Source organism: Biomphalaria glabrata, chromosome 2, assembly GCF_947242115.1.
Source record: "Biomphalaria glabrata chromosome 2, xgBioGlab47.1, whole genome shotgun sequence".
In the NCBI taxonomy this organism is placed as follows: Eukaryota; Metazoa; Mollusca; class Gastropoda; family Planorbidae; genus Biomphalaria; species Biomphalaria glabrata.
In genome coordinates this window covers 42,663,189-42,731,413 of record NC_074712.1, presented here as the reverse complement: position 1 = coordinate 42,731,413, position 68,225 = coordinate 42,663,189, and the positions used below count along the sequence as shown (strand labels likewise).

Sequence of the window (68,225 nt, the reverse complement as noted above, 5' to 3'; positions counted from 1 at the left end):
AGTGTGGCATAATATGTAGGTCACAGCTGGGGCTGAGTAGCCTCTGGAAACAGCATTCCTCATAAGTCTTAGGAATCAAAGACAAGCCTATCATTTTTGTAGCATAGTTTGTAGCTTCTGTAAATGCATGAAATGCCGACACAAGTCCTCTGTGAGTTTGATGGATTATAAACATCTTACTTCTTTGCCTTATATTAAATGGTCCTTCTCTCTGTTCCTCTAGGTACTTGCATTTATCTAAATATCATTGATATATTGTAACATGTTATCAAAATAAAAGCTAGAATCTCTGCAACTCGTTTACAAGTCAGAAGTCATCAATAACACTTGCCATTTAAAAAATAACAATTTAGATTAGTCAAATCAGTGACTGATTATTCGATTCATTTAGGCCTATAAATTTTTTATTTGAATATATAATGATCCTTTACACTTTGTGACTTTACTAGTATACTTTGGAGTAGACTTGTTGAGCTAAAGTCGGAAGTACACATTGAGTTTTACTGTGATCTATTCTACTAGATTACTAGATCTAGATGTAGATCTATATATATTTATATTATATTATATAGAAGTAGACGAGAGTATCTCATCAATAGTATCTGTCATATCGTGATCAGTAGGCGGCTGCAGGTTTATAGATCTATTCCATGACAAAAACCCTGGCTAGATTTAGATCTACTGGTCTAGACATCTAGATCTAACTAGAATTAAACTAGAAAACTGAATTAGAGAAGTAGCTTTCTGGATCTAGAACCAGAATCTATTAATATTAGATCTAGTTGCGTCGAACGCTTAATTTTTGGTTGTTGTTTTTAATAAATGCACATAAAATACATTGTATTTTGGCAATAAAAATACCCAGTTCGTAGTCCAGTAATTCTAATAATTAATTAATGAATGACTATCAGTATTTGTTTTAGATCTATCAGATTCATATGACTATGACTTATTATTTATACTTATTTTGTATCATTCCTCCAAGAAAATCTAGCTCTAGATCTATTTCATTTTAGATTAGGCTATAGTTTTTTTTTTTTTTTTGTCATTTTATTTAGGCTACAATATTACCGAGATGAACTTTTTCTTTGTTTCCCACAAGACGTGTATGCCTATAGCCTAGTCCTTTCGATAATAATAATAAAAAAAAACGATTAGAAATGCGTAGCTTGGAGTGTCAAAACTGTATTAGGCCTCCTATTTTTATTTTTATTTCGTGCAATTTAGTATATCATAACAAATACGCATTTAGAGGAACGGTAGACAGGTCTTCATCCAGATTTAGTGTAAATAAACCAAACACAGAAACACTGAAAGATTGTATTTTCGGAATTTAGATTCTATTTTTTTGAAAAAATGTGGCATTTTATAGGGTGGTCGAAAAAAATAACTTTTGTGACGATCTCTTATTCGGGAAAATTTTATCTTTTATATCAGATAGTCAGAAAATGGATGAAGTTTTTACACATCTAATCAAATAGAGCGTACGAAAGTTTTACACCCATTGCAAGGGACTGACGGAGTAAATCTCTTCTTTGGCATCATCATGGATTTCTCCACATTGCACCATGCGCAAAAATGATGCGCGACGGCACTTCGACTCTCTTTGGCTTTGTAAAAAACTCGAAGCTGGTGTTCCATTAGTATAGTTCCATGCCTAAACTAAACCTCTGATTTAGCACTCTAAAATATATAGGCTATATATATCCTAGATTTAAGTTCTAAATTTGGAATTATTTGGATGTAATTCAGATAAGATTTACGTAAAATAAAAAAGTCTAGATAATCTATAAATAGACTGAAAGCAACATTAACTTTAAAAATAGTAGATTAGTTTTAATATTATATAACATTGCAATATAGATCTAGACATATGGAAATATAAATCTACACTATTATTGATATTCTAGATCTTGATCTAGTTTATATAATTCTTAACTAGACCTAAAAATTCTAGATCTCGAATCTCGAATGATTTTAATTAAAATATTAATCTAGATTTATTGTAAAAAAATATACAGATCTAGTGTAAAAAATCTAAATTTAGTGTTAAAAATCTAGATTTAGTGTAAAAAAATTCTAGATCTAGAGGAAAAAATCTAGATTAGAAAAAAAACTTTAGCCTACGTCACACGGCCTAGTTAGACTAAAATGTTTTTAACAATACGAGAACGTTAGCGAGGTTTAATAAACATTAGTGCACCAAGTTCTTATTAACATTTCATTTAAAGAATTTATAACATATGACGTCAAAGGAAAAAAAAATCCTTTACGTCACACGGCTAGTTAGACCAAAAAATGTCTTTAACAATAGGAGAACGTTGGCGAGCTTTAATAAACATTAGTGCACCGAATTCTTATGAACATATATATATATATATATATATATATATATATATATATATATATAATTCTCTTCTTCGCTCAACAGTTTGGACGAGCAAGAAGTAAAGGAAAGATCACTCTCTTATTTCTGCGGATAGTAACACCACGAAAAAACAAGAAAGGGGGGAGGAGAACATTTGGGTATTCACACGTCGCTACGGATGGCTGCGCGCTGGACTGTCAAACCCTGCCCGCCTGATTATTTCAACGGTCCCAGGTTCATAGCTGCTCGCTGCCATTCCCGTCGTTCAGCGGGAGGTTTGATTTATATTTATGATTTATATTATCTTTAACTTAGAAGGAAAATCAGAAACATGTAAAATATTTTACAGAAAAAAACAAAATTTTTCCAAACGAGACTTTAAAACATAATATCTTTGACAATCAAAGCAAAATCACGTCTTGAATATTTCTTGCAAATAGGTGGATCCTATAGAAATCCGACGGGGCCGCCTCTGAGTTTGTGTGATAACACAAACTCTCTTTGTAATCTTGTTTTAAGTAAATTTTGGTCATCCATAGATTAATATGTATTTTGTAAAAGAAAAATATAATGATGCACTGCATCCTCGGCATAGTATACTATAGCCCATACAAGTGTTCAGTCATATTCATCTTAAAACACCTTTGGTCAAACAATGTATTCTACTCCATTATTTTTTTTTCTTTTAAAATTGCAAAATACTTCAGGAAGTTGGTGTTTTCTTTAAAGAAAAATAAAAACTATTTTTTTTTGTATTTATATATGTTTGGAACTTTAAATGCACTAATTGTAAGACAAATTTCCATACGGATAATAAAGATTATTATTATTATTATTATTATTATTATTATTATTATCATTATGTTAGAAATGAACGAATAGTCATTCTCTGGCGCTGCCAAGGTCGAGTTTCGCTAAAGAGAAACAAAATTCATCGTAGTCCCTTTAACAGTTTCCACTGAGGAATTTTCTGGTGATGTGGCAGGTCTGCAGCAGTACCGCCCTCTGACAGGCAACGAAGAAGTTCCTAGGAATGTTAAGGGCCTTGAAGGTGTCTGTGAGGTCAGTTGTTATTATCCCCTCAGTTGATATAACAATGGGGTATATTGTTATTTTGGACAATTTCCATAGACGCTTATTATTATTATTATTATTATTATTATTATTATAAACATTTCTTCCATTACATTTCAGAAACGTTTTAATCAGCCCACACGCTTCATGAATTTCATTTCCCTAAAATAAAATTACCACCATGACTAGAAGGTTGTTGATTTGGAATGTTGAAAGGATTGGCTACGAGTTGTCATCTACAAGAATTATTAAACGGGCATGTAACAGCAGTCTCTCATTGTGAGCCTCGCCTTTGGTATGTCAATCAAGAGTCTATATTCAATTTGATCTTCTTTAAAAAAAATATATGTCAACGCTTATTTATGCAGTTGCTGTTGAAAGCTTTATGCAATGAGGTTATTCAACAGTAGGCCATGTTGCAGACTTTCAATGCATGAAATAAAAAAAATCAATTTCTACTTTATTTAAAATTCTTGTTGAATTTGAAGTTTTTTACTCGGCTAATCCCAGTCTGATTCATTTAGAATAGCAGGCGACCAAGGAGGGGATGGTAATATGCAAAATCTATAAAGTATTTTAAAAACGTTTTGCCTATTTTATTTCAAGAGATTTACAATCAAGTTATAATATACACACAATCGCTACATCTAAAAACAGAGCAATGTTTTCTGTACTTACATCGGGAGTTTGGAATTTTTTTTTTTAAATTATAAAATTATAGGCTTCTTTGGAGCGTGAGATCTTTACGGATCATTGGTAACTTTTTCCAATCTAGAAACCCCTTCGAGGGCTACGAAGGTTCTGTTAGCATTGGAGGAAGACAAATTAATAACATGCGCTTTGCGGACGACATAGTTGGTCTGGCAGGGACAGAAGTAGAACTAGCTGACTTGGTAATGCGCGTAGGCAAGACTTCCGCAGCATATTGTATGCAAAGCAATGCCGAAAAAACACAAATTGTGACCAAAAGCCACAATTCTATATGCATGTGAATCTTGGACGCAGGTCTCGAGAAGAGGATCCTAGCGATGGAGCTAAGATGCTACAGAAAGATTCTAGGTATCACTTACAAAGACCGCATCAAGAATGAAGAGATTAGAAACAGAATTAATACAGCTATTGGACCCCACGTTGACCCGCTAACCACTGTCAAAAACCTAAACTCAAACTTTATGGCAACATCGCAAGGTCCTCAGGGCTCCCAAAGACCTTCCTTCAGGGAACAGTACCAGGAAGAAAACGAAAAGAAAGAGGAAGTCAGTGAAAACGATGGGAATACAACCTCAAAGAATAGACAGGCCTGTGAGTAAAATGAAATTTTATCCAAGGCAAAGGATAGTGAGGAATGGAGACAGACGGTTGTCAGATCTTGTGGGGTCCAACAAACTAAGGGAAAGGTGAAGGTAAAGAAACGCCTACATCGTAAATACCAAATGTGTTACAACTTATTGTTTGATGGCTTGTATAAGACATTTTGTTGGAAATCAATGTAGACCACTGCTAAACTATCGGAAGCAGAGTATTTTGTGAAGTTTTCAATTTCCAGTAAAATATTCAACATAATCATTTATCTATAATTGACAAGAATAGGTTAAGCTCTTATTGTTGAATTTTTTTTTTTACAAATCGATACCACTATAAGTTGGACACTCTGAGTATGTTAAAACTCAAAACAGCGAGGTAGTTAATGAATGGAGAGTAATTGACCATAAGCTCATATAGCCTACAATAAAAAACGCTAAAATGCTCGAGTCTCAAAAAAGTCTCTGACAATAAAGTCCAGCAACAGGCCTGCAGGAGTTACTTAAAGATTACATATAAGCTCACAGTTGAGAACTGGGTACATGCTGATAACTGTTCCCTCTAGAACTGGACTTTCAGTCAGTTTGAGCTCTACAGTCTAGTATTTGTCTAGGAAAGGATTAGTCTGATCTCACACCTCCCTGCTGTCGTGCGCATATAGATGTGTGATGTTTCACTTTTGTGCACCATAATGGTTTGCACACTCTAGTTCCTAAGGACGCGCTCTATTATGTCATTTCTTATTTGCCTCTGCTGTGGTTGTGCTGATGGCGTGTCTTTTGTTTTAGTTTTCTTTTGTCTTTTCTTCACCAGTAAGTTAGTTTATTTTGCTTTATTCTTTTTGAAATAGTTACTAATATAATATTGTAAATGGAGGTCTCAAGGAATGCGTATTTTTCTTGTTTAGGGACGCAGGCTTTGGACTTTGTTATAGTCAGCTTGATTTGGTTTGGTGTGGTCCATGCATCCATGGCATTGGGAATGTTTGGGGTGTGGGTTTCGCGAGCCCTGATCGAATTGTGACACTGAGATTAAGGTATGCTAGGATATTTTGAATAAGCTGCGTGTGTGTATTTGACCTTGTATAATACTAGATACCAAACCCGGATTCATCTGTCATGTCATGTTACATTATTTATTCATTAGATAGTTGCATTTACACTCTTGTTATTTACCTGATATACGTTCACGTATAGTCAGTATTTGGGTTGCATAATTATCTACATATTAACTAATAAACTGTCCTGGTTGTCAGGGCAGATGAGCCCGGCCAAAATGTGCATGTCTGATATCCATAATGTTCATTTCATTGTTAGAAACTGAACATAACAAAAACTTAATTTAATGTAAAATAAATTCGCACTTAAATTAAAAAAAAAATGTATTTTTTTTTTACTTTCATTTATTTACTTTTCTATTGCATGTTTATATAAATCATTTTTTTAAATTCATAACTGACAATTTAAAAAGTATTGCTAATCATAGGAAAACGTACTGTCTTTGATACAATAAACTACACATTGCTACAAAATTGTTGCGTTAGTATTTTCAAACACGCCAAAGTTATTGCAAAGGTTGAGCTTGTTTTTATTTCACATTTTCTGCATCAGGTTTGTTTCTGTATTTAGTATTAGAGAACTAACAGACAGAGAGATAAGATGTTGGAAATGGAAGAGAAAGTCGTAAACAAAATCTCAACTAGAACCGAATGACTGTAACCAACTGATCCAGAATAGTGTAACTGACATTGAAGAGTAATCCTATTTAACTGCATTGTTATTGATGTCATGATTGTGGCAGTGTTTGCGTTGCCTATATATGTCGATGAATAATACATTGAGTTACCATGAATTCTTATGGTGACTCATTCTGTACCAAACATTGAAATCCAGACCGACATCCTAGCGTGCCCCTAGAGCACCATCTTTGCAGACACCAAAAATATTTTTCCAAAAGGTCCTTTACTTTTACAAAACTCCACCAACTTTGTCAATTACATCGTGTGTTCTTTGAGTCGTTTCAAGAGTTTGCAAATAAGTAATCTTAAAACTCGCCATTATTTATACATCGTATACATCTCATGTACACCAGTAGTTGTGAACAATGTACAATGTCTGTGGATTCATCAAGCTGGATGCTAAATAGTGAAAAAGGAGCAAACATCATTTCCTGAATGACCTGATTGATAACATCAGAAGGCATGTCAACTATTCTCCTGTGAATAGTGTCATTAGATATGGAAAAATCGCACTAAATTTATAAACGAATTCGTCTCCAATCATAACTCGTGCAATGTACTTGACCGCTGACAATAACTCCTTGGTAAGGGCGTGAGGTTTCATAGCTCAGACAATTCTGAGAGCCACCAAATAAGAAGTTTCAAGGGCTGCTATGTTTAATTATGATATTTGCCATCTGAGTCTAGTCTAATTTCTTGACTCCATCAGCATTTAAAACTAAAATACTGGATGTCCCTATCGCCGCTACCTATGTGCATTGCGCGCAGGCGGCCGAATCTATGGGGGGGAGGCCTAATCATTATTCCAAGGTTACTATTTTTGACTTTTAGTTTAATAAATAAATTAATAAACAAAATTACTTGAATATTTTAACATTTTATATAAATTCTAATTATTCTAATAATATCCATTGAAAGCTTAAAAAAAAAAACGATATTCGTATATAAGACGGTTTTTTTTTGGAAACTATAACAAAACAATATAGTGTAGTGAGAGGAATTCCCAGGGGTTTTCATAGGCGCTTATTCATTTCTGCCCTAAAACTTTCGCGTGTTGTTTGTAATATTTGTTTTGTGTTGAATAGTCCGGAAAGCTGCCGCAACTTCAATTCTATCTCCAGGAAGAACTTTTCACAACGCTTAAAAAGTATGTATGCACACTAGGTTGGAACAAAAAAAAAACAACCACGGACTCATTTTAATAAATTTTCATGACGTAAATTTGGATTCTATACATAGTGTTCTATTAATATACATGAAAAACAAAATTTTTTTTTTTAAACTAAGATTCTTTTCTTTTCATTACAGTCTTTAAAAAAATGACAGACCTCACTATGGGGGCCTATGGCTCCTCTAGGTCCCCAGATTCTAAAGGGGGCTTCAATGACTAATTTGCCACCCGGTAATGTTTGAGAAACACTGCAATACTGTGTTGTTTTTTTAAAGTCATTGTGTAAATGACCCATAATTGGAATATTTATTTTGTATTAAACTCAAGAAAAATATTCAGCGCTAAGTTTCTTGATGTTTCTTCATTTTGTACCAGTGGTGTGTTGGATCAATGTGTAGGCACCTCTGAATCCGCGTATGTCAGATGATTGTGGAGACAATGCATATCTCTCCAAAATACAATCGCGAGAATCAAAGTTTACGTAACATTTTAAAATTTCGCACGCAGGCGGCCACAACCCTCGCGGCGGCTCTGGTCTCATACATTTGTATAGAGAACTCCTTTTACAAATGATAAATTATTTTGTTTTCTTTTCTTAACTTTCTTGTGTCCAGGTTCACGTGTTGTTCCATTATGAATTTATTTCCTTCAATAACATGGACGATGAGCTTTTATTGATTAAATGTCTCCACGACGTGATTAGATCTTCACCACAGAAATAGTTGATCCCGTAATGGTGTTGCGACAAACTGAATGGACATTAATTTCAACTGTTGAACAAAACATTTTCTTTAGCAACGAAGATGTGGTTTGCATATCTATTATCGAATGGCAATTATTAAAAAAAAAGGAAAAACAAAGACGTATCTATAAATAGAAAGCGCGTCTACTATCAAACAGTGATGTTACATTCACTAAAAATGCCCTCTATAGGCTCTATAAACTCTATATCCTCTGGCAATATGTCCGTGTTCTTATATTTGTCAGCCCTACTCTCTATTTTTATGTTATTGATGCTTGACAATCGTTTCACAACTATGGTACGAATATGCTTGTTACAACTCGCAAGAACCCCCACCCCTTTTCCAAATATAAATAAAATAACAACAAACAATTTTTCGATGGTCTTAGACGACCCCTGCCAAAAGGTCATTCGACTCCCAAAGGGGTCGCGACCCACAGGTTGAGAACCCTTGCTCTAAATTATAGTAATTTTTGGGAGGGAGGGGGTGTTGTGTTGGTAAAGAGTGAAAAGTATGTTTCTTATTTATGAACTTAATCTACAACTCTTTGATTTTGGCCGGTCACATTTAGGTACCAGGTGGCAACCAATCATTGAAACTTGACTGTTCAAACTCTGTTGAATTGAATTAGTCTAAACTCATTTTAACCTTCTTCTATTGTATGGTCTTGATCCTTGACAGCTGGCAATATAGACATTTACTTTATCGTTTAGACAATTTTGTTCCCAATAAAATTTACGGACTGTAACATGAATCAGTTATATAAAATCTCCTTGCAGATAGTCCATCTTTGTCTCAGCGATAGGCTTTTAAAATAACAAATTCAATACACATTTATTTTCTCTTTATTGCTATTTTCGTGAGCAGGAAATCTCTTGTATTATAGTCTGCGTGTAATAAATTACACAACTAATGCTACTAAACTAAAAAAAAATCTCTCTTTTTAAAATCAGGAATAACATAAATAGAATAGAAAGAATTGGAATTAGCAGTACAATTTTTTTTTAGTCAGAACGAATAAAATTTTAAAAAAAATCTACAAGGCGATTTCCATCTGTACATGCATTTTTTTTTTTTAGAAACCAGTCACCATTTACTAGAATTTAATTTTGTATTTCAAAGATTACATAAGGATTTGGATTGGCATAATAAGCATACTTATTTAAGATCTTATTGTCAATCAGTATGGTCTCCGAGTGGATTCTTTACCCTATTTCTAGAGGCATAGTTCGCTACACAAAGGCTAGCTAGGTTCAAGAGACTTTTACAATATTTAGTTTCTTCCTCACATTATATTTATTATGACATGAAATTCAACACTATAATCGTTCTATGTACATATTTTATTTCTTTGTAGATCAAAATGTTTTGTTTTTAATTAAACATTCCTTTAATTTTCTAGTTAAGGCCATCATCAATGACGACATCCTGCCAAGCTTTGCCCTTTACATTGATACAGTCACTGATCGCACTTAACAACTTTCCCAGACGTCGGTCGAGTGCGTCCAAATGAGGTTCCCAAAGTACAGGAAAGGACGGATCGGCTTTAAGGGACTCTCTGAGCACCTGACTAAGACTGTCTGGTCCGATGTAAAGTTTCAGCAGTTTAGCCAGAGTGGACAGACGAATCAAACAGCATTGACGCACTGGAGCCATACACGACCAACAGTCGTATTTAGATTTACCAAACCTGTTTTAGGAAGATAGATTTAAAAATATTTTTAAGGGAGACATTCGGTGTTATGAATGTACAATCAGTACCGTAATGGCAACAGGAGCCTAGTCGAGACTCATCGTTAAAGAAGGCCTGAACACTGACCTGCGACGTCGCAACCTGTGAGCAGTTTAAACGTCGTAGGTCAGTGTTCAGGCCTTGTTTAACGATTGGTATAGGCCTAGTTCGGTTAGAGTAAGTAAGCGTTAATCATGTACGTTTTCTATAATAAGGTATATTAAATATATTTCTGATATAAAGCAGCATAAGCAAAGAATAGCCTTAAGCCTGGACTCGTTTGTAGTTGTATTCAAATTTCCCAAATAGTCGTATTCACATTTCCCAAATAGTCGTAACAAAAAAGATAATAGAAATAAAATATCAGATTTTCTTTCTCTTAAGTAACACAAAAAAAGTAAAATACCCCTTTGAGACCTTGCGATCTTTTGGGCTAAATAATGTCAAGGTCATTTGTTTCTCTGGCCAGCTCAACGACCACCCGCCTCCCCAAATAATGTCAAGGTCATTTGTTTCTCTGGCCAGCTCAACGACCACCCGCCTCCCCAAATAATGTCAAGGTCATTTGTTTCTCTGGCCAGCTCAACGACCACCCGCCTCCCCAAATAATGTCAAGGTCATTTGTTTCTCTGGCCAGCTCAACGACCACCCGCCTCCCCAAATAATGTCAAGGTCATTTGTTTCTCTGGCCAGCTCAACGACCACCCGCCTTTGCTTCCCCAAATAATGTCAAGGTCATTTGTTTCTCTGGCCAGCTCAACGACCACCCGCCTTTGCTTCCCCAAATAATGTCAAGGTCATTTGTTTCTCTGGCCAGCTCAACGACCACCCGCCTTTGCTTCCCCAAATAATGTCAAGGTCATTTGTTTCTCTGGCCAGCTCAACGACCACCCGCCTCCCCAAATAATGTCAAGTACCCATCAGAGTTTTGTGGACTCATGGGCGCTAAAAAATACCGAAAGTTAAAGTCCCAGTCTTCACCGAGACCCGAACCCGAGACCCCTACTTCGAGATCAAAACGCCTTACCACTCATTGATCAAGCACTTTACAACTCAGTCATCAAACAATTTACAACTCATTCATCAAGCACTTTACCACTCAGTCATCAAACACTTTACAACTCCTTCATCAAGCACTTTACCACTCAGTCATCAAACACTTTACCACTCAGTCATCAAACACTTTACAACTCATTTATCAAGCACTTTACAACTCAGTCATCAAACACTTTACAACGCATTCATCAAGCACTTTACAACTCATTCATCAAGCACTTTATCACTCATTCATCAAGCACTTTACCACTCATTCATCAAGCACTTTACCACTCAATCATCAAGCACTTTACCACTCAATCATCAAGCACTTTACCACTCAATCATCAAGCACTTTACCACTCATTCATCAAGCACTTTACCACTCAATCATCAAGCACTTTACCACTCATTCATCAAGCACTTTACCACTCAATCATCACGCCTCAGTTTAGTGTAAAAGTTACTAGTTGTCAGTTTTTGTTTTTTTTTTTAAATTAAAAATGTCCTCGCATATAAATAGGAAAACTACTTTTCATTCTTGACCCACTGGCGGATCCAGGGGGGAGGGGGCGGTAGGGGTGATCGCCCATCCCCCACTCGGCCGACCCCCCCCCCTAAACTTTCTAGTGGGGGGGGGCGGTCCAATTTATTTGTAGAAATCACAGCTTACTAACAAAATCAATTAAATATCTATATTTGTAGAATTTGCTATTGATATTTTAATCAATTTTTATATTATGTCGTTCCCTGTTTACCGATTGGTTAGGGGGGGGGGGGAGGGCGAATACCTCTACTGCCCTTCCCATCTAAACCCTTTGAGTGGGGGGGGGGCAGTCCGTTTTTATGGATAAATCATAGTTTGTGAACAAAATTAGTTGAATAAATATATAAATTTTATATTATGTCGCTCCCTTTCTGGTATTTTGGCCGATTCGGTGGGGTGAGGGGGGGGGCGATTACATGTACTGCCCTCCCCACTCTAGCCCTCTGAGTGTTGGGGGGGCGGTCTTATTTTTGTGGAGAATCATAATTTGTGAACAAAATTAGTTTAATATCTATATAATATAAACTATGTATTGATATGTGACCCATTGTTTATTATGTCGTACCACACTCTAATCTCAAATTGTATCATTAGTAAATTTAAATGAAAAAAGGTTGCACCAGATGGGAAGAGCGATACATGCAATCGCATCAATACTTTTTCTTTTTTTATTATAGTTAAGAAATTACAAAATTTAAAAAAATCTGTCACTAATATAATTTATACATACTATAAATTAAATTCTTATATCGAGTCGCTGTGACAGGTTGGGGAAAGTGACGTGTGTTTGGCACGTTTAATGTCTAGGGGATGATTATTTTTGAAACTATCACACACCAACCCGTCAGCATATAAATCGGGAGCAACGAAACAAGCAATGAAAGAAAGATACAAAGTTAAAATGAAGAATATTTATTTACATAAATATTTACATATAAGAATAAAATGGGGAGGGTTTGCATCTATCTCTAGTGAATACTATGTTTAATGTCACTTTGTCTTCTGAACTTAGCTGGTTGTCCTGTTGATGTCGTAGCTGGCTGTGATCCTGGCTTAAGGTTCTGCAGCTGGAGGTGACGCTCTAGCGGGTAGAGGGACGCCGGTGATTCAGTTCTTGTGGAGTCTCAATCCAAAGTTCTGATATCTGTAGTGGGCACAGTAGGGCGGGTGGCTACCGTTGGCACAAGGTTACTGCGGGCAGAGCTGATCTGCCGTGGGCAGCGTAGTTGACAGGATAAGTCCAGTGAGTTGCAGAGGGTTTGGCGTAGCTATGACGTCTCGCACAGATCTGGGTCTATAGGATGTCGCACCTAATAAATTGACAGGTGGGCTGTCGAATAGGCGGGCAAGGCCAATAGCGCCAAGTAGTAGAGTTGAGTAGATCCACGTAGGCAGTAGACGATACTCAATAGCAAATAGCAAGTGATCCGATGAATAGGCTGATAATGCCAAATAAATAGGCAGGTAAATAGGCAAGTGCAGCGCTGAATAGCACTAAGCACAAAGGCAAAGGTGATTCTGGATAGCAAATAAGCAAACACCTGGGGGAGGCTGCGAATAAATAAAGACAAGTTAGGACATGTCTCTCATGCATCTTATCGATGCCCTCGACTGAGGTGCATTCGTCAGATTGGTAAAATTGCTTTTGAGCACAAAGGGGAGATTATGACAAATGGGATTTGGAAAACAGATGGCTGATAGTAGCAATATAAAATGTACATAAAAGAGAAAATAATAATATAAAATACATATGAGGGGAAATAATAATCTCAAATAATCAACACAAGTTGTAAGAGAAAAGGGGGGAGGGAATGGGCGGTGGTCAGCGACCATGATGGTTTGTTTACATACGGCCGTAGGCCGAGAACAATGAAGCGCGCTTGAATGGAGAGGGTGTCCGTTCAAGGGGCGCAACTCTCGTTAGAGTAAAATGAGTAAAAGGGAGATAATTCATATCTCTTTTCTAAGCGCAGTGTTAGTGCGCTAGTAAGATTATCAAGGCGGTCAGCCGAGATAAAGGAAATAAAATAAGATGTACAAATATATACATGGATGCATCAACGATCAATTGAGCGACGTAGCATTTATAGATTAATGCAATTCATAAATACATACATAGGACATGTTAATGTTTTCTACTTACGCCAGTGAGAAATACACAATGCACTAATTAAATATAAATGAAATAATAAAATACACATAATAGTCTCCAGTGAGAAATATGCACAAAGTAACTAAGATGGAACTTGTGATTAAGTTCGGCTTACCACCAGGTACTCCTCTAGGAGAAAGAATAAATGAAGCAGTCCAGACTCGATAGCTCAGCTCGAATGAGAAAATGAGAGAGTCTGGCTTGATTTAATTTACTTTATATAAAGCCCTGGAAAATGTGGGCGGAAACAGGAAATTTCCTAGGCTAAGAATTGTCTTACACGTGGGTGAAGTCCGACAAGAGTCGCACCTTGGAGGGTCACGCGGCGTGTTGACCAGAGTAATCTCTTTGATCATAGAGAGACGTGGAAAAGGGGGGGGGAGAAAGATTGGTTTGTATTCCACCCAAGGTGGTGTCAACCGCGACCGTCATTCAGACATCCGGTGGGTAGGATCAAAGAGACTGTGTTTTTCTTTCCCCGATCAAGATGAGAGACGCGGCCTAGCTACCTCCAATGTGGTCAACTAAGTCTAGCCTGGAGAGGAAAAGGTGGTGCGGGTGAAGAATTTGGGGGTAGGATGGGGAAATAATTAAAATAAAATAAATAAATAAAGATAAATAATAATTAATGCTGTGATAAAGTTGAGTGACTCTGACAGCAAGCTTTTGACTTGTCACAGTCGCCCCACCCCTATTCTTTAATGCCAAATGTAATCTTTAGCAGAAATTATTAAAGGAGCGAGGATTAATCATTTTCACTCTACCACCCCTTCCCTTTCCAGACAAAGTTTATGTAATTACACATGAATTTATCATAATTATTTTAAGAAAGACTTTGCATTGGAAAAGTTAGAATTCAAACAAAATTTTTTAGTATAAGAGTCATGATTGAGAAGAGTTCTAAACCCAGGTAATTTTTCCCTAGTCGCCTTTTCCCAACCTTTACTCAATCTGATATTTTTCTAGTTAAATAAATTTGGGACTATAACTCACAATTTATACTTACATTTTCTTGAATACTATTTATCGAATAATTTTTTTTCGGCGGCGATCCTCAAAGCAAAAATCTAAATATGTGGGGTATCCTATCTTTTCAAGGAACAAATCGGTTTTATTTGCAATATATTATGGGCCTATAAATTCATATTAGAACATTTTTCAAGTACAACATTATTCGAAAGGTCCTTTTTTAATAGTATGAATAATGAGCTTTAGGTCAGGAGAATGCGTTTCTGCAGTGAAAAAAAAGCAAGAAAACGCTTTTGGCGTCTGGCTTCGCCCCGAACCCCACCAGAGAACCTTATAGCGCTGTCCCAGTTGTTTTGTTTTTCGCCGAAGGTTGAGAAATATATATATATATATATATGTGTGTGTGCGTGCGTGCTGTACGCACGTTTATGCATAGGGTTAGGGTTTACTGGGCGTTAGGGATAGGGTTTGGAAAAAAATCGCCCCCCCCCACTCCAAAGTTCTGGATCCGCTAGTGTCTTGACCAACACAACCCTAGTGTTCGTTCAAGTTTTAACCTAATCACTTTAGCTCAGTGATAGTTCTATTGAGATTGGGAAGGGGGGGGGGAAGCAGATGCGGCCGCTTTGATTACCTAGCTTTCCTTTCCCCTTTCTAGAGTACACATAGACTAATTATATAGAACTATTTACTGCATTGAAGACTCACCCTCTTCCATTATCAAAATGAATAAAGAAAGTTTCTTGTTTGAACTCTTTAAACACCTCGGTGTGATGCCTGTCTAAATTACCTGAGAATAGATTTCCTATATCGATAATAAAGTCAAAAAAGGATTTATCGAATATTTTTGCTAAAATGTCGATTAAAATGTTGAATTCATTGTAGTGTGAAATTAGTTTATCGAATTAACGAAATTGATAATTGTATTGGGCTACTGCTTGAAAAAATTGGACTTTTGTTTTATGAATAGAATGAACAGAAAACTTCGGAGAGGCTTACGTCTGACAGTGTGCGATACTATTGAACGTTGAGCACGTAACGAAAATGTGTACAAAAAGATTTGTTTTTAAATTCTGAAGCGTGAAACAAAACAGACAGAACACTTGAAATACAGACAAACAAAATACAGCACTTAAAATAGCAACACGAAGCACTTAACATGCAAATAACACACGAAATTAGCAAATAATACGAATTTACCACAAAATGCACTGAACACTACAAATACAAACAACACACAACATACACAGAACATTTAAATACAGCACACATACCGTGTATCACACAATGTACATACAATACATAATATGCACCTAAAGTTTTAAAAACACAAAACAAAGTCCACATGACGGGTTGGTTATAGTCTTCTAATTTTAATGAATCTAAAATAAAATAATACAAGAAAAAAGGAATGCAAATTTTAAGCTACATCTATAAAAAAAAAACAACCTCGAAAGTATTAACAGATATATTAACCTACAATACATTAAAAAGTATAAAATAAACTTTTTCTATTATTTATGTATGTATGTATATAGGTAAACCCGTTATAAAAGCTAAATTCATCTCTATTAAGTAAACTTTTAACAAATCGGGTAAATCTGTTTACATTATGTTCTATATTTGATATGAATGTATAGGCTTAACTGGTAAACCCTTTTTCGCAATCTACTTTATTTTCTTGGCGAAAGAAAAAAAAAATTGAAAGGAACATTTGCCAAGTTTGACATAGATCTCAATCCAATCCACTAGATTAGTCTCCGGCTAGTATGTATATTACAATGTATATATATTTAGTGAAAGTTTCAATATTCAACGCTCACAAGTTGTAAGTAGGATAATGCTTGTCTACGTGAAAGTTGATACAAATGCTACTAATCATTCAGTGCTTACAAGTGAACAAGACGCTACCAACAAGTTTGAGACTCACCAGTCAGGAAATCCATTACGGAAACATCCATATAGTTAAGCAATGTTCTCATGGAGTAGTTGCTGTTCGTCTTGACGTCCGTGTCACAAAATGTGTCATCCTTCTCCCACCTTGTCTATGCCATATGAAAGTAGATAAAGATCTGCCATTGAAGACGTCAGAAAAGGCTTTGCTAAACTCTCTCTACCGATGTATACGGGAATGGGGAGATTAGTTGTGAAAGGTTTTAAATTAAAGCGCTAGTCCACTAGTATCACTAATATGATTATTTGATGATATAAAAGTAACTAAATGTTACCCGCTCATTGCTAAGTTGCAGAAAGTTATTTTTTAAAAATCAAACCTCTCACTGGCATACCCCAATGAAACTGTTTGCATTATAACTCACTTTATCTAGGTAACAATTTGGTCCTTAAATTTTAGTATTCCTTAAGGAAGAAGTCCAAAGAGAACACCCCTTTCTTAAAAAAACAATAAATATACATTTTCGGACTCTCCTTAAAAGACTGTTTACTAAAACCTACAAGCAAAAACTCGATAGTCGATATTGCTACACGCGTTTCGTTTCTTTGTTGAAAACAAAATTGGGTCGGAAGTACTTTTTTTCTTATATATTGTTATTGCACGTTTAGGAATTAGTTACTTTGTTTCGGCAAATAGGGGGAAGTTTTTAGTTGGTAACGATGACGTAATAGTTTTACAAAAGTAAGAACGATATAGAAGTCGGCAAAATAAGACGCTCTTCATCATTGTAGGAATAAGTATCTGACGAACGTAGCTGACATTCGATGATTCCCTTCATTAATATTAAACGTGTTTGTTGTTCAGCACCTGAGTCGACTACCAATATCGATTGTTTCGGCCTTTCACCGGTGTTACTGAATTAGTTTTGAGTATTACCTCCAGTTCAGTTCATTATTTGTATGCGACACCGCGGAAGCGCTTAACAATATATATATATATATATATATATATATATATATATATATATATATATATATATATATATATATATATATATATATATATACAGTGCTTTTTTGTGACGAGATGCGCACCGGTAAGGCGTACAGGCACCTTTTTGAGGGCGAGGAAACAATTATTACTTTTCTTGTATTTTAAGGTTTATTATTAATTTATTACTTTTTAAAAGTTAGGCAATCCATCGTACCGGCACCTATATAAAAAAAAAACAACAACTGTGTATATATATATATATATATATATATATATTGTAATAACTTAAGTGAAGCAACTGAACGAGGACATAGACGTTTATTTACATAGAGACATGACAAACACAAAGGGCATCCGCCTTGAGTACAGCATCTCCATATTGGCTCTCTACTTGGGCGGAAATCGTTAGTCTCTTATGTCAACATCCGACTTATCTAGTCACAGACAGTGCGCACCCTCTTTCTGCACTATCCTGAATGGCGGTGCGCATGGCAAAGTCATAACATTGCCCCCGTCTTAGCACTTTTCGTCCCGAAAAGAAACACTGCAGCTGAGGTTTGACAGTTCAGGTGGAGGTCGATCAGTGGGAACCACAGACGGTAGGGTGTCTGTTGCCCTCTGCACAGTTTTCCGCGGCCGTCGCTTTCTCTTCTTCCAGTGTGCCAGTCTACGCTTGAGACGATATCGTGGTCGTCGCTTTCTCTTCTTCCAGTTGGCCAGTCTACGCTTGAGACGATATCGTGGTCGTCGCTTTCTCTTCTTCCAGTTGGCCAGTCTACGCTTGAGACGATATCGTGGTCGTCGCTTTCTCTTCTTCCAGTTGGCCAGTCTACGCTTGAGACGATATCGTGGTCGTCGCTTTCTCTTCTTCCAGTTGGCCAGTCTACGCTTGAGACGATATCGTGGTCGTCGCTTTCTCTTCTTCCAGTTGGCCAGTCTACGCTTGAGACGATATCGTGGTCGTCGCTTTCTCTTCTTCCAGTTGGCCAGTCTACGCTTGAGACGATATCGTGGTCGTCGCTTTCTCTTCTTCCAGTTGGCCAGTCTACGCTTGAGACGATATCGTGGTCGTCGCTTTCTCTTCTTCCAGTTGGCCAGTCTACGCTTGAGACGATATCGTGGTCGTCGCTTTCTCTTCTTCCAGTTGGCCAGTCTACGCTTGAGACGATATCGTGGTCGTCGCTTTCTCTTCTTCCAGTTGGCCAGTCTACGCTTGAGACGATATCGTGGTCGCTGCTTCGACTTAATGACGGTAGTCTCTGATGCCAGCCACTTAACACAAATGGAGGTTGTGGCGATCACTGTAGATTCCAGGGTTGTTGTTCGAAGACGCTGAGTCAGCGGACCTTTTCCATGGATGTCTCGTGACACAGTTGTAGGCCCACTGGTAGCCATGGTTTCAGGCACATAGTCTTTCTCAGCCTCATCTGTAAGGTATGCCCATGAAGCATCCTTGTAATGTTCATCCACCGCTACATCAGGTTTCGCTGGAATTAATTCACAACCGTTCAAGTCACTCTCACTGATGAAGTACACATTTCTGTCAAGTTCAGATCTTGTAGCTGGGTTTCTTGGCATGGGCACTGTCCCCGCAGGACGCCGCATATACAGTTCAAGTCAATCGCCTGGATGCAGCTGCCTAGCATCGAGTTCTTTCTTATGCAGCTGCCAAAGTCCAATTCGTTGTTTCTGTCTCGGCCATTGTTGGGGCCCGTATTCGTAATTTCACCCGACGACATCCAAGGCAAGGAATCAGAAACGGTCTTCAGGCTTTCATGGTTTGAATTCTCGCCAAAGGTACTGACAGATAAACAGAAGTCTTTAAGGTCCACAGCAGAAAGCTTGGACGCAAACCCAACGTTGTCTTGATCTGTCCGGCTCACCGAGATACTGGTAACAGGTGCAACAGGAACAAACACTTCAGGCACATAACAGACTTCTCTTGTTTCTTCATTTGTTTCTTTCCTTTCGATTTGAAACATACCGTTCAGATCGTCGAAGCAATCGTGGTCACGTTTCTCGCCTTGAAAGTCACCCCCGACAGACTTGCCCACAACACAGTCACAGACGGCGCTCCAATCCCCAGCGCCTCCATCACCACTGTTTGTGCAGCCACAGTCCTGACCAGGCAACTGCTCCTTCCCTAACGAGTTTATTCCTCCTTTTGCTTGCGACACAATTTTATCACTTTGGTCTATTTGGCCTTCTACTTGTAATACACTTTTATCAACTTTGTTCAACATTATGTTCCTGCTCATGTTTCCCATCTTGTTCCCAATCATGTTCAGTTGTTCATCAAATGCATCCACAAAGTCCTGGATCTTGCCCATTACATCAACAATCACAGGCTCAATTTCAAATTGATAGGTCTCCAGATCTTCCTCTTCATCGATCAGAGCTTGCCGCAGACGAGCCGTGAGCGTTTCCCTGCTACCGACAGGTTTTAAACCTCGGTCTCGAAGCTCTTGACTTAGCTCTTTAATTAAGAGCTGATGTAATAGCTTCAGCGATGCCATAGAGATCTAATCCTACCTCCTCTTGTTGAGTTGCCTATAAATCCAACTTCTGAGACCAATTGTAATAACTTAAGTGAGGCAACTCAATGAGGATATAGACGTTTATTTACATAGAGACATGACAAACACAAAGGGCATCCGCCTTGAGTACAGCATCTCCATATTGGCTCTCTACTTGGGCGGAAATCGTTAGTCTCTTATGTCGACATCCGACTTGTCTAGTCACAGACAGTGCGCACCTTCTTTCTGCACTATTCTGAATGGCGGTGCGCATGGCAAAGTCATAACAATATATATATATATATATATATATATATATATATATATATATATATATATATATATATATATCATGGGCGTAGCCAGGATTTATTTTCGGGGGGGGGGGGGGGTTGGGGGGGAATTTTTTCTTCCCCCCCCCCCGCCCCCGCGAAAAAATTTTTTTATATGTATTTATGTGTGTGTGTGTACATAATCTCCATTGCTTTCTGACTCTTTATTCTTTTGGAAGATGTTTATTGTGCCCTACAATAGGTTCATTCATGAGTTAGTGGAAAAATTGTAGATTCCCCGCCAATAATAGCAAGGGGTCTGGGGGAGCGCTAGGAGCTCCCCCAGCGCCGGGCGAAGCCCCGCCGCCAAGCACTATTTCTGCGGTCAAAACGGTACGTGACGTTTTGGCGCCGCCGTTTTGGCGACGCCGTTTTGGCCCCGCCATTTTGGCGACGGGACGTTTTGGCGCGAGCCGTTTTGGCGACGGGACGTTTTGGCGCGAAATATCATTTGACGATAATTTAATAAGCACGTCGCTTTTATAACAATGTTTATTTCACTCTACCATACTATTGTATGTATAGTATGAATTCTAACTCCGTTCAGCGAATTTTTTTTTTTTTTTTAATTATAAAGGTTTTGCTTATTTCATGAATATAGGCCTATAATAAGTCAGATTCCTGAATGGTAATGACATGCTATATGTGAGTTCTGCTAATCGCACTGTATGACATTTTTGGATTTCTTTCCAAAAGATTTTTTTTTATTTGACATTAGTGTAATATACGAACTAGCTAAGTCTCACACTTTAATATAAGAAAAACCATGTTAACATCTAAAGCTCTATTACGCTGAATGACGACAATAACTCCACACATAGTAAAGATCAAGACACGGAATGTGGTCAGTACAAACTCTAACGTGAAAATATATATTTTGAGAAATTGGGTAATGGTGATTTTGGTGACACATCTCGCATTGACGCAGGTAGAATTAAACAAATGAAGACAAGACAAGCACCGAGCACTGGTCGTTGGCGTCATGCGTCTGGCGATCATCTCCTTGGGAATGGTCATTGCATGTGACACCTATCCCGGCCCCTCTTTTCTGCTCATATTTCACTCCTTGTATATACTCTTTCCTCCACCCCTCCCCTCTCTCACGCGATTTTTTGTTTTTAATTTTAAAGTAATATCTTAAAAAACTTTTTTGACAATAAAAGTGTGCCTCTTAATAAACACAGATACACAAGCCAAAATGTTTATTAAAGAAAATAATGTGAAAAACAAACACACATTTACATTTAGTACGTGAAAAATATGTCTTAACACAAACACTCATGTAAAACATAGATATGAATAATTCTTTTAAAACAAATAATACAATAAACGTACATTATGTATTTCGCGCCAAAACGTCCCGTCGCCAAAACGGCTCGCGCCAAAACGACCTTCGCGCCAAAACGGCGGGGCCAAAACGGCGGCGCCAAAACGGCGGCGCCAAAACGTCCTGCTTCGCTATTTCTGATATTGAAAGCCAACAAAATGCATATTCTGAGGTATCTACAGTGCATTTTCCTACTATTAAAATGTTTTATTTCAAAAACCTAATGTGCTATTCTTACTGACTTAGACACTCCCGCGCCGTTCGGAGCATTTGACGTCAAGCTGTTTCCATAAAAATCTGTCACTGGTAATGTCTGAAGCCTCTTTCCACCTGCCATGAATGAATGAGTGGCGTCAAGTTGTACTAGGATATCGTTGCAACTCTTCTCATGCGTAATTCATTTTGTCGGAGAACATGTCCCGCAAACCTCATGCGTCGCTCTCTCACAATCTTACTAAAGAGTCGACTCCCAGTTCGGCATAGAATTTCCTTGATTTAAACCCGATCTCTATAACTGACTCCTAAAATCTGTCTTAGCCATCTTTGTTGAGCCACATTTAGTGTTTTTCAATTTCGGCAGTGACTATTCACTGCAGTTTATTAAGGGAGCCCTGCCACTGGTAAAAATGTGTAACCTCTCTTGAATACGCTCTTGGAATTAAGTGACTGTAGTTTGCTTTAGATTTTATATCGTAAAGAGAAGTTTTATCGTCAAAATCATCTGTTTGGGGTTTTCCACCTCAAACTGCTCTGTAAGGGGGATCTTAAACTCAAAACCATCTGGAGGGGTTTTAAACTTTAAACAAACGCCATCTGTAGAAGAGGGGTTTAAACTCAAAACCCCCGATTGGATTGGCTACGCTCAAATAATTTTAGTGTGTAATTTGCTTTTTTTTTATATTGAAGAGGTATTTTTTAGCATCAAACCCCTCTGAATGGGGGCTTAAACTCAAAACCCCTTTTGGCAACGCTCATAGCATTTTGAGTGCGTAATTTGCTTTTTTTTCTTACACTAAAGATGTATTATTTAGCCTCAAACCCCCCTGGCGGCGGGTTTAAACTCAAAACCCCCTTGGCTACGCTCATAGATTTTAGAGTGAGTAATTTGCTTTTATTTATATTCAAGAGGTACTTTTTAGCTTCAAACTCCACTGGAGGGGAGTTTAAACTCAAAACCCCTTTGACTACACTAATAACATTTTGAGTGTATAATTTGCGTTGTTTTTATTATTAAAGAGGTATTTTTTACCTTCAAACCCCGCTGAAGTGGGGTTTAAACTCAAAACTAAGTCAAAACCCATTTAGTTACGCTCATAACATTTTGAGTGCGTAATTAGCTTTTTTTTTATATTGAAGAGGGGGTTTACCGTAAATTTTGGAGGGGGTTTTAAAATCAAAATCGCCCTTAACTGTGCTCTTGGAATTAGGGGATTTTCGTTTGCATTTTTTGTTTGTTTTGTTTTATAGAAGAGGGGGAGTTAACAGCAAAAACCCCAAGTAGGGGGTTTAAAACTCAAAACCCCTAGTTGGGGGTTTCAAACTCAAAACCCCTGGTAGGGGGTTTTAAACTCAAAATCCGCTGGTAGGGGGTTTTAAACTCAAAACCCCATTGGTTGTGCTGGGGCAAGTGATGATTTAGTATTAAAATCTCACCTAAAATAAACAAAATCAAAGCAAAAAATCATTCACTAAATTCCGATCCCCCCCAAGGGGGGGGATTTCATTTCGGGGGGGGGGGGGTTTGAACCCCAACCCCCCCCCCCTGGCTATGCCCATGATATATATATATATATATATATATATATATATATATATATATATATATATATATATATATATATATATATATTTCGGTTCTCTTTTTAAATTAAACTATTATTTTGTCATTATTATTATTAGTAACTGATATAGAAAAAGTTCTGCTCAAATAATACTGATAGTTTGGGTCAAGCCATATACAGGCTATAAAAAAAAAGAGGGGATGCTCCTGCTATTCTACACAATATTTAGCCTGGGAACAGAGTATATATATAAGTTAATTAACGTACATGATTATGGTTATTTTATTACTTTATTTTATTTTATTACATATACAATAATTTTGTTCTATGCAAATACCTTCCAAAAAGGAGGAATATAACGGCCCCAAGGAGTCTGGATTGTCTCTATCGAGGCACCGGTTAGATACATGGAAACAGCTCCTTCGATTAGATCTGGCTTACCACAAACCGGTGTGTGCAGACTGCAATAGTCCAGACAGGTTCCAAAAAAGCAAACATTTCCAGCTGCGAGAGAAGACAACAGATTTTTTTATATTTTTGATAATAATTTACAAAGAATGTGCATAACCATCACATTCTCATTGGTTTGGTTACATGGTCGTTGGGTTGCAGCCCAGGACAGCTAGTGCAACTTAACCGTTCTAGATTTAAAAATGAACTTAACTTTTACTGACAATATAATATAAGCATTTTGCAAAACCAATGTAGATGTTACCGTCGAAGAAACCTGCTTCTGTCAGGCAAAGTACTGAGACCTTGTCTAACATGATACATTAATGTGCTTCTGTTTCCCATGATCACCAGAACATAGCGTTCTATCAGCTTACAGATCAGTATCGAGTTCATTGGTTCCTTCTTAGTATTTACCTTTTTAGTTATTTACCTTTGATCCTTTTTTTTTCCCCTTTCATACAGCTTTATGTCAAACAACTTTTGTATTATCACTTTCCCGAGCACACTAAAGTTGTACACAACATACACACAAAGTTGTAGTTTAACTAACTAAAGAACAATGATTAATTTGTGTAAATCACAGGGTTATTCCGAGAATCTTTGTTATTATTAAGAAAAAAACTTTTAAATCGACATCAATTGAGACATGTTGATGTACGAAAATATTGTATTGATAGTTTTCTTTTGTGACCTTGATATAATGACTTCATAATTAGTCAAAATATACATGTGTATTTGAAAATGGATATGATAACGTGTATGCTTGAATATCCCAGCTAGTTATGCCCGAAGCAGTTCTAGCCATGTCATTTCCTACTCTGCCTAAAAGGGCATTCTATATAATGAGAGAGAAAGAGACAGACAGAAAGACAGACTGACACACACACATACACGCACACGTACACACACACTTACCAGGTGATCTGTGAACAGTGTCAACAATTGTTCTTTTATCACCAAAAGGTACAATATCTCTCGTTATATTTAAGGATCTACTCACAATTGGAGGTGCTCGATAGAAACCAAGCAACCTAATAGGAAACATAAGCAACAGAGAAATGTTCTTAGTAAATACAAAAAAATAAGACTAACAGTTAAGACGAAACGAATAAACTTATCTACCTAAAGATTCAGTGTGGACTCTACATCCTCATCCCCTCTGCATTATGAAATCCTAAGTTAATTTTAAGAGTCAATAGTGTTACACTGACAAGGTTGAAATTCGTTAAAATTGAAATAAACTTCCACTGGCGTTAGTGTCCTGTGTCTAGTTCATTTATGATGTTTCAGGTCTTTAGTTGTACCTTCTTCTGACTGGTAGAAAAATCTATATATATAATTATCTTCATAGCTCAACAGTTTGGACACCAAGAAGTAAAGAAAAGATCACTCTTTTATTTCTGCAAGTCAGACTAGAGTTACCCCACGTTACTTTAGCGGCGAAAAAAAAAGAGGGCTGGGAGAACAAGTAGTAATCTACTCTGTATTCACCCATCACTAAATAGCAGGACCGGACTTAACCATTGTGGGGCCCTATGCGAAACGGATTAGGCGAAGCCAAGTTTGGATTATAAGTGAAAGTTAAGAGTTTGAGTTAGAAAATAAATTAGTATTTGCATTTTATTCATTCTTTACTACTTACAGAATTACTTTACGAGTCTTGCGTGTAGCGAAGTCATACAGTATATCATAAAAATTATATTTCCTACATAGATCACGCTAAATAGCAAGAATTACCTAATGTTTCAATCTATCTACGAGAATTGTTTACCTCAAGTAATTCTTCATTAGTGTCACACTCACGATGCAACCTTGTCGATCATAACCTCATAACAAAGTCAGAAATTCCCGTGCAAAAACTTTTCTTTCCATTAATAAATCACATGACTCACGTCATTTAGAACATTATCAATATCTGGTGTTACATTTCTTACAAAGTTTATATACGCCCTGTCTGTCTGTCTGTCTGGTACAATGTTTCTACACGTTAATTCTCCCACACCCAGTCTCGGATCAAATTGAAATTTTGCACAATTATTTCTAGTACCTGACAAAACAATAATCAATAAAAAAAAATTAACCAATCAGTTAATTATTAATTGGTAATTAATTTTGTTTTGTTTGGTATTGAACCAGGTAAAGAAATAGTACTTGACAGATGTGTTGGTATAAGTTAAAATGGTCACTTTTATACTTTGTGTAGAGAATTAGGTCGCCGCTTAGAAGTTGGTCACTAAAACTAGACAGCTATGAAGGCTATTTTCATAAGCACTTGAGCTCTCGAGTTCAAACCGTGCAACTCTAAAACTAAAATACACTTAGAAAGCTATCATGGTAACCTTTACCCAAATACCCCCATCTTTCTCCTCTTCCTTTTCCCAATAGGTCCAGACAAGTGATAGGATCATAGCATATCAGACAGCGAAATGCATGCAATAGCGCTAAATAAAAACTAGTGGTAAAACTATTTCTAATCGTACAGATTTATGATACTTAGTCTAGATCTATTAATTTAATTACTTGACAAATACAAACTTATTGATACAATTTAAGTTCCCCCTTCAGACCTTGCGATCTGTAGGACAGATGATGCTAACGTCATTGTTTCTTTGGCCAACGGCTAACTAGTAGGATGTCATGTAGCCACCAGAATGACCAAACGCCTTTTCGTTCCCCAACATAAGTCAGGTATCCATCAAGTCAGGTATCTATCAAGTCAAGTATCCATCAAGTCAGGTATCCATCGAGTCAGGTATCCATTAGTGTTGGGTGAACTCAAGGGACGCCCTAAAAATCCGAAATTCAAAATTCCAGTCTTCATCGAGATTCGAGCCCAGGATCCCAGGTTTAGAAGCCAATTAATTACACTTAATAAAAGCTTTGTTTTTAAAAAAGTATTTTTAAAAATTTGTCTTGTAGATTAATACATGCATTATTATTTTATATGATTTATGTCAGTAATGATTGAAAGTTTCACAAAAGCAAAAGTTTGATTTGAAATCTTGTCGCCGACATGGCACATGAACAGGGTCTATATAGCCATTCGCCTTCATTGATTCCTGTCTAGCGGCTTTATAGAGTTGTCTTATTGCCGGCACATGTTTTGCTTTTCTCTAAGTTTTCATATTCAGACCAGGAACATTGTCAATTTATATTTCTCAATTCAAAATGATAACTTTTGATGTAGATTCAAGATCCACATTTTTGGCTTGACAGATCAAATCTAGAATTATAAAGAGTGTAATTATTTCCAGGTTTATGTCTTTTAATCTGTTCTTAGAGAAGGTCTATATTCAAGTTTAACTCTAAAAAATGGCTAATTTATTCAGACTCATCTGTTTGTCAATTTGTTTTATTAGAATGAGTAAAAACTCATAAATTACGGGATGAAACATGAAAGCCTTTGACTAACCTGTCCAGGTAGAAGGCAGCTACCTCTGCATTAGGTCTTTCCATTTCTCTGATAAAAAAGAGATCTGGATGTACTTCCTGATCTTTGGGAGTTCTACAAGGCACAGAGAACACAACCAATTAGTTTAAATGACTCTTTAAATGGTATGAATTCATGGTATTAATCTTCTTATTTTTCTATACACACACTTTATATATATATATATATATATATATATATATATATATATATATATATATATATATATATATATATAAATAAGAAGATTATATATATATATGTCTAGTTCTTCTTGAAATATATACTGCTACAAATCTCACTCTCCAGACTCTATGCAAACTGCACCATACACCACCAACTTAAAGAACTTGACAACTCAGGGCTCCAAAGTAACGTAGCACTTTAATAGTTGAATAAATAACAGCCAATACTGTACAATTGGCAACACGTACACTGTACAAATATCTCTCCGATAACACCGTACCGCCGTATCAACTCTTGCACTGGCCTCTCCGTCTCGTTCCGGGCTTGCACTAGGTTCAACAGTTCAGGACTGACTTCACACACTAGGCTCGTTGTGTCGGACTCGATCGCAGACCAAGATCAAGACGCCAGTCGTCTCAACTGTACTTGACAGTACTCTGCACTGAACCGTCGTAATGCTCCGTACAGAACCACACCGTTGAACTATGCTGTAGTGAACCTTCTGTCGTGAACCCCTTTTCTGAACCGTCATGACTGCGACACCTCCGCTCTTATATATGGTCCCTACTAGCCTTCTCGAACCGGACAGAACGCCGCTCGACGTTTCTAGGTGGTCAGATGACTACAGCTCTCGTGACGCTCCTGAGCTCTGTTCACGACGGCGATCCTTCCCGAACCGTCCTGTTGACACTCGACTCGGCTGACCGTCGTAACTCGTCACGGTTGGCCTGGGGCGATTTGCGTCGGCTGACTACACACACACCACTACCCCCATCTGTGCCACCACCAGGTTTATAACAATACGTTTTAAATTTCATTCTAGTGTAATGATAGTGTTCATCCTTTTATTTAGAGACTTTAACAAAACAGAACATGTTTACTAATTGCTGGACTGGCTAATTCATAAACTCATATTGTCTGATAAGAAATCGTTTCAATGACAAATAAGCACATTCACATTCACAAATATATTGAATTATAAAATGCTTAAAGTAAATTTAACACATATAACACATAAACACACTTAGTTAAGCCATGCAATATCGTCAAAATTGAATCTAATGAGTCAACATAATCTCAAATAATTTACTGTATCCAATTCTGCAAGTAGCTATACATTTTCAGTCATGCATTGTGAAACATTTAAGAGTAAGTTCTATGATGGAATTTATGATTTACGATCTACCTCTGGACTTTAAAAATCGCCATGCCTCCGTTATCAAGACTCATTCTCAAGACTAAATGAGAGCTTCCTGGATTCATCTCTAAACAAAATAAAAAGTTTGTGTAAATGAGAGCTTCCTGGATTCATCTCTAAACAAAATAAAAAGTTGTGTAAATGTGAGCGTTGAATCCTTATTCCATATGTAGCTTTGTGAAGAAAATACAAATATGTTTCTCAAAAATTAAAATATCATTAACCGTAAAAACATCACCAGTTATATATTTAAATAAAAACTATCTAATATAAAACATATCTAAAAAGTATCTAATATAAAACATATCTAAAAACTATCATATATAAAACATGGAAACGCGGAAACATTTTCTTCCGGGTTCGAATCCTGGTGAAAACTGGGATTTCTTACTTCGGGATCTTTGGCCGCCTCTGAGTCCACCCAGCTCTAATGGAGTCCACCCAGCTCTAATGGAGTCCACCCAGCTCTAATGGAGTCCACCCAGCTCTAATGGAGTCCACCCAGCTCTAATAGAGTCCACTCAGCTCTAATGGAGTCCACCCAGCTCTAATGGAGTCCACCCAGCTCTAATGGAGTCCACCCAGCTCTAATAGAGTCCACCCAGCTCTAATGGAGTCCACCCAGCTCTAATGGAGTCCACCCAGCTCTAATGGAGTCCACCCAGCTCTAATGGAGTCCACCCAGCTCTAATGGAGTCCACCCAGCTCAAATGGTGTCCATCCAGCTCTAATGGAGTCCACCAAGCTCAAATGGAGTCCACCCAGCTCTAATAGAGTCCACTCAGCTCTAATGGAGTCCACCCAGCTCTAATGGAGTCCACCCAGCTCTAATGGAGTCCACCCAGCTCTAATGGAGTCCACCCAGCTCTAATGGAGTCCACCCAGCTCTAATGGAGTCCACCCAACTCTAATAGAGTCCACTCAGCTCTAATGGAGTCCACCCAGCTCTAATAGAGTCCACTCAGCTCTAATGGAGTCCACCAAGCTCAAATGGAGTCCACCCAGCTCTAATAGAGTCCACCCAGCTCTAATGGAGTCCACCCAGCTTTAATGGAGTCCACCCAGCTCTAATGGAGTCCACCCAGCTCTAATAGAGTCCACTCAGCTCTAATGGAGTCCACCAAGCTCTAATAGAGTCCACTCAGCTCTAATGGAGTCCACCAAGCTCAAATGGAGTCCACCCAGCTCTAATAGAGTCCACTCAGCTCTAATGGAGTCCACCCAGCTCTAATGGAGTCCACCAAGCTCAAATGGAGTCCACCCAGCTCTAATAGAGTCCACTCAGCTCTAATGGAGTCCACCCAGCTCTAATGGAGTCCACCCAGCTCTAATGGAGTCCACCCAGCTCTAATGGAGTCCACCCAGCTCTAATGGAGTCCACCCAGCTCTAATGGAGTCCACCCAGCTCTAATGGAGTCCACCAAGCTCAAATGGAGTCCACCCAGCTCTAATAGAGTCCACTCAGCTCTAATGGAGTCCACCCAGCTCTAATGGAGTCCAACCAGCTCTAATGGAGTCCACCAAGCTCAAATGGAGTCCACCCAGCTCTAATAGAGTCCACTCAGCTCTAATGGAGTCCACCCAGCTCTAATGGAGTCCACCCAGCTCTAATGGAGTCCACCCAGCTCTAATGGAGTCCACCAAGCTCTAATGGAGTCCACCAAGCTCAAATGGAGTCCACCCAGCTCTAATAGAGTCCACTCAGCTCTAATGGAGTCCACCCAGCTCTAATGGAGTCCACCCAGCTCTAATGGAGTCCACCCAGCTCTAATGGAGTCCACCCAGCTCTAATGGAGTCCACCCAGCTCTAATGGAGTCCACTCAGCTCTAATGGAGTCCACCCAGCTCTAATGGAGTCCACCCAGCTCTAATGGAGTCCACCCAGCTCTAATGGAGTCCACCCAGCTCTAATGGAGTCCACCCAGCTCTAATGGAGTCCACTCAGCTCTAATGGAGTCCACCCAGCTCTAATGGAGTACACCCAGCTCTAATGGAGTCCACTCAGCTCTAATGGAGTCCACTCAGCTCTAATGGAGTCCACCCAGCTCTAATGGAGTCCACATTGAACTCTAATGGAGTCCACCCAGCTCTAATGGAGTACACCCAGCTCTAATGGAGTCCACTCAGCTCTAATGGAGTCCACCCAGCTCTAATGGAGTCCACTCAGCTCTAATGGAGTCCACCCAGCTCTAATGGAGTCCACCCAGCTCAAATGGAGTCCACCCAGCTCTAATGGAGTCCACTCAGCTCTAATGGAGTCCACCCAGCTCTAATGGAGTCCACCCAGCTCAAATGGAGTCCACCCAGCTCTAATGGAGTCCACCCAGCTCTAATGGAGTCCACTCAGCTCTAATGGAGTCCACCCAGCTCTAATGGAGTCCACCCAGCTCTAATGGAGTCCACCCAACTCTAATGGAATCCAACCAACTCTAATGGGTACCTGATATTAGTTGGGGAAAAAGTAAAGGCCGTTGGTCGTTGTGCTGGCCACATGACAGCCTTGTTAACTGTAGGCCACAGAAACAGGTGGCCTTTATATCATCTGCTCTATAGGTCTGAAAGGGGAACTTTACTTTACTTTAGTATAAAACATCAGTAATCCAAAGCCCACCGATTTACTAGTGTCTTAATGCAGCAACATTGTCAACGTAGCGTTAATGACGTTGAAACGATTTTATATCTTTTACTTTCGAATATACTTCAGTTGAAATATTTGGTTAATGTTTCTGCCCTTGTGCCAAAGGCCTTTGCTTATCAGCATCATCCATGGATTACCAGGGAACCCCAAATGTTAAAAATATTTTTTAAAAATAATTCAAATTCAATATAAGAAATACAAGAAAGTAAGAGAAACAAGATTACAACGAGAGTTTGTGTTACACAAACTCAGAGGCGGCCCCCGTCGAAGTCGGATCCCTGTCGGATCTGCAAATTCGCAAATAATATTCAAGAGGTGATTTAATTTTGATGTAAAATGTTTTACATGTTTCGGATGTTCCTTCAGAGTTGAAGATAATTACTTCCTAGTCCAAACCTCCAGCAGGACGACGGGGGATGGGAGCGGGCAGGGTTTGAACCCTGGACCATCCATAAATCTGAACGACAGTCCAGCGCGCAAACCGCACGACCAGGCAGCCATCCGATGGTCAAAAGTAATAATGTTTCAAAGATTCATTTGCCGTAAATTTAAATTTAAATTAAACAAGATTACAAAGAGAGTTTGTATTACACAAACTCAGAGGCGGCCCCCGTCGAAGTCGGATCCCTGTCGGATCTGCATATTCGCAAATAATATTCAAGAGGTGATTTAATTTTGATGGTCAAAAGTAATAATGTTTCAAAGATTCATTTGCCGTAAATTTAAATTTAAATTAAATAAAAATTTTAGATTAGTTTTAGTATATTAAAACATTGCAATATTGATCAAAACGTTTGGAAATGAAAATCTACACTTTTTTTTTTACACTTTAAGTTTAGAAATTGAAATTCTACATCTTAATCTAGTCTACTTTAGTCTAAACTAGATCTAGAAATTCTAGATATAGACTCTAAAATAATTTTAATTAGAATATAAATCCAGATCTAGATATACTGTAATAAAAATCTAGATCTAGTTTAAAAAATCTAGATTAGATCTAAATAAAGATATTCCTTTTTTAAACGCGAGTAACATAACGAGGCTTATAAACATTACTATACCGAGTTCTTTTTTCATTTCGTTTGAAGAATTAATTCCATATGACGTCAAAGGAAAAAAAAATACTACGTCACACGGCCTAGCTAGACTAAAAACCGCAATCATCAATACGAGCCATTTATCAAGTGTTCATGGACATTGGTGCACCGAGTGCGTTCTTTAAGTATTTCATTTAAAGAATTCATTCCATATGACTTCAAAGGAAAAAAAAACACTACGTCACACGGCCTAGCTGGAATAAAAATCACCTTCATCATTACGAGCCATTTATCGAGTGTTCATAGACATTGGTACACCGAGTGCGTTCTTTTAGCATTTCTTTTAAAGAATTCATTCCATATGACGTCAAAGGAAAAAAAAACACCGCGTCACACGGTCTAGCTAGACTAAAAATTACCTTCATCAATACGAGCCATTTATCGAGTGTTCATAGACATTGTTGCACCGAGTGCGTTCTTTTAACATTACATTTAAAGAGTCCATTTATATGACGTCAAAGAAAAAAATTCCATTACCTCACAATAGGCTAGTACCGGTACCCTAAAAAAATGTCTTTATTTACACGAGATATTTAACGAGGGTTCATATACATTGGTGCACTGAGTTCTAATAGAATTTATTTAAAGAGGATCAAAGCCGCATTGTTTTTGCGTTTTGTCTGTCAGTCGGTCTGTCCGTCATCTTGATATAAAAAAACAACAACTAAAAATTATTAAAAATTGATTTACCTTTATTTTACGTTTCAAAACATCCCAATAATTTTTAGGTATGAACACAAGTGAAAAGTTTATATAATAGATTGTTCCGGATGTTTGTATAAATAGTAAAAGAAAAAGAGAATTTCAGATAAATGTAATACCGTTAATTAAATTTTTTGGATGGTCTCGTATAAAAATTAGATGTACTACAGCCATGTGGAGAGATTTTCATACCTTACTTTGGTGTTTGGATTCTGTTTTCCTTAAAAATCGGAACATAATATTAACGATAATTAGATTTTTTAATGTTTTAGGTAGAAAGTTAAATGTACTGTAAGAGAGTAGTGAGTTAAAATATTTTTCATAAAAATCCGAAAAAAACATTATTTCGTAAATGAGAAGATTATTTGTTTATTAATTAGAAGAGGGAGTTCAAACAATTATTTGGCGTTAGTAGATTTTTAAATAAATTCGGAAATTTCTGGCGACGATTTGTAAGAAACAAAATCCGGAACATTCTTAATCGATTACAAAACTTCTATGTTATGTTTCAGCAAGAAAATTAAATGTCTAAAAAGTAATTTTCAGTAATCGATTCTAGTAAATTACTTTTTTTAAAGCCCTGAACAACTTATTGTCGATATTTTAAAAATTTGTTTAAAGATGAAAATACGGAACAATTTGATATTGATAACCAAATTATAGTGACGCATTGTCAAATAATATAAGTGTAATATTAGTAAATTATGCGATTTCAAACAATAATTAGGCATAATTCATGTTTTATAAAACAATATCCGGAACATTTTTACACTTAATGAAATATAAGTCACATAAAAAACGGAACAACATATTATTGATAATGTGTTTTTGCAACGTTTAAGAATGGAAATTGAATGTAATATAAATTAGAAGAGCAAACAAACATTTGTTGGGGTTGATTAGTTTTGCAAAAAAAAAAATCCGGAACAATCAATTTTTAGATACTTAAAACTATTGAGATGTTACGGGAGGAACATTAAAGGGTAAATCAGATTTTCAATAGCTATTAGAGTTCTAGTTGTTTTTTTTTATCTAATCGTGACGGACAGACCGACCTACAGACAAAACGCACAAAAATAATCTTTTATTCGGATGGGGGCACTAAACCGAAAAAAATAAAATCTGATTTTTTAAAAAAGCTAGTTGACCAGAAAAAACATCTTTAACTATTATTTATATTTGTTGTAAACATTTCCTGTACATTTTTAAAATATATTTGACTTAGTGATACTGAAAATACACAAAAATTGTCAATCTTTGTTAGCATATTGTAACATTGCCTCCCTTACATTTACGTAATTGTTTTAGAATTGGTGTATTTTTATGAAAAAATCGCTTGCATAATTAATTTTATAAATTAAACGGTTTGCTTTTAGAAAACCAAAAGTAGCCGTTGCACCTAAACTTTTCAAGCCGGATTTAATGATGAAATAATATTTTTCATATCTCTTCTAGTTTTCGAGATCTGAGTGTGACATTCAAGAAATATTGGAAGTCAGTCCTAAACTTGGACGAGCACTACAAAGATCTGAATCTAGCAGGTCTTTGTAGTGAGTAAAAGCTATCGGGATTATTTATACTATATATTTAAAATACCACTGACTCATTGATTGCTTGATTCGCATGACATTTCTTTTTACCTCCTAAGTGTTGTTCAGAAACGGTTTTGACAGATTGGCAGCCTGAACGCCTGAAATTCGCGAAAAAAACACCATCTATTTTACTAAGCTTTGTATTTTATTTTTACTATTTCTGCCAAAGGGGCGGGGAGGGTGTGGGGGTGAAGAGGGAAGGTAAATGTGATACTAGAATTTATGTGTGTGCGTGTGTGTGTGTCGAGGGGGTCGTTATAAAGTGGGTCGTATCAAGTCATGTCAAAAATTTGATGAAAGGAAGAACAAAAACGGAGGTTCCATAGACAGTAAGAGAAGGAGAGAGAGAGAGAGAAAGAGAGAGAGAGAGAGAGAAAGAGAAAGAGAGAAAGAGAGAGAGATGTGAAGAGAAAGAGAGTGGACCGTTCCAATTGAGCTGAACAGATACTAGAAATCACAGGCACGTTAGTGGGAGCGTTGAAACGAAAGCCCAGCTAATTGGAAGTTTAAAATCGAATGAGAGGATATTTTGGCCTAAATAAACAATTACCGCCTGGAAGCAAGTCTATGGGCGTAACCTGTGTGTAATGCGAGCAGTTTAATATATTCCCAAATTCTCACTCACCAACTTTAGTTATTGGCCTTGTTCTCAAATCTCTAAGTACCTTCCATATTATGAGATCATCTGGGTGATAGAGGTAGTTCTGGTTGACATTTTTCATAAATATTTCAAAAGGCTGGGTGCTAGTTAAACCAAGAGAAGAAAAAAAATTAACAAAATATAAAAAGATAAGAGTTACACACACACTAAACATTCTAAATAAAAGTAAATCTGAGACAAATCATGTTAAAAAACAAACAAGATTACTCTAGACAGACAGAAAGACAGACGGATAGATTATAGATAGGTAGATAGATAGATAGATAGATAGATAAGGCTTAGAGTCCAAAGATTAGTGAGGAATGCATTATTTCCCGTGGCTGCGCAGCCCAGCTGTTACCTACATATTTTGCCACATTCAGGGCAAGCATAACCATTGTCCGCAGTTGGTCGATTAAGATTTTCTTTTCGCCGTCTGCATCTGTTCTCGGCAGCGGATTTTCTTTTGGTCTTAAATGTGTATCCGTGGCCTTTGAGAGTGACCTCCAGCTGTCTCGTTTGAGGCCGCATGCAACAAGGTGATCCCTTCTGTCAGTTAAGACAAATCGGTGCCGAAGCTGGTCTTTAAAGCGTTTCCGTGGGGCACCTCTGTTGTGTCGACCACCTTTTAGCCCGCCAAAAAAGACTGCTTTTGGCATACGTTCGTCAGTAGCAGGAAAGATCTTTGCTCGAGTCTTCCTCGACCGACTAACCCACTCTTTAGTAGACGAGGTATTATCTGAGAGCAATGTGGCTTCAGAGCCGGTAGAGGTACATCTGACATGATATTTGTTCTGCGACAACTACAAGAAAAATGCAAAAAGCAGAACCTAAACCTGTACGCTGTCTTTGTGGACCTCACCAAGGCTTTCGACACGGTCAGTCGCGATAGTTTGTGGAGGATTTTAGCCAGTCTAGGATGCCCACCTACGTTCCTATCCATTATCAAGCAGTTAGTTTCACGTGGGACAAAAAGGCCAGATCAGACACAATGGTGACCTGTCTGATAACTTCCCAGTAGAGAATGGCGTGAAGAAGGGCTGATTACTTGCTCCTACTCTATTTGCTATCTTCTTTGCCCTAATGATGGGTCAAATGAGGCAACGATTGCACGAAGGCATCTACATCAGGTTTCGTTCGGACGGCAATGTGTTCAATCTTCGACGTCTACTATCCCATACAAAAACAAAGGAGATGGTAATAACGGAGCTACTCTATGTCGATGCTAGCTCACAATGAACGGGATCTCCAGAACGCGGTCTACGAATTTGCAGAAGTCATGTTCCAGAAGTCACCCAATAACACATACTCAGCCCCAAGGATCACAGTAAACGGACAGCCCCTTTACGTGGTAGACCACTTCACATAACTGGGTAGTATAGTATCGAATGCCGCCTCACTTTCAAGGGAAGTTCATAACCATCTGGCCATGGGTACTATACAGAAAGCAACTAAGACTACCTGAGCGCTTTCACTATAGATGCTTGCGCTCCATCATGGACATACGGTGGCAAGACCGCACCACAAAAAAGCGATGTCCTTGCGACTTCTTATCGTCCGACAGTTACACTGGTCAGGGTAAGTATGCCGTATGGGAGATGGATAGATAGATAGATAGATAGATAGATAGATAGATAGATAGATAGATAGATAGATAGATAGATAGATAGATAGATAGATAGATCTCTTTTCTGGTGTGGTTTATATGAAATGAATATCTCGCTATGATTTCAGAAATTATAGTCTCAAAAACAAACAAAAACGTTGACAATTTAAACAAACCATACGAGACTTAGTGAGCAATCAAGAGTGCATATGATGTTAAGCTCTTATATTGTTGTCATAACCACATGATATCCTCGTTATCCGTGAGCCACAGAAACAGGTCATCCCTTTTAAATGTAGACTTTTTTCGTTAAATGTTTAACCAGGTTTTAATCAGTGTTTGTATTATTATTAAATCTAGTCATGGTGGAAAGCCTGGTCGAGAGGCCAGTGTGGTCGAGAGGCCAGTGTGGTCGAGAGGCCAAGTGCGCTTGAACTTGGCTTGGCTACCTAGAAGGGGGCTCGAAATTCGACACACGACTGGGGCAGAGTTGTGTTTACTGAGCGCCTAAAGGCAGCACGGAAAACCAACTCCTAGATACCCCCTCCCCCCCCCCCACTGGTCCACAAATGAGATTGGACCAAAAGCGCTCTGAGTATGCTATAAGCATGAAAGTAGCGCTATATAAAAAGCTATAATAATAATACAGCATGATCCAGTTACGTATTCTGAGGATGATACTATGGATATGAGATATACTGTCTCTTTTTTTGAAAGTAATTGTATTCACATTTCTACAACTACTTACCCATTTAGGGAATTAGACGAAGATAATTTTTTGCCCTTTTTCTTTATCGTATTAATCTTGGTCAGGAAGTTGTGGTAAGACTGGACATTGTCCACCTCAAAAAAAGTTCCTCTAAGATCCGATCTGTTTTGGTACTGCTCAATAAACCAGTCTACGTTTGGAAAGCTGTAGTTAGCTCGACTTCCTCCATGGCTAGAGGGAAAGATTCGCTGAAAACACAGGAACACATATTGTTGTTTCTTCTCATAATGTAAAGGTTTTATTACAGCAACGTTTCGTTGCACTAAAACATATCAAAATGTGAACTGAAATGAAGAAAAGATAACGTTATACTGTAACAATAACAAATGACATTAAAATATATCATTTTATACGTAACATTAATATTTATGATGAGTTGTAACTTATAAATGTAAAAAGTAACATCTGTGATGAACTATTTGGTATGCATGTAAATGTAATTTCTGATTGACATGCATAACTAGATTAACACATGACGTAATTATCTTCTTTTTTTAAATAACGTCTGTAATTCATACGATAAGAAGATCTGTTATAACTATAATTTATGTATGTAAACTAATATCTGTGATCAATGAAAACTTATGTATGTAAACTAATATCTGTGATCAATGAAAACTTATGTATGTAAACTAATATCTGTGATCAATGAAAACTTATGTATGTAATAGTACTAACTGTAATGAACTATAACGTATGTATGCAATAGTAATACATTGGTACGAAATTTGGAATAGTACACAATTTACAAGGAAACATCTATCGGAATTATGCTATTGACTGATCGTAATTCTGGAGTTTCACTTGACTATCTTGTGATGTACTTATGGGTCAGCTTTGCAAAGGTCTCTATCAACGTATATAAGGCAACCATACTTGAATACAGAGTGACTAAAGACGTGTGGCCATACCTTCTGACCTTCACTACTGTATTTCTATGTAAGCAGGTAAAGCTGACGACAAAAGCCGCCAAGCTGCAGCCAATTCCGAACAATGACCCGCGACCTATGTAAGAGTTATCTAGTCTGTTTCGGAAGCCTTTTGAGGCCTGTTGTTTCTTCTATTTCTATGAGAACGGACTGAGACAAAGTTTATTTATGAGAATAAATCTGTCAGATATGGACGCTATCTTCCTATTCCTTCATTCTAAAGCGGCCGTGGGAATTCTTTTATTTATTTCTCTCTCTCTCTCTTTCTCTGTGGTATTTTGATGTTCGTCGAAAGTTAATAATAAAATGTACCTTGACATGTGTTTCCCTGATTGCAACAGTTACTTTATGGACTTTCAATAGTGTGCACTTTTGTGACTATATTGTCAGCACATATGTATCCACAAAACAAGGTCAGCTCGTGATAATCCTCAACTCTCAAGTTAGTTCGGAGCTAGACTATAACGTGGGAGTACGACTGCCCCCCCCCCCTCCCTCATTTATTCTCATCAAACTTTGTTGACAATTTCAGAGACATGTCATGTGACATTTGTGCTCGCCCACACGAAGCCAGATGACAAAGAAGAAAGATACACTTACATCGTTTCAGACTCGTTGTCAATGTTAGTTCTAAAAACGCAACTCATCTTTTCTGTACAAGACTGAACTAAAACTAAACCAGCTTGTATTTTTACAGTTATTCTCTCAACTGAAATTTATTCAAGAATCATTGTGACGGCTTAAAGTCCCAACAGAAAAGATAAACCACAAAACATGGGTGGGCTACATGCATCACGAACAAATAAAAGATGTTTTTATTACAAACAATGAATTAAAGAAAAAGAAAATTCCGACAATTGTTAGACACCTTATTTATAGTTTAGTTATTTAGCGACGCACCATAGAAGACGCATATTAAACGGGACTAGTGACGTTTGGGATATGTTGGGTTAGAGACCGGAAAATCAGTTAGCGATATAATCCTCTAGGGTAACGACGTGTTTAGTGACAGAGACTTTTACTGTGGCCTTTTCTTAGAATAAATATATGGTACATTGTTCTTCAGCGTTGACTACATCTCTTTACTTGTTAAAACCGATGTGTTTGTTTTGTCTTGATTGTTGATCAACTACACGGAATACACCCGAACAATAACACCCAAACGCTTGCAGAGTAATTGGTTGAAATTCAACAGTCATCCATAGTTGACCTCAAGACAGCCTGAACAAGCAACATCACAGTGGCGACCCCGAACCTCGAAGCCGAACATTGAACCGAACCTCGAAACCGAACGTTTACTCAGGTGAGGGTCGAGCACTCGAAGATATAAAGTTTCATCGGAGTACGGCTGAACACAGCATCATCGCAGTGTGACTTTGTTTCATGCCAAGTCGTCAGTTTTACATGCAGTCGTCGCCTGCTCGATCGTACGTTCAACGAGCCGTTAACTCAGGGTGACCTTCGTCAGGACAGTAATCATCGCAACGTCTGGTCTACTCAATGAGTATATTATCAACACCTGATCTTCGTATGCTGAATCGACCTACAGAAAGAGGAACCGTTCATTCATAACGGGTGAGAGTTTGTCAGTGAACCTGTTGGACATATTTTTTCTTCGCTTGCGAATCTGTTGGACACCTTATTTATAGTTTAGTTATTTAGCGACGCACCATAGAAGACGCATATTGAACGGGACTAGTGACGTTTGGGATATGTTGGGTTAGAGACCGGAAAATCAGTTAGCGATATAATCCTCTAGGGTAACGACGTGTTTAGTGACAGAGACTTTTACTGTGGCCTTTTCTTAGAATAAATATATGGTACATTGTTCTTCAGCGTTGACTACATCTCTTTACTTGTTAAAACCGATGTGTTTGTTTTGTCTGGATTGTTGATCAACTACACGGAATACACCCGAACAATAACACCCAAACGCTTGCAGAGTAATTGGTTGAAATTCAACAGTCATCCATAGTTGACCTCAAGACAGCCTGAACAAGCAACATCACACAATCTTCAAAGAAATTTGAAATTCGCGGGACAAAAGAAAAATTGTTCGTTAGAAAGTAAAAAAAAACTTGAAAACACTTTGGGCTCAATTTGTTGCTCTCTACCTAACCAAACCTGCTATCAATAGTCAAAATAATACAAGCAATCTCTGTATAAGAACTAGATGTTGAAAGTTCTGTGGTTCATGGTGCTAACGTCGTTTCTTTCTTCCACAAATGCAGCCGAGAGTTCATAACGTCATAAATTCTCTCATCAAAAATATATTTACAGGCGAGGGCTTAACCGGCCAGCCATCATGTCCTCATTGAATTCAGCGACAGTTTGTTGTAGATTAAACGCATTTGATCAAGTAATAAAATTATTTATTTAGCTGCTACTTGTGTTACTGAGTTTCCGATAATTTACACACTATAATCGTATCCGATAATAAATAACTTTTTTTGTTGAGCTTCATTGTTGAATGTTTTGATCCTAGTGGATGGAGCACGTACTTGAGGAGATCCGACACTGTCTTTATCTTTGGTTTGGGAGAAAAGAAACATTCTTGCTCAAAGCCCGAGTTTTACAGGTTTTTGTTGATTCAAGTTTCAGGCGTGTCTACAAATAAAGACTATTACATTCTTGCGCAAACCTACTTCAGGATGACAGGGCTCGTAGCTCGAGATTGACAGTCCGAAGCGCATACGACATAATCAAGCAACTATGCAATAACTAGGCAACGATTAGTAGCCTGTAGGGCAACGCCCTTTTTTCAGGGTTGAATAGTTGAGAACCGCTGTTTGTCTGATTAACCGCTACTTTTTTCTTGTTTTTAAGCTATTTTTGTAACTCAATAGTTTAGGCATGTTTAAAGGCAGGAAATGAATACAAGTCATTCCTAAGTCCCGCCGATTCTTTTTCACTGTGTGTATTTCAATGTGACAGCTTGTCTAACGACATCTGAGAAAGTTAGCCAGGGGACGAGGATTAGAAATAAAAAACATGAACTACTGAGCTTAATCTTTCATAGCTCTGTGTATTCTTTTATTGCAGCTTTTATATGTATATCATAAGCATTAATGCTTTTGTAACAGGGAGCAGGGATTGACTTCATCTAAGCTGAAAGCGACAGGAGGTGTTAGAAAGGACAAGAGGCAGACAATAGAAACACATTCATTCCTTGAATTTTGATTTAAAATGTCAGAAATGTTTTTCAAACCAATCGAAGTAAAACAAGAAAATAAAAACCTGAGTAAGCAAAACGTTGTCTCTAGCCGTTCTTTCTTTGTTTCTTTCTAGGGGTCTCTCATAGCGAGACCTGCATGTTTTATGTTGCATTCTCATCTCAGTCTTAATCCTGTCCAGTTTATTTTTTTGATCGACTGAACCTGTCTTTGAAACACTCTGTACCATCCTTTAATGTGTTTTCTTTTGTAATAGCTAGGAACCCGTCTGGAATGTGTTTTGTCCATTCATTCTTTTATTAAATATCTAGATCTAAGTTTGTGCCTTTTTTTTGTTTTTACAAGACCTCTATTTAAGTCACTCCTTCAAGAAGGATGGGTGGACAGCTGATCTCAAAAAATGGCTCTAACGATTTAACAGTGGATGTATATCCCTGAGAAATGAATTACCGGCTGGTAGGCCAAAGTAAAAAAAAAAGTAAATTTGGCAAGAAACTAAATCTAGGTCTAAATTTTACATCAGATTTGAAAGGACTATCGCGTTCTTGAAAGGACTTTCTGGAATTTCCAAATGGAAGGCTTCATTGATTCAAGAGGTTTAATAAATTAATGTTCAGAAACATTGTGCGCATCGTCTTCTAAGTCTAGATCTAAATGCTTATCATTGGGATATTAAAAGTTGTACTAATTCTATATATTCTATACATTCTTTCTCGGGGGGAAAGTGGTGGGGCAAAAAATGTTTTTCAATCTCGCATTAATTGATTTTTAAAAGAAAAAAAAATTGCTCAATAAATTTCATAAAGGAGGAATTGTCCTTTTAAAAAGTACTTTTAATGTTGCACTTTTAATGTTGCACTTTTAATGTTGTACTTTTTTCTTTACATGCAGTAGTCGGTCAAAAGTATTAAATAGTCTCTATATTTAAAAACAAAAACACTAATCGCAAAAATAATTTTGCAACTAGCTTTGTAAAGATAAAAATAAACTTTATAAAATCATAAATATTGCTAGTACATGCACTGGTAACAAAAAAACCACACTTGGACACCTATAGGAGAAAAACACTGTTAAGTAAGCTGTACACATTTTAATTATAAAAAGAACACCATTAGGTTCAGGACCATTTTACCACCTCAAAATAGATTCAAGACACTAATCACACAAACAGATAAGAGTATTTCTTTTTATTCCTTTGCATATATAGCAGTGAACAATGAACAGCATACTGATGTAAATTAATGTTTTAAGAGAAACTGTGGTATGAACTCAAATGGTTTCCTCTTATAGTGTATATTGTTTTCAGTGTAATGCACAATTGCAAAACGAATTTCCTCACGAATAATAAAGATGTTTATATACATAAAGGAACTATTTTTTTACAAAGCTTATTTCAACTCACTCTGTCTGTTTGGTAAAATGTTTGTACACGTTATTTCTCCCTAATCCAATCTCGGATCAAATTGCAATTATGCACAATTATTTCTTTTACCTGACAAAACAAGAATAATAAAAAAAAAAGACTGAGACTGCTTTATTGATCCTTTTGGAAATTTTTTGTGATTACAAGGACTCTTTTCTCATATAAAGAACACAACAGAAACATACACATAAATACAACAGACACAACATAAAAAGTTCATTCAGTGACTACACACAGACATCTTGGTCCTTTTCATGTTTCCTGATCAACGAGTGGCGTTGATATAGTCTGACCGAGTGAGGTACAAACGAGTTTTTGTATCGCTCTGTTCTTGTTTTGATTGACAGCAGTCGCCCACTTCGTGACGACCTGACGTAGTTCTGATGGAGCGGGTGGCCGTTGTCTTCCAAGATTTTTTCGATCTTCCTTAGACTCTTTTGTTCAATAAGTTCCTTTAAGTGTGGTAATGTTGTGAGTGTAATTTTTGATGCCCTTTTTATGATGGTTTCTAGACGGCGCAACAGTTTAGATGAAGCGTTGCCTTGCCAACAAGTTATTCCGTATGTTAGCAGATGTTGTATAGTCGCGCCGTAAAAAGTATTTAGGATCTTCTTATTTAGTTTAAAGCTATTGAGTTTGTATAGAAAATTAAGTCGCTGGGCTGTTTTCTTTGTCAGAGTTCCAAGATGGTCTTCCCATGAGAGATTGTTATAACGCCTAGATATTTATGATATATGCCTTCACTTGTTCTATAGATGTAGTCTTAATTTGCAGTTCACGTTTAGTTTGTTTTTTCTTTATGAAATCTATTATAAGTTCTTTAGTTTCTTTTATATTCAGTTCTAGAAAGTTGTCAGTGCACCAGTTTGTAAACTCTTCTATCGAGCTTCAATACTGAGTTTCGTCATCGGAAATAAGACCGACTATGGCAGTATCATCAGCGAATTTAATGAGTTTAACTGAGTCATAGATGCTTCTTATGTCGTTGGTGTAAAGAGTGTACAGTACATGAGAAAGTACACAATTTTGTGGAGCACCCGTACATAGTACTTGAGTTGACGATTTGGTGTTGTTGACTTTAACATACTGAGGACGTTGGGTTAAAAAGTTTAGAACCCATGCTTGTGCGTAAGGGCTGACATTTAACTTACTCAGTTTGTTTATCATTAGATGTGGCGTATTGTTAAAAGAGTCTCTTCATATATTAAGACGTAACAAGTGCCCCCATGTTGGTTCTCTCCTCCTTTCAACACGCATTCGCACCATTCCACATTTACACTAACATGCGCACGTAACACTATTACAAATGTATGCTACTCCTATACCAGATTTAATGCAAGTCAACAGATGTTACTTCCGTATACATGGGAGTATATGCATTGAAATGTATCGACTTTAAGTGCTTCATCTTCGTGCTAGGGATTAGCTGACGGATTATGTGCAATGAAAAATACTACTCTGTCATAATATTCACTTGATTAAAAGCTTTATTTCGAAATAAAATTAGATGTATCCTTAATATTTGGTTACATTACTTATATATACAAGGGACGATAATGGTTTTAATGGTGTAGAAATACAAGATAAAGGTGTAGAAATACAAGATAAAGGTGTAGAAATACAAGATAAAGGTGTAGAAATACAGGATAAAGGTGTAGAAATACAAGAGGGGGAATACTACCTGATTTGTCACACAGTCAAAACTCTGGTTCGACCAATATAATATATTTTTTTTTTAAATACGGCTTCCGCGGGAATTCCCGACTTGACTCAAATGTTTCTTTGTACATAAATACTTTACGCCTTACTTTCGGGAGTTTTTGTATGGAGCTTATTTAATGCGCAAGTCGAACCATTGACTTAGGCTGTAGAGTAACTAGGTTTAGGTCAGATTGTCTTATCTTATATAATACACACGTTACTTAAAAAAAGAAGATGATTACGTCCTACGCGTCATGCATTTGGTCATGCATATTAAACAATGACCTAAATTTTGCTGAGTCACTGGTTTTCCAAGCTAGCTCAGGCAACCCATTCCGTGCTCTAATAGCACTAGGGAACAAGGAGTATTTGTACAAATTTGTCTTAGCATATGGGACGAGGAATGTGCTATTATCTTTGTGTCTTTCAGAGTATTTTATTAAATTTTGTTTTTGTATTTGAAGATTATGGTTCAGTGTTTGATATATAATTGCTACTTTACTTTTGAGTCTTCTATCCTGAAGGCTTTCTAAATTTAGTGATTTTACTAAAGGGGTTACTTTAGTCCAATGTGAATATTCGTTTGTTATGAATCTCACCGCTCTATTTTGTGTCTGTTCCAGTTTCTTAATGTTTTCTTGAGTTGAGGGGCCCCAAACAGAGGATGCATATTATATTATTTTTCTAACCAAGGTTAAATAACATTTTAGTTTTATGTTCTTATTTGATTTATAGAAATTTCTTTTAATAAACCCTAATACTTTGTTGGATTTTTTTGATAGTTTCATCAATATGTGGATTCCATGACAGTTTTTCATTTATTATAACACCTAAGTGTTTTGTGTTTTTTAGTATGTATTACTAGTTTACCATAAGATAAGTGGAATTAATTTGTTTTAGTTTTTTGTTACTCTTAATAACTGACATTTTTCTGGGTGGAAAGACATGCTCCAATTTGATTCCCATTACTGTAATTCATCTAGTTCTCTTTGTAAAATGTCTGTATCTTGTGTTGTTTTTATTGTTCTATATACTATGCAATCGTCTGCAAAAAATCTGACTTTTTCCTAGATTCGCTTGTGGATAGTGAAGGACTCAATTATTTGTACAAATTATTATAGTGAATATTATTAAGCGAATATATTACTATACTTTTATTTTACGTATTCTCACATCATATATGTACCGAGTTCCTCTTTTAAAGATGATTGCAAAAAGAATTATAATGATTTAAAAAAATGAACATTTTAAGTACACTATTTCTTGCATATTTTTTTTCTACTTACACATTTGTTGTTGTCGCTGAGTCTTACAGTCTGGTGAAATGAAAGACTAACTACAAACAAGGTGGCACACATACACACTGCAATGATTTTGTTCCTTCTTAGTGTTAATAAAACAATTCTTGAGATCACCAAATATTTGATTCCTAATATACTTTCTATAACCATGATAGGGTTTAAAGTAATTGATTCATGTGTATTTTTTCAACTGTAGGAAATTTTTAGGAATTTTCAGTTGTTACTAAAATTATAGAGCAACTCATTTTATTAAGTTTGCAACTATGCGTTGAATTTAGTGACCTTGAGTTTGTTAAGTTTACCGTGAAAAATTCTTATTAAATTAGATTTTTTTAAAAACATTTATTCGCATAAAGTTTTTAGTCATAATGTAATTGAAAAGTGGCACTATTGTAAATAACAACTTGAAACATGAGATACTAATTAATGTTAAAACTTCGTTGTAAATGTCGAGAAGAAGTTGAACCAATGAAATGAATGCGAGCAGTAAAGCATGCTTCTGAGAAGGAAGGTAAATACTTTAAAGTTATCAACATTTTAGAGTTTATGTATTTCTGTCCTTGGAAAGAAAAAAGGAGTGGTTGTTACAAAGTTATATCAACTCACTCTGTCTGGTAATAGAGCTGTGAGATTCATAACAAACGAATATTCACATTTGACTAGAGTAACACCCTTAGTAAAATCACTAAATTTAGAAAGCCTTCAGGACAGAAGACTCAAAAGTAAAGTAGCAATTATACATAAAACACTGAACCATAATCTTCAAATACAAAAACAAAATTTAATAAAATACTCAGAAAGACACAAAGATAAAGGCACATTCCTTATGCAATATGCTAGGACAAATTTGTACAAATACTCCTTCTTCCCTAGTGCTATTAGAGCATGGAATGGGTGGCTGAGCTAGCCAGGAAAACCAGTGACTTGGCAGAATTTAAGTCATTGGTTAATATGCATGACTGAATGCATTACACTTAGGACGTAATCATCTTCTTTTTGAAATAACGTCTGTATTATATAAGATAAGATAAGGTAAAAAGTTTGTACACGTTATTTCTTCGACATCCAATCTCGGATCAAGCTGAAATTTTACACAATTATTTCTTTTACCTGACAACACAAGAATCAATGAAGAAAATTTAGGAAGTAGTTTATTATCTGTTGGTAATTAATTGTTTTGTTTGGTATGGAAAAGGGAAAGAAATTGTACTAGAAAGATGTGGTGATATAAGTTCAATTAGTCACTTGAGGAGGCATGAGCCCTAAGTTCGAATTCAAAACTTACAACTTTTTTAAATGCATTTAAAAAGCGATCACAGTACCATTCACACAGGTACCCTCTTCGTCTTTACCAACTGGTCCAGACCATTGATCATAGCACGTTGAAGAAACTAAAAGCTAGCCATTGCACTAATCAAAAATATTTTTAATCGCACGTATTTATTATTGTTAGTCTACATCTATTACAAATTTAATTACGGGATTCAAACTAATTGATACAATTTTATGTAATATCGGTACACGTTTCTACTTTAGAGTCGAAAGCCATGTCCATGTAGGGTTTTGAATGCACTGAATGACGGTGACCCGTCAAAATAGCGCGGACAAAATAGCGCCGACATAATAGCGCAAAATTTCCCGACAAAATAGAGCAAGACAAAATAGCGCGGACTTATATATGATGTGTATAAAAGTACCGGATTATTATTATTTTAAATTCCTGGGCATCATTTTTGTTGATGTTCCTATCTTTTTCAATATTAATAGATCTGAAATTAAGCCATATTTGCAGAGAACGAGAGTACTTTAAATTTTATATCATTCCCTTTTTTTACCTTTGATTAAAATGCATAACTTGCTAAAATTAGGATTTTGAAATGCGATGACCCGATAAAATAGGATAGGAAAATACGAAAGTGTGTTCTACTATAATCAGAAATCTGAGGCATCTTTCTTGGATCAAAACAGGGCGCCTTTTGCTGCAACATTGGCAAACTTTTAGGTGTGTCAGGATTAGTTCAGATGGCGATCACATTTCTTATCTCGCCAAATGTTCGGCCAGATATTGTAGAGAATTTGTATGACTATTGGGAGGACAACTATATTGGTTAGATGAAACCGCAGAGTGACTCCAAGATTTCCGATAGCACTATGGAATGTCAGAGATCGTATGCAGGACAATCTACCACCAACAAACAATTCAGTGGAGGGATGGCCCCATGCATTTCAACTGTCTATTGACGGTCATCACCCTAATGTCTACAAGTTAATCTCTCACTTCCTCAGAGAACAAGATTCTGAGGTACAATGCTGGAGAACGAAGTAAAGCTGCCAGCAAGACAAGTACCTCCAACTTGACAGATGACTTGAAGCTATATTGCCAATGTATCGAAACAAGCCACTGACGGAATTTCTACCTGACATTTCCTACAATTTAACTTTGTGAAAATGTGTGTGTGTGTGTAAATTTGACAAGTATCTTTTCGTGTTTTCGAAGTACACTTTTATAATGTATATAAATGCTATATTTTGAAATTATTCATTTTACCTTATTATGATTTTTGCTTATTTATGTTTTAAGATATCTAAAGTGTTTCCTGCAAAATGACTGTACAATTATAACATTAAAACAAAATATTGGTTCTATTAATATTTTACGATATCTAAAGTATTTTTATCAAAATGACTAAAATATATTTTTTTCTGCGCTATTTCGTCGGCGCTATTGTGTTCACGCTATTTTGCCGGCATTATTTTGTCCGCGCTATTTTGTCCGCGCTATTTTGTCCGCGCTATTTTGTCCGCGCTATTTTGTCCGCGCTATTTTGCCGGGGTACCGGATGACTGTGCAATACAAATCTCTAACACTTTGTGAACACATTCTTTAGGAAGAGTTACATGTACACGTAAACATAAGAACACATTCTTTAGGAAGAGTTACATGTACACGTAAACATAAGAACACATTCTTTAGGAAGAGTTACATGTACACGTAAACATAAGAACACATTCTTTAGGAAGAGTTACATGTACACGTAAACATAAGAACACATTCTTTAGGAAGAGTTACATGTACACGTAAACATAAGAACACATTCTTTAGGAAGAGTTACATGTACACGTAAACATAAGAACACATTCTTTAGGAAGAGTTACATGTACACGTAAACATAAGAACACATTCTTTAGGAAGAGTTACATGTACACGTAAACATAAGAACACATTCTTTAGGAAGAGTTACATGTACACGTAAACATAAGAACACATTCTTTAGGAAGAGTTACATGTACACGTAAACATAAGAACACATTCTTTAGGAAGAGTTACATGTACACGTAAACATAAGAACGACAATCGATACAGTAAATCATATTCACAACGTTCACCCCCCCCCCAGTTCAAATTGTGCCTTCTAGTATGATCTACAATGAAATAATTAAATACGTCAACACAAAACAATACTAGATATTAAAGTAAATTTACATAAAATATACCATTTTCAAATTATCCACTATTTATTGTAAAAAATTGGGAGGACCATAATAATAATGGAGGTGATTTTTAGCATATTTCTAAAATAGGTACATGTAAATTATTATTTTTTGTTCTAAAATAATGTTATGAAGAATATTTGTAATACTAAATTAAGCGTAAATTATTATAATAGTAGCTAACATAAAAATAATATTAGTATGTATATAAGTCATATATATTTTAAAACAACATTTAGAAGCAGTGTTTCATACTACAAATATATATATATATATATATATATATATATATATATATAAATATCTCTCTCTCTCTCTCTCTATATATATATATATATATATATATATATATATATATATATATATATATGATTCTGAAATGTGAAAACGTTATAAACATTTATATAGTTCCCCGATTGAGGTTTACAGCGAATGTATGTAAGAGAGAAGATCTGCAAATGATTTTCCACATAAAAACTCGTATTAGACTCGTATTAGAGTGAAAGCGCGATAACTGAGGAGCGAAGTGACAATAGAATATAGCTGAAGTGCACTTAAGAGATTGGCAACAGAAATTGAATAGACTCACATTGAGTTCATACTCTAGTCATTGCTGTCGAGTTGTGGAGAGATGTCCATTGTGTACTCGACACCCACTAGAAACACCATTGCGTTACACGTGTCGCGAAATGAAACGTGTCAAGGTTGCCAGAGAGAGCTAACAGGATGATGTTGTGTGTTTGTTTGTTTTTTAATTTTAGATTCTTTGAATGTGTGTGTGCGTTTCAAACAATCTTTATTTCTACAAAAAATGTGAAGTGTCACTATTTACATGACACACATTTGATAGTGAGACTCTCTGAAAATATTTTTCTTTGTTAGTGGTGGTACAGGGCAATGACGGATCCATAGCAAACTTTGTTGGTGTAACCGATGTACCGCACCCAGGAAGGGTGTTGATCAGCTCGGCTGTTTTTGTTTGATCATTATTTGATCCTTTTTGTTCGCCACTTTATAGCACTGAAGAATCCATTGCACTCATCTCCTCCGAGTGCACTCACTTCAATCGTTGGCCACATTGACCTTCATTTGACCGTCCTTGATAGTGGGAAAATCTCCACTATTTGTTTCTATATCGCAAGGTCTGAAAAAGCCGCTATGAGTTTAGATACCTCAATAAAATGCGATACGTCAGCAATGAAAGAAAGGCGTGATGTAAAAAACAACAACCCGTGAACAGCTGTTACTATCACATGGAGGGATCGCATGCATTCAACTGTATAGACTCTTCCTCTCAATGATAAGGATTAACTGTCGGATTATGCAAAGTAAGGTATTCACAATTCATAGTTTCTATTTCTCATATGCGTGCATATAGTGTATTTAAAATATTTGACTGTATTTCTGTAATAACAGTGTAAGACAAAATGGTAACTATTTGACTGTGATATTTTGAGAAATAATTCATAAATATTTGACTGTGATATTTTGAGAGAAAAGTCATAATTATTTGACTGTGATATTTTGAGAGAAAAGTCATAATTATTTGACTGTGATATTTTGAGAGAAAAGTCATAATTACTTGACTTGATTCTCCACGATGAGAACAAACGTTAATAGGGTCACAATGTCCATATTTTGAATATATACAATCACTTAGGGTCACAATGTTCATATTTAGAATATATACAATCACTTAGGGTCACAATGTTCATATTTAGAATATATACAATCAATTAGGGTCACAATGTTCATATTTAGAATATATACAATCACTTAGGGTCACAATGTTCATATTTAGAATATATACAATCACTTAGGGTCACTATGTTCATATTTAGAATATCTACAATCACTTAGGGTCACTATGTTCATATTTAGAATATTTCCAATCACTTAGGGTCACAATATTCATATTTAGAATATATACAATCACTTAGGGTCACAATGTTCATATTTAGAATATATACAATCACTTAGGGTCACTATAATCATATTTAGAATATATACAATCACTTAGAAACACTATGTTCATATTTAGAATATTGTTACGAATCTCACTATCCAGGCTCTCTGCAAACTGCACCATACACCACCAACTTAAAGAACTTGACAACTCAGGTCTCCAAAGTAACGTAACACTGTAATAGTTGAATAAATAACAGCCAATACTGTACAATTGGCAACACATACACTGTACAAATATCTCTCCGATAACACCGTACCGCCGTATCAACTCTTGCACTGGCCTCTCCGTCTCGTTCCGGGCTTGCACTAGCTTCAACGGTTCAGGACTGACTTCACACACTAGGCTCGTTGTGTCGGACTCGATCGCAGACCAAGATCAAGACGCCAGTCATCTCAACTGTACTTGACAGTACTCCGCACTGAACCGTCGTAATGCTCCGTACAGAACCACACCGTTGAACTGTGCTGTAGTTGACAGTGTTCTGAGCCCCTGTTGTGAACCACTTTTCTCAACCGTCTTGACTGCGACACCTCCGCTCTTATGTAGGGTCCCTAATGGCCTTCTAGAACCGAACGGAACATCGCTCGACGTTTCTAGCTTCGTCACATGACTACATTCCTCGTGACGCTCCTGAGCTCTGTTCACGACGGCGATCCTTCCTGAACCGTCCTGTTGACACTCGACTCGGCTGACCGTCGTAACTCGTCACGGTTGACCGCTCGTCTAGCGCTGGCCTGGGGCGATTTGCGTCTGCTGACTACACTCACACCACTACCCCCCATCTGTGCCACCACCAGGTTTATAACACTGCCCCCTCCTTAGATCTGTCCATCCCGGACAGAATCAACCTCATGACATTGGCGATAAAGTTTCGTCGCTGCAGGCGGGGTCGATCGGTGACAGTTGGCTTGCCTGTTGAGCTTGACGGAGCCATCCATATTGCAGTCAGCAATGGTCGCTTCCTTCTTCTCCCATTGGCCTTCACCTGTTTGAATGGACGTCGTGCTTTCATCCTCATCCACTTTGAATTCAGAAAACGTTTTCTTCTTCTCCTCCAGTTAGCCTTCATCTGGCTGCATCGATGTCGTGGTCGTATCGCTCTCTTGTCGTTCGGTACTGAGGGCAGCCACTTGACACATGGAGAGGTGTTGGATGTAAGGGCTGGAGATACCAAGATCGTTGGCCAAAAATGTGACTTCATATGGCTTTGCGGCGAAGGACTGGGATGGATTTCAAATCCACAGGACAGAGAATGGTGGGACAGGTCATCATCGTCAGCCGTGTCTGGAGGACATTCTCCTGGGACAGGTTGGTAACACTCCACTTCATCTTCGGCCTCAGGCTTCATTCGGCTTTCTTCATCATTATCAGGACCTCTCTCTCTCTCTTGTCTCAGTATCGGGCCAATCGCCTGTTGGTTTCAGACTTTGTCGATGGCTTTCATCGTGCAAATGTCCATCAACTTCAACGTCAGGCTTCCTTGGATTCTCTTGACCACCATCAGGACTTTCCTCTCCAGTATTGGCAGCCTGACCAACGTCTGTTGGGTGCCGATCTGGCTGGTATCTTCCGACTTGCAATTGTCTCTCAACGACTTCATCAGGTATCAATGGGTTCTCATGATCACCACCAGGGATTCTCTCGCTGATCTTAGCATCTGGACGAACGTCTGTAGAGTCCAAGCCTCGCCGGTAGCTCTCATCATGTAAACGTCCCTCAGCAACAGGCTTGTAGGCAAACTCAGCGTTCTCTTGATCTGTCTATTTCGGCTCCAAAAGTCTGTACTCCTTGTTTTCGGATTCACAGGCAGCACCACCTTCATCAGCATTGCCATTGTTACTGCTTATTGATTCACAGCATTGGGCGGGTAATTGTTCAATGTCCAACGATGGTGAATCTCCTTCATCTTTCAAGTCTCCTTGGTCGTACAAGGTTTCTTCCACCACGTCCATCGCTTTCACCACGGGGCTTGTCACTTCCTTCACTGAGGTACCCATCTTTTTAATCTCTCTACAGAACTCCTCGGTGTACTTCTTCAATGTCACACCCATCTCGTCTAGCGTAGCTGCCATCTGTTCCTGCATGATACTGGTACTGGCGATCTGTTGCTGCATGCTACTGGTGAGCTGTTCCAGCAAGTTAGGTTCGACTTCAAAAAGATATGTGTCCGGATCTTCTTTTTCCTCCAAAATGTCTTCTCGGAGGCGTGCTTGTAAAGTTTCCTTGTTTCCACATGCCTTCAGCCTTCGTCCACGGAGTTCTTGCTTCAGTTTTCTAAATTCAAGTTCGTACAGCAGTTTTAGACGAGCCATAGTAGATCCGATCCAATTCGATTTCGATCCGATCCCACTTCTGACACCAGTTGTTACGAATCTCACTATCCAGGCTCTCTGCAAACTGCACCATACACCACCAACTTAGAATATATACAGTCACTTAGGGTCACTATAAACATATTTAGAATATATACAGTCATGTAGGGTCACTATAATCATATTTAGAATATATACAGTCACTTAGGGTCACTATAATCATATTTAGAATATATACAATCACGTAGGGTCACTATAATCATATTTAGAATATATACAATCACTTAGGGTCACTATAATCATATTTAGAATATATACAATCACGTAGGGTCACTATAATCATATTTAGAATATATACAATCACTTAGGGTCACTATAATCATATTTAGAATATATACAATCACGTAGGGTCACTATAATCATATTTAGAATATATACAATCACTTAGGGTCACTATAATCATATTTAGAATATATACAATCACGTAGGGTCACTATAATCATATTTAGAATATATACAGTCACTTAGTTTCACTATAATCATATTTAGAATATATACAGTCACTTAGGGTCACTATAATCATATTTAGAATATTGTTACGTATTTCTGATCTTCTGGCTAAATGTACTAGGCACACAAATAAAAAAAAAAACACTGCAAAGAACTTGACGACTCAACCTTCAGCTTTATATAACTTTATTGAATTATAACTATAACAATTCGTCACTGTAACATGTAGCGTATACGTCTTACATCGACTGTAACGGCTCAAGTCCACTCTCTTCTACTGTCTCGCACAGTAGACAACAGTAACGACGACTGTACTGACTCTTTTCACATCAAATCTCTGGTTTATTTTCAGTCCCTAATCGCCTGTCTATTGTTGCAAAAACACTGCTAGTATCCTCTGGAACAACATGGGAGGAAACATCACATCCTGTCGTTGTTTATACATGTCGATTCCAGAGAACACCTGCTGCAGTGTCATCTCGCTGAGGTCACACGTAGTGACCTCTAACTGTCACTGTTCATTCGTAACACTGCCCCCTTCTTAGATCTGTTCATCCCGAACAGATTCTATTTCACCACGGTACTGATGGAGTCGATCAACGTGGACAACCTTCAGCTTGGACCGTGGACTTTTCTGTATCCGGTAGACCACGTCGTTTATTCTTTTCACGACACGGTATGGACCTTCCCAGTCTCTTTGGAGCTTCGGGGATCTGCCTTTTCGTCTCTGTTGGTTATAGAGCCACACTAGATCATTCTCATGGAACCCCGACGTATTGGCCCGTTTGTCATACCTCGTTTTCATCAGATCACTGTTGGTCTTGATGTTTCTGCGGGCCAATACATGAGCATTCTCCAATCGTCTTCGGAGATTGGTGACATATTCAGTTGAAGACACTGGCGTATCTTTCGGAATCCCAAATAACAGGTCACATGGTAGACGAAGCTCACGACCAAATAACATCTTCGCTGGGGTATATCCTGTGGTGCTATGAACGGATCCTCTGTATGACATGAGGAACATGGGGATATGAGTGTCCCAGTCGTCTTGTCGGTCATCGGTAACCTTGGACAGATGTTGTTCTAGGGTTCTGTTGAATCGCTCCACCATCCCATCAGATTGCGGATGGAGAGCTGTCGTGTGAGTCTTTTCGATGCCAAGTGTCTTGCACATCTCCTGGAAAACTTTGGACTCGAATTTCCTGCTCTGGTCAGAGTGCAACTCATTAGGTGCACCAAAGCGACTGATCCAGTTATCCACGAGTGTTTCGGCCACTGTGATAGCTTCTTGATTTGGTATGGCATAAGCTTCTGGCCATTTGCTGAAATAGTCCATGACTACCAAGATGTATTTGTTTCCTTTCTTGGTTTCAGGAAATGGGCCTGCTACATCTATTGCGATCCTCTCGAATGGAACACCAACATTATACTGTTGCAAAAGACCCCTAGTTTTGCGTCGAGGACCTTTTGCTGCCGCACATATGTCGCACCGTCGACACCATTCCTCTACATCCTCTCTATATCTGAACCAGTAGAACCGCTGACGAACCTTTTCCAGAGTCTTATTGACACTAAGATGAGATCCGCTAGCGCCATTATGCATCTCTTTCAGTACTTCAGCAACTCTCACCTTCGGTAACATCAGCTGAAGGCGATTGGATGTTCCATCAGCTGATTCCCAAACTCTTTTGATGACACCATTGACCAACGTCAGCGAGTCCCACTGAGCCCAGTACGCCTTGGTTGCTACCCCCTTCTCAGAGATGTCTTTCCAATCTGGCCGTTGTCCATCTTCTTTCCATAGAAGAATGGGAGCCAGATCTTCATCTTGCATTTGTTCCTCTCGAATCCTTTTATCACACCAGGGTCCGAAAACATCTACTCCGAGCCGTTGACAATTGACAGCTACCTCCTTTTCTTTAGCCTTCATGCAGTGCTTACATTCTGATTTGCAGGGTCGTCGAGACAGTGCATCAGCATTTTGGTGAATTTGCCCTTTTCGGTGCTTAGTCTCAAATTCATAGGTTTGAAGACGTTCGATCTACCTTGCTACCTGGCCTTCAGGGCTCTTAAACGAAAGCAACCATTGCAGAGCTGCGTGATCTGACCTTAAGATAAATTTCTGCCCGTATAGGTACTTGTGGAAATGTTTTATTGCATCCACAGCAGCCAGCAATTCACGTCTCGTCACACAGTAGTTCCTTTCAGCTCTCGATAGGCTTCGACTGAAGTATGCGATGACTCGTTCAGCTTCATCCACCTTTTGGGACAAGACTGCGCCTATTCCAGTGTTGCTTGCATCTGTGTCGAGTATGAATGTCTTCCCTGGAATGGGGTAGGCCAATACTGGTGTTGAGGATAGTGTGTTTTTCAGCCTGTCGAAAGCTTCTTGACATTCAGATGTCCAAATAAATGGCCTCTTTTGTTCTGTCAGTTGATGAAGGACCCTACAGATGTTGGAGAAATTTGGCACGAAACGTAGGTAGTATGTACAGAGTCCCAAGAAACTTCTCAGCTCATGGATATTAATTGGCGTAGGCCATCGTTTCACTGCCTCAACTTTGTCAGGGTCAGTGCTGACTCCGTCATTTGACACAATGTGACCAAGGTACTTAACGTTTTTCCTGAATAAGGAACACTTCTTTGGGCTGAGTCTCATTCCCGCACTTCTTATCCATTGAAATACTTCCTTCAGATTTGCAAGGTGCTCTTCAAACGTTTTGCCAATTACAATAATGTCATCAAGGTAAACTAGGAATGTGGTCCAATGAAGTCCTCGTAAAACCCTCTCCATCAATCGTTCAAAGGTGGCTGGTGCGTTGCAGAGACCGAATGGCATCACAGTAAATTGCCAGAGGCCGTTGCCAGCAGAGAAGGCGGTTTTCTCTCTATCATTGGGATGCATTTCAACTTGCCGATACCCACTCTTTAGGTCGAGAGTAGAAAATACCTGGGACCCTGCAAGCGTGTCCAAAATATCGTCGATTCTAGGAAGTGGATAACTATCTTTATGTGTGACTTCATTTAGAGCTCTGTAATCTACACAAAATCGCATAGATCCATCCTTCTTCTTTACTAAGACAATAGGCGAACACCAAGGACTATTTGAGGGCTCAATGATTCCTTGCTGCGTCATTCCCTCTATCATGTCCATAGCTTCTTGTTGCTTTGCTAGCGGCAAGCGACGTGGTGGCTGTCGAATCGGTCTGGTGTTTCCAGTGTCTATTCGATGTTGTACCATGTTTGTCCGTCCGCAGTCTGCTTCATCAGATGGCAGAATATCTGCAAACTCCATAATCAACTGTTCTGCTTTGCTGTACTGCTCATCTGATAAATTCACTTTCATTTCTGTCAGGAGCTTGGTAATTTGTGGATTGAAAGGTTTGGTGGAATTAACTATCGTGATATCATTATTACAGTTTCTGATCAGGTCAAGAGTATTACATATTGCGATGGGGCTGTCTTTGGCGGCTTCATAGGAGAGGGCGTAGACCAGGGCTTCGCTGGATTTGCGCTTACCACTGATTATTTTTGCCTTCTTCAGTTCTGGATCTCGAATAGCATCAATGAATGCATCAGTGATAACGACGTCCAGAAAGTCTTGTGCTGGATATGCCAAATGAGCAAGACGTTCTATGTCCGCCTCTAGCTCTTGCAAGGTTTCACCGGAGCGTTGTTGTCGGGTTTTCAACTGAACTCTATAAACTTCTTGTAAATGTTCGTCTCCGTAACGGAGCTCCATAGCCTTAACAATGGCAGCGTAATCTTGTTGATTTGTTATTGACTGGAGCAGTTCTGCTGCCTTCCCTCTTAAAGCTAACACCAGAGCAGTCGCTTTCTCTTCTTCAGTGTTCCAGTTATTAACCTTGGCCGCTGCCTCAAACTGTCTTTTGTAAACAGTCCATGAGATGTGTGACGAACTGGCCGAAGGATTGTATTAATAAGTTGATGAATTCATATGAAATGACCATCACACTTGCCGGGGATTATATGATTACACTTGACAATTCAATGAAATGAAGAAAGAAACATCTCTCTGTATTTTCTTCAAACTTCTTTAATAACTTCTTCAACTTTCACATCAAATTAATTTCTTAATTCAATAACAACTTGACACTTCATAAATAAAACTTAAAGATACATAAAACTTCACTTAGTATAACTTCAACTTCAACTACTAAAACTTTACTTAATGGACCCGCTAATATCACAAAACTTATTACTAATCAAGAACTGAGCGAGGACCATCGCTCTACAAGAACTACTACTATGCGAGGACCCCGTCTAACTCACTTTCCCCTTATTTATACTTTCTTTGATCGTACGTTCCAGAATCATGGAACCTTCTCAGATAATTATTTTAGTAACTTTGACCTTCTAGAAGCTGACGTGTGCTATTTTTTCCTTAACCCCTTTCTTTGATTGGATACCTAAAATTAACTTGTTTACGCTGGACACTTGCACTGGTTTGAACTCGAGCTTCTAGAAACTGGTCGAAATAGGTCACAGACTCGACTCGTGACAGATGGATCCATCAAACACAGGCGGCTTTATCTTTCCAGAGATTTCGGGCACTAATGTTTTTGTTCTAGTACCCCGTTCCTTGCTCAGTTGTTCTCGGACATGAGTCCTTATCTCTTCCATTTCTTTTTCCACAGTGTTGACTCTCTGGTCAATCTTCTCGTTCATAGAGCTCATCTGTTCATTTTCATTCATGGCGTTTATTTTCTTGAGGCTCTCCTTCATTAAGTCCATCTGGCCCTGCATGTTACTCAGGATCTCTGTCATATCTGGGTTTAATTTAAATATGTATTCATCTGGATCTTGATCTTCCTCAATAAGGGCCTGTCTTAGGCGTTCTGTTAGCGTTTCTTTGTTACCGTTGAGCTACAGACCTCTCTCGCGAAGTTCTTGCCTTAATTCTTTGACAACAGCTGGTTAAGTAGTTTCCTCGAAGACATTTCAGCCAGAAAACATCCCACTTCTGACACCAATTGTTACGTATTTCTGATCTTCTGGCTAAATGTACTAGGCACACAAATAAAAAAAAAACACTGCAAAGAACTTGACGACTCAACTTTCAGCTTTATATAACTTTATTGAATTATAACTTTAACAATTCGTCACTGTAACATGTAGCGTATACGTCTTACATCGACAGTATCGACTGTAACGGCTCAAGTCCACTCTCTTCTACTGTCTCGCACAGTAAATAACAGTAACGACGACTGTACTGACTCTTTTCACATCAAATCTCTGGTTTATATACAGTCCCTAATCGCTTGTCTATTGTTGCTAAAACACTGCTAGTATCCTCTGGAACAACATGGGAGGAAACATCACATCCTGTCGTTGTTTATACATGTCGATTCCAGAGAACACCTGCTGCAGTGTCATCTCGCTGAGGTCACACGTAGTGACCTCTAACTGTCACTGTTCATTCGTAACAATATATACAGTCACTTAGGGTCACTATAATCATATTTAGAATATATACAATCATCTAGGGTCACTCTAATCCTATTTAGAATGTTTAGGGTTACTCATGCTTACTACTTTATTTAGTACAAAATGTGATTATATTCCTTGGATCCAAGGCCGGTGTTACCTATAGGCAACACAAGCTTAGGCCTCACGAAATATTTTGCACTGATATATAATAACTAAAGGACTCCCATATCTCAAATAGCTTAGGATCTTTTCAAGTCTAACTACGGCTCTGCTTGGGTCCTTGGAGAAAGTGTGCTTACAAATACAACCAGATAGTGTTCTAAACTAAACATTCCTCCTTAGGCTTTGTCAGGAAAGAAAGTCTTTCACATACATACGAAGGATAGCAGAGACGTCATCGTGTTAACATCGAGTTCATTCTGATTTTTCACCTCACTGCAGAATAATGACTCTGATATTTCTTTGAATATTTCTTGGAAATGCTGATTATATGTGATTTAAGAATTGTATTTTCTTTTTTTTTTTTAATCATGAGAAAACATGTGGATCTGTAAGTTTGTGTTGTTGAACTTAAATGTACACTACAGGTTATGTTTTTATCATGTATCATTGTGTACACTGTTAACATTGTTTTAGTTATGTATCACATAAAATGTGTTTGTGTATGTATGTATGTATGTATGTATGTTTGTATGTATGTGTGAATGGGGCAGAATTGTCTTTTAATAGCTTTTATATATTGCAAATTTTAGTGCGCTATTGTCCAATTTATGTCTGTGAACCAGTGGGGCGGGAAATCTGGGAGAAGATTATCCATGCTGCCTTTAGGGATTCGATCTCGATCCCCTTTGTTAGGTGGCCAAGCCAAGTACATAGTGCACGTTCTCTGCAGATTGAACTATTGGTCATACAGTTTAAATCCATTATTCTACAACAAACAGGTGAGAACTGGGTATCAAAATCGGCCCGGGCATTACCATATAAACCGGCCCACAAATGAATGGCATGTCATATCATGGGCGTAGCTAGGATTTTTTCGGGGGGGGGGGATTTTTTCTACCCCTCTCTGCAATGTATATGTATTTAATTAATCTTCATTACATTCTTACCTTTCATTCTTTCGGGCGTTGTTTTTTTTTAGCCTAGAATAGGTTCTTCTTTTAATTAGTGGAAAGAAGTACACACCACCAAGGACAGCTAAGAAGTCAGGGGGAGCGCTGTGAGCTCCCCCAGCTGGCCCCGGATCCAAGCATTATTTCCTTTTTTTAGCTTTAAAAAATGCATATTCTGAGGTATCTACAGTGCAATTAGCTTGCTACTCTTCCGCTAAAAAATTCAAAAACCAAATCTACTATTCACTGCACTTAATTAATGGAGTCCAGCGACTGGTAGAAAATGGTAACTATTATATAGTTTTGCTTTAGCTTTTGTATTGGAGGGGAGGATAACCACAAAACCCCTTTTAGCTAAGCTTAGGAAATTCGGTGTCTGTAGTTTGTTTAAGCTGGCTGCACTGAGGCATTAAGTAAAGTATCCTTTTCAGACAATGAGGTCTGTGGCAAGTTATGATTTGAATCCCCCTCCTCCAGGCTACGCCCATGTGTCACATTATAGGTGTAAGCCTAATTCACTTCAAAATATATACAGTTTGATAACGCATCGAAAACTGGATGTATGCGTGCATAGGATTACATATTGTATTTTACTTATACATGTATGTAGTCTGAAAACTATAAACAATACAATAGCAGCCATAATGAGTTTGAAACTTTTTGGTATTACTTATAGATTACAGACGTTTCTTCAAAAATAAGATAGTTACGTCCTGCGCATTTCATGTGTCAATCATGTTCTGTGATTAAAATATGCTTAGTCATTGGTTTTCTTGGTTGCCTCAGGCAACCCATTCCATTAAAAGAGGTTAGAGGGCACTTACAAGTACATTCTCAAAAAGGCGAATTGTATATGAATAGATCATAACCCATTATTTAAAAAATAAATATAAATCTCCTTTCATTAAATATTGGATGTGACAGCGCTATAGGCCTATAAAGTATTATAATTATTATAAGAATTTCCATCATTAATGACTTTATACTATGCATACTGAGCATATGTTTGCCATTAATTATAATAGTAAAAAAATGATTTCAAGCTAGGTTGTCTTTTTTTAATTAAACAATATTTTTTTAAATCCTTAAGTGTAGTATTTTTAGATCAATGTTATTAAAAATAAACAAAAAGAGAGCTTACTTTTTCTGTACAAATCTCAGAAAGAAGAACTCTATACCCATATTGAGTTGTAAATAAATTTGTTGGTTTGCAATTTGGCGGCTGTGTGTGTGTTACAGTTCATTCATATTAAGTATTGTTAAAGCGCTTCTTCTTCTTCCTCGTTCTCATTTGTATGTTGGAGGGTTCAGATGCCTAGACCAATATATGAGATGAACTTCGCAGTGGTTTCCAAATCAGGGAGCTCTCCATATAGTTTTCTTTCTATTGGTGTGTTTTGGGGCCAGTGTCTTGTACGGACCTCATGGTAAAGTGAACAGTTTTGAAGGATATGTTGTCTCATTCTGTTGTGTCCGGTCCTGAGTCGTAAGATTAAACGTTGATCTGGTCAGGATAGCTTATAATAGGCATCATTTTTCTTGTGATTCAGATGAGAGCTTGTCCATTTCTCATTTATTTTTTTTTTTTTTTTTTTTTTCATTTCTACAGGATATAGTACAATGTTTAATTGTGAGTTTGTTCTCCCACTCTTGGCGAGTGTGTCAGCCTTCTCATTTCCTTCTAATTCTATATTTGCTGGTATCCGTTGTATCCGTTAAAGAGCTTATTGTCGCCCCTTTTTTTCTTTTCTGCGTTATATCAAAGTTTTCTAACTTAACCTCTCTCGTCCCTCTTTTTCGTTAACTGACAATGGAACCATCAAAAGAGGGAATGGGAAGGAGCAAAAACAAGTGGGAGTGCCATCAAACATACATGCCGACCAGCAAAATGATTAGGCCAAACACAACCTCGAAGACATCAAAGCAGTGTGAAGTTCATGCCGCTCGTGCATAGCAAAAAGTACAGTCTAACGTTTTGCGAATGATAATGCGTAGGCTACAGTGAAAAGTGAAAATTGTTTGATATTCTTTAAAAAAATTAAGTGTAATAATAATAAAAAATAAATATCAATAAAACGTGTTCGGACATCTGTGTCTCGCTGTTGTCACATTTTTTTTTAAAGTTGTCTTCATTTGAAAAAAAAAATTCTTTGGTCGCGACCAGACCGGCCCATTTGGTACCGGCCCACCGGGCATTTGCCCGTTTGCCCATATAGCCAGTCCGCCCCTGACAACAAAATAAACGGTGAAATCATTTACATGGACAGCATTATGATTGCACAGAGTCTAAACAAAGCCTGTTGTTCGCATTCTAATTTTCACAAAGAAATATAAACCAAAAAAAGGCTAATACAGATTCAGTTGACACTATGAAAAATAACTTTATCGTTTATCTGCTCTGCGGACTCACAGACAAATTAAAAAAAAGCAACTACTAAAGTAAATAATGGATAACACTGTTCCTAACCCAAGCATGTCATTTTTAAAATAAAATTAAATGCCCAATTAGTGCTACAAGGTCTTATAAAGTACAGTATTTTATTATGAAATTTATTATCCGTTAAAGACATTAGCAACTAAATAGTTTTCAGTCTTCCGATATTCATAATACGTATTATTTTCGCTTCGTTTAATCGCAAACACACTTGTTTCTTCAAAGATGATTTTAACATAAAAGGGAAAAACTTTTAATGCATATACGATGTTAAAAAATACAATTAAAATTGACAGTGTGCTCTATTTCTTGTAGGCCTATAAATATTCTGTCTACTTACATATGTGTTGTTGTTGCTAAATCTTAACGAGAACTCTGTTAGCAAAGTCTGGGGACATGAAAGACCAAATACAAACAAGGCAGTAGCACACAAACACACTGCAGTGATCTTGTTCCTTCGAAGTAATAATAAAACAATCCTTGAGGTCACAAAATATTTGATTCCCAACATGATTCACAAAGAACTTGGCGGATTTAAAAAAACAAACTTTGATTCATGTGTTTAGAAACAAATTGTGTTTTTTTTTCTTCTCTTGGCACAGTTAGATTACAATTAAATTATTTTTAATTAATTGAATTTTTTTTTTTAGTCTAAAAGATTTTGTCACAATTCAATTGCATTGAAAAAATGACAATCTGCTTAATGTCCACTTTAAGAACGAAAGCTGATACATTAAATAAATTTTGAAAAATCTTCACGTTGAGACGCAATATCAATCAATAAATAAATACGAGTTGCTAAGCTAGTTTGGTTGATATCCACTCTCCAGTCAACGCATTTCTGTCTACAATAAAGTGTAAGCTTTAGGGGTTTTTTTTCTTTTTTATTTCAGTGAAGATCGATTCGTCGATAAGGAAAGAAAAAACATTAACACATTTTTCTCTACTTATCGTAGTTGATATCTGAAATAAAACTGAGCCCCCGCAATTAAGTTGAAAACAAAAATTAAAAATGCAAAACAGAAGTTAGTATTTATATTTGTTTTTTGTTTCTGGCACACCGGCACAATTTAGGTCATGTCCCATAAACCCTCAAGGGTCATCTCCACAATGGAAGACAAGGGCTAAAAGTTACACAACTGAGGACAGGAGTCAATAAAAACAACAGAAAGCTTTATACTGAGTAAATATTAAAAATCCTTTAAAATAAAAAAAAACAACATCAAAGCTTATCTAAGGGAAAGAAGTCCGCACTAACAACTATATCTCGCAATAATGTAAAAGTTATTTCCTTTATTTGATATCGCACTTATCTAAATGGATGATACCTTCATATTTAGCCCTATCTGTGAATAATGAAGGATTTATTTCCCTTGTTGGTAGCAAACATAGTAATTAATTACAACTAATTAATTGACTAATTGTTTTTTATTGATTCATGTCATGTCTATGCCAATGAATAATTGTGCAAAGTTTCAATTAGATCTAAGAATGGGTGTGGGACAGATTTCGTGACGAAACTTTTTACCAGACAGACAGACAGAGTTAATATAAGCATTTGTAAAAAAACAAAAACAGTGAAAACATATATAATAAATCTCTCAATGTCTAATAGAGATTTACTACACTTGCAGTATAATGTCATATAACGTATAATGTCATATGATGTATAATGTCATATGATGTATAATGTCACATAATGTATAATGTCACATAATGTATAATGTCATATAACGTATAATGTCATATGATGTATAATGTCATATGATGTATAATGTCACATAATGTATAATGTCACATAATGTATAATGTCACATAATGTATAATGTCATATAATGTATAATGTCATATGATGTATAACGTCACAGTGTATAATGTCATATAATGTTTAATGTCACATAATGTATAATGTCATATGGTGTATAATGTTATATGATGTATAATGTCATAGAATGTATAATGTCATATAATGTATAATGTCATATAATGTATAATGTCGTATAATATATAATGTCATATAATATATAATGTCATATAATGTATGATAAGATTTATTTATGCTTGTTTGTTATTTCTTACTTACAAGACACAAAAGAAAGTGACATTTTTATTAAGATTAGCAAAGCAAATTTTTTTAACAAATAAAAGTACTAGAAGATATAAAAAAAAAAAGGATGTACACTTCAAATCTGCTAGGCGGCTTCAGGAACCTTTTTTTTTTTTGTTGACCACTGCAGGTAAACAGAAAATGTTTCATATTTTGAACAATAGTAAAATTAAATTACATTAGCGCAGTGGTTCCCAAACTTTTTTGTCTCGTAGACCCCTTGCCATATTTTCTGGTTCTCGGTAGACCCCCTGCTTATCTCATATTGCATTTTTTGCTAATTCATCAACATTAAAAAAAGCAAACTATTTTCTAACTACTTTGAGATGAAGAGTGAAAAGGTAATTGAAAGCGACATAGTAAGTAAGTGTACAGTAAACATGCAAAGAGACTAAACCGCTTCCACATGACATGTCTGAGAAAAATACTAAATGTCAAATGGCAAGACAAAATACCAGATACAGAAGTCCTTCGAAGAGCGTGTCTGCAAAGCATCCACACAATCCTGATGCAGTCCCAGCTGCGATGGGCAGGTCACGTCTACAGAATGGAAGACCACCGCATCCCAAAACGACTCTTGTATGGCCAACTAAGCGAAGGAAAGCGCTCGCAAGGTGGGCAAAGAAAGCGCTTCAGGGACACCCTCAAAGCTTCTCTGAAGGCGTTCAACATAGACCCTGGCACCTGGGAGACAGAGGCACACGACAGAGCATCATGGCGTCACGCTGTGAAAACTGGCGCACAGGTTGCTGAGGAAAAAAGAACAACGCAGGCAGAAGAAAAACGCCAGAAAAGAAAAGCAAGACAAACGACACTAGCTCCAGCTGGAATAACCTGCCCAGTGTGCAGCCGAACATTCCGGGCTCACATAGGTCTCACCAGCCACACGAGGAGGCATAAAACCCCAGTGCAAAGCCCTCAGCTCCCTGGATGACAAAGTGGTCATCATCGAACCTCGATGGACGAACTATATAGTAAGTTATAGAGATCTATCGTTTTTATTGATAAAATTCAAATTTCAAACCAATTAAAATAATAATTAACATTTATTACTGAAATCACCAAACACAATGGAAATGTTTGTTTTTTTCTTTTTAGGTTCATCATCCTTTGCTAGGGATATTATGTTTCATACAGAAATTTGTTGTTCTATGAAGTAGTCCTTCAAACATTAAATATTAATTAATTAATTAATTTGCCTTAAGTATCATTGTAAAAGTTTTCGCAAAGAGTTTCTTGTGCATTTCTTGCTCTTTCATGTTTGGCTCAAATATTGGGTCCGATGAACTGTTTTCATTAACGAAGGGGCCAAGGTGTGAAAGTGACGCCAAAACCAGTAAGCTTCGAGTGGGAAGGGCTCATTAGCCTTGGCTTGCTACCCACCTAGCAGAAGGAAAACTGAATTAAAATCTCTGCTGCCTTGCAACTATACCCAAAAATGGGAAAGGCATTGTGGGTCAATCTCTCATGAGGAAAAACACGTTTTTTTTAAAGAAATTTTTAGTCAAAAGTAAATGTATAGATAGATCTTTTTCTCTCCCCCAAAGATAGAGAAAGAGGGAGGGGGTGGGGAAAGGGAGAGAGCGATTTGGGGGGGGGGAAGAATGAGAAAGGAAGAGAGAGAAAATCTTATTTATTTGACATTTTAGTACCTATTTTTGTTTCGTCATCTGAACTCTATACCTGAACAATATATTATACGTAACAAATCTTGACATGAGAAGTATTGATCTCAGTAATCATATTTACCTGAGAAAATGTTCAGCACAAACGGTAAAGACTGCTGCACAAAGATTAAATTCACCCGTTTACACAAAGACTCGCTGAGCGGCTTGTGTTTGGAGAAGTAATTGAATGATTTAAAAAAAAAGATCAAACTGTTCACTTACCAAGTGAAGCAAACATATTTTGTAACTCCAAGAGAAACATTTCCAATGGAGGGACTCCCCACGTCAATATAACTGGTTCATCCACTTGTATTGTTCAATAGAAGTGTAACTGGAAGAGTCCGTGATTTCATCCTCTGTGGGACTACACCAACAAAGCTCTTAGCTTACTGGGCAATTATTAGATCACATCTTCCATCGGTTTGTAACACATCTCCCTCAAACACGGTTATTTTTGTGTGTTCCTATTCTCGTTGATAGTATACAATATTGTTTTCCCTCGTGCTACTGAGAAACTTGTTACTGCGAACCAGAAGTTTGTAATTACAACCCAGACTACTATCATATGACTGACTTATGGAATGAACATGTTGTCTAATGACGTAATATCTTATAAAAAGAAGAATCCGACTTTAAAAGAATACAAACAGCTGTGCGTA

At 37.3% G+C, this 68,225-nt stretch overlaps 1 protein-coding gene across 2 annotated transcripts; it reads right to left on the bottom strand.

Moving 5' to 3' along the window:
- Window positions 1-9,721: 9,721 nt before the first annotated feature.
- Window positions 9,722-64,659, bottom strand: LOC106058072 (extracellular serine/threonine protein kinase FAM20C-like). Of its 2 annotated transcripts, none has more exons than XM_056020695.1 (10): window positions 64,133-64,659; window positions 37,965-38,173; window positions 35,596-35,714; window positions 28,930-29,008; window positions 27,540-27,632; window positions 25,043-25,158; window positions 24,012-24,178; window positions 16,762-16,876; window positions 15,540-15,621; window positions 9,722-10,086 (listed from the first exon to the last, which is right to left on the bottom strand). In XM_056020695.1, the coding sequence occupies exons 1-10, from the start codon at window positions 64,301-64,303 to the stop codon at window positions 9,795-9,797; spliced, it is 1,443 nt and encodes a 480-aa protein (XP_055876670.1). In that variant the 5' UTR covers window positions 64,304-64,659; the 3' UTR covers window positions 9,722-9,794. The 2 variants fall into 2 exon arrangements, with proteins under 2 accessions (XP_055876670.1, XP_055876671.1); XM_056020696.1 differs by lacking the exon at window positions 64,133-64,659 and adding an exon at window positions 46,498-46,980.
- Between the last annotated feature and the right edge of the window lie 3,566 nt (window positions 64,660-68,225).

Bases quoted from the DNA above. Each gene is read 5' to 3' on its own strand.
- LOC106058072 (XM_056020695.1), bottom strand. From the start codon at position 64,303: ATGTTGGGAATCAAATATTTTGTGACCTCAAGGATTGTTTTATTATTA. The intron at 29,009-35,595 runs GTGAGTGAGAAT...TATTTTGTTTAG, and splicing joins AAGGCCAATAACTAAAGTTG to AGATGAATCCAGGAAGCTCT. The intron at 24,179-25,042 runs GTAAGTGTGTGT...CTTCTCTCGCAG, and splicing joins CACTGTTCACAGATCACCTG to CTGGAAATGTTTGCTTTTTT.